The sequence below is a fragment of the Haliotis asinina genome, chromosome 2, assembly GCF_037392515.1.
Source record: "Haliotis asinina isolate JCU_RB_2024 chromosome 2, JCU_Hal_asi_v2, whole genome shotgun sequence".
Classification (NCBI taxonomy): Eukaryota; Metazoa; Mollusca; class Gastropoda; order Lepetellida; family Haliotidae; genus Haliotis; species Haliotis asinina.
Window position 1 is genome coordinate 54,255,718 of NC_090281.1, and position 72,089 is coordinate 54,327,806.

Sequence of the window (72,089 nt, forward strand, 5' to 3'; positions counted from 1 at the left end):
CGTGGAAGATTGTTTTATTTGTAGATCTTACCAAAGCAGTGGGCTCAGTTGATTGGAACAAATTATGGAAGCGACTCACCCAGCAGTACCTGATGGAAAATTCTATTATAATGTGAAATGAATAGTTTGCTGATGATGTCATCATGTTCTCAAGTACAGTTTTAGGGTCTACAAAAACAAATGACCTTACTTAAAAGCCATTTCCTTGAGTTTAAGTTTAATGTAAATGCAAATCAAACAAAGGTTGTTGTCTTTAAGAATGGCGGTAAACTATCCAAATCAGAAACATGGTTTTGAAATGGAGACTATATGTTGTAAGAGGATATATGTCTAGGTATCCATATTGCCAGTACGTTAACCATGGTATCACCAAGGTAATAGTTCTGCTTTACAGGGACGAAAATTCATATGGGCATTTACAGAAACTTAAAGTAATTGAGAAACAGATTTCACAATGTTTGATACAAAACTTAAGCCAAGTTTCTTACACTGGGCAGCGGTCTGGGGAGGTTCTCGTTTGGAAGCATTAGAAAGGGGTCACTTCTACGCGTGTAAAAAATCTAGAAGATAAATTAAGTACCTCAAATATGATGATCAATGGTGAATGAGGTCGAGCAGAAAAAAGTTATTAAATACCGGGTGGTGCTCTTGAAAATGTTTCTATCATGATTTTTCCAAGAAATGTTATGATATGTTTGTTTGATACTTATGGAAAATCAAATTGGGCAACGAATGTAAGAAATTAACAAATTCATGTTTATAGTGGTTTTATAGTGATGTATTTCTGTCACTAAGTATCACCTGCCACGAGTCATTTTATAATGCTTTTTCACAAAGATTGTAAGATATGTACACTCAGACCTGGAATTCATCTTTAACATAGTCGCCCAAATCCCATTTTTACAGCATTTTTGAATTTGTGTTAAATACAGAACAATACCTCCACGATACTAATTCCAGAAAATGTGTCGTTTCAACATTTAGATATAGATGTTCTTCAGAGGTGTTATAATCGTCCTAGAGAAAAGGCGACTATGCTTGTCGTAAGAGGCGACTAACGGGATCCGGTGGTCAGACTCGCTGACTTGGTTGACACATGTCATCGGTTCCCACTTGCGCAGATCGATGCTCATGTTGTTGATCACTGGATTGTCTGGTCCCGACTCGATTATTTTCAGACCACCGGAATATTGCTGTGTGCGGCGTAAAACTAAACTCACTCACTCCAGAAAACAGATTTTGTGAATTTTGTACATTAAAAGTAATTGAAGAGGAACTCGACGTTTTGCTGGTATGTTCTTACTACACTGATTTAAGGACAAACTATCTACCTCAATATTACCATTCATATCCCTACCACGCCCATGTAATCTTTACCCGTGAAGGTCCCGTGGTAGAATCTGTTAATGAATTCGAATAATACAACTTACATTCACATAGAAAACAACGTTTGCAGATATTGGGATTATTGTTATCAGATATGTATTTATTCAATACCGGAATATGTATGTATGTATGTATGTATGTATGTATGTATGTATGTATGTATGTATGTATGTATGTATGTATGTATGTATGTATGTATGTAATATTTATTTCTCTTATATATATATTTATGCATGTATATATATAAGGATAGGTGAGCAATACTAGTTTATAGTCCCGCATTACCCTTCCAGTGTGTTTTTTGCTTTTGTTGTTGATGTTGTTACTGTCGTTTTTCTTTGATTAAATTGTTTGAAACTGTGATTTTATTCCTTGTAAAAGTGTGTAAACCTCAGTACATCATGAAATCTGGAAGGAAGTTCAAGATCTCCCGATTCTGATGACAACGACAACGACAACAACAACAACAACAAGTGATATCTATCTATGTTGCTGTACGATTGTCCTTGTCCTGCTAGGCGACTCTGTTGCCCGGCAACTGAGGCTGGTTCGATCCCCGGTCCAGTCATGCCAGAAGAAGTTCATAGACGCTACTTCCTGTTTTCTTGAAAGACGCTGGGCAGTAAGGGAATAACATTGATTCGTCCGCTAGGAATTTGTGTTGTTTCTGAGTGAAGTATCAATGTTGAAATTGAGACTTGTCCCACTTAAAATCGACGTTGACCAGCAAAATGAAAAGCACGCTGGCACGCACATGGATGAAGATGACGTTTAACACAGGTTTGTTCCCTGCTCAAGGCGTAATACACGAGTCGATTTCTGTACCGAAGGAACAGAGTTTGTACCGTAATACACTCTTCAAAACCAGAAACGCAAGCGATTTTGAAATGACTGGACTCATGTAGTTGCGGCAATTACAATACACATATACTATTTCTTTGCAAAACATCATATTGTAAACAACTTCCACATCAAAACGCGGCAGTGTTTATTGTGTCCCTTGTGTTAAAAGCCTTGGAAGAAATATTCACCAAAATGTCACCAAGAAAATATACAAAGCAAAATGCACGTGCAAGTAAGCAAGTATGTATGTGGCATCGGTCACTATAAAAAGGCAATCGTTGTGTTTTGTCTTGTATGCTGAAGGGGGAATCATCACGATAAGACTGAGTGCCGCCAAGATAAAACTGCCACCTTTCAACGATCATTAGAGCACCATATCTTGCCTTTGGGATCGTTTCCAGCAGACCAAAATACGCCCAAGATTGCCCGCGCTGTCCTAGAGTTACCACCTAAACCACTGACCACTGCATCCACTGCACCCCCTGCATCCACTGTTCACTGTCAGCAGTGCCGGGGCCCATAGACCTTACATTTATATGTCACAATGTGAAGGTATTGTGAAGTTAATAATTCTGTGTTTCGAACAGGCCCCTAGTAACAGCTCTTGAGCTCAGCTCTTGAGGAGTCATCATGAACATAACAGTGTACCTTACAGTATTTATCATTTTCTTGGGATAATACAGTGAGGTTCATTGGATTTATATTTGGATACCTACTTCACTGGTTAACACTATTGAATATCTGCTGGACATAGCATTAACATGAAGCTATGAGTCAGCTCAAAATCAACTTAACTCCGTTGTAATTCATCTAAGTGACTGTCCAATAAATCACATGTTAGTAGATCCTATACAGTATTCTTTCATAGAGAATACAGTACATGGTGTCCATGACGTTTTGGGAAGGGGCGAGTAACTCATTCAGGTGAAAATACAGATTCTGATTGCACCTCAACAGCAATAAAATACTACATTGTTTGATGAACACGGTGATGCTGTTTGACAACACATATATTGTCACGTATGGCATCTTTTTCAAAATCTATGATCAAATCGTAAGTGAATCCCTCATATCATCACAGCTTTCCTAATAGAACACGACTGTGTACAACATTTCAAATCAGTGAATATAAGTATATAATACGAGTGTAACTTGTTGCTTGATTAAACATAAATATATTGTTGAAATGTGATTTTCAAATGTAATTATGGTATCACAAAACTTCTCACCTTGAGAACCCATGAAAACTCATGTAAATTTCACATTAATCCGACGTATTTTAAGTTTGTACAATACCCTCATGTTCTTGTGGTTAAATCAACTGATTAACCAACCATTAAGTATTGGAATAAATATAAGCCTTTATCAAAGTCGCCTCCAAAACATTTTGTCTGTAACACAGTACTCAAAGAAAGCCTTCTTCTTGCAAAACTGGGTCAATGCATCTCAAGGGCTGCTGTTCTGCTGTAAATACGTATTGTGATATTTCAGCTTAAACTATGCCGTTTGTAAATGCGACTGACATGTTATATGTGATATATCATTGTTTTTATTTAAATACCTTTGTAAGCTGAGATTATTGCTACACACCTGACCAAAGTACTCCCTGTCCGTTGAGATGATTTAGTGTCGCACATACCTGATGCAGGTACGAGGGGTTGTCTGGTCATACCCAACATTTCCGGGTAGCTGATGTGATGATAACGAATTACGAGTGATGTACCCTCGATGTTTGTTTAAACAAACATCGACGGTACATCTACCCATGGGCCCCGAGGGAACATTGAACAACGTATCTATCTTACTGAACACCTCAATGTTAATTTTATTTGAAGCACGAGACAAATATTTTCGTAACCATCGCTAGATTTTACAGACAAGAAAAACAGATTTAGAGTTATCTCCTTTCCATCAATTTGCATTCGCGAAACATCGGTATTTTCCCTACATCATACGTGATTTAATGTCATACAAGATAAAGAATTACTACCATGAAGTACCGAATAAGTTCGGCATTCCCGGCGGGGTACATAGCAATGTTACTCTTGTCAGCGGGGTACATTGGAAATAGTATAAGAGCGTTCATCCTATCAGAAAGCGACATTAATGTGCGAGGTAATATAAGAGTCATTTGACCCGTTCAGTGTATACCTTTTAAACAAAATAAAACATTGACATGAAAACAATGGATGCACAGGGCTTAATTGTTTTTCACAGGAGAACACTGTGTGATATCTAGTGTTCTGCATCAAGGTAGGTGTACATTCCACTGACATGAACTTAAAAGTCAATGCTGTTCTCCCTTATTGTCAGTCATAATGTATGAGTCAAAATCGAACAGAATTCACACCAAACACATAAACCAGGCAATGTCAGGGGAAACAACTCATTCCCGAAGACTCACCGTTGCTATGTTATACTGCCATTTATACTAACATAACATTTACCTATTTACAAAATTTACCTATTTTCCTGTTAATCTGTAGTTCCCCATCCAAACATCCTTTCCTCAACTCACGTATACGTAAATACATCTCTCTTATATCTTCTTCTTCTTCCATTTTATTTTACTGAACATGCTTTTAAATGCTTTCTGCGTCCGTAAAAGACTTTTATCATAGACGTCATGAGGATGTGGGTATGGATAGCTCACAAGCAGCGATGAGATCAGGTACCAAGCCCCATTTATGACACCCACCGTCAACATATACAAAGTAGTACTGAAATACCTTTCGTTTAATTTTTCCAGCCCAAATTCGATTTAGCAATTTAATAAATATCTGTGGTGAAATGGGTGACGATGAGAAATAAATATGTTGCTTTAATAACGGTTTTAGCAACAATAAGAGTTAGACTTATTGTACGACGACTTTGCTTCAGGTGTTTCCCATTGTGGTCATTACCCATTACTATTCTGATTGAGCAACCACTAGCTGTCGCAGTATACGGCAAGATGCTTTTATGACCATCTCATGTAAACGTGTGATATTTTATCTTAATGCCAGTCTCTGAGCCAGTACATTTGGTACTCTTTTTACCAGTATTCAGCTGGAAATCCATCTTGGCCTTCTTAATCCATGTGTGTTTTCTTAATCCATACGGTATTGTGCAATGCCGTTCTATCTTTTATAATTTTTTTTGTGAGTCGGTGTTTCTGTTGGCTATAGGAATGCCCCCAGATTCACCACACGCTGTGGCATATAACAGGATACCGGGTCCCTAGTATGTCGATCTACCTTCAGTTGTTTGCGATCTATAGCCAGGTTGTATAGTGTACTGTCCAAATAGTGCTGTTAGTTTTAACTTTCATTTCTAATTGTGATATTATGGTGATTTTACTGTCCTCGACAGGTTTTTATAAATATACATATATTCCTTTTCTGTGTCAAGAATGTTCTCTTCACGATATGGCTGCAAAAATGCCGATGTGACGTTAATGTCAATTCACTCACTCACTACTAGCATGTCGAATCAACTACAAAATAAATATTTGGTCCATGACATTACAACTTAAAAACATCACTGAATAAATTTGCTTCTAATAAAAAACAGTTTGTGTCAAAAACGTGAATGCCAAAATATTCATGCACTGCCGAAATGATGTTTGTGTTTACGACTTTGGCTAATCGTCTGCCGTTGTGCTTCGATTGTTTTGTTAGTTGGATTGTCTGGGTGAATTGTTACGCAGTTCGCCTTTGTATCTGTGTAACATGCATCTTGCTCTCGGAGACACATATCACCAACAAAGTATCAGACCCCCACATCTATATAAGCCATTTTCTGTAACGGTAAATGTTTCCTCAGATTGGAACAAGTGTGTTGTGGGATAATGTTTGTCACGCTTCCCATGAACCAGGTCCGTTTGTCCTCGATCATTCAGTACTATGCCTTTTTCAGAATTGATTAACTCCGAACAACCGGTTTCTATCGAAAGCAACTTATGTTAGCAAACCAGTGTTATGAAATCTTGAACAGCTGTGATTCACTTTTGAAACAGATTCGTCCACATCAAACAGTATTCTGGAATGTGTGAAGTGGGTGCCCGAAATGTAAGTAATACTTTTAGACACGATCTTACCAAAATTTCCCGTATTGTTCAAACTTCAGGAAGCGTTAACAATTCCATTTTCTATCGGGGTTTAGGTGATATTTTTAAGGACCGTTTCACAAAAGAATACAGACTAACTCTTGTAGCGATCAAAAGTTCGAAACAGCCGTTTTTAGACTGTATCATGAAAGATAAAAGTTCCAGTAAACAAATGTGCCATCTCTAGCGCCACGGCCTACCTATCATGCTGCACGTGCAGTCCGTGACGACTATGTACAAGAGCACATGCTATCGCTTGACCCAGCGACGTGAGACAGTTATGGCAGAACTTTTCAGACGAGGAACTATTCATTCACAAATTAGGTTCATTGAATACTAAACAAAAACAGAGAGATAATGACTGTGAAAGTAAACCTCTGCAGTTTGGTGAACCTGTGGACACTGACACAATTCAAGGAATGGTGTCCGAGGAGATGCCCGCGAACACTGTTGACATGTATAAATGGACTGTTTCCTTGTTTCGTACGTGCCACATCTACCGTTTACATTTCTCCATTTCTGAAAACCTGAAAATTTCAGGACACTGCTTGACTATGGATATACGTGAATTTCTCGACGGTTTGTTCAACGAGGCATTGCATGTCTGAGGTAACACGCAAGGGACGCCCATGAGTACACATGCAAGTCAGTGATTCTGTGGTGCGTTTGGTGGCATCAAATCCTTCATTGCACCATGAAGACCACCGTGAAAAGACTATGTGAAGCTGGCGAACTGAGTGGGAAGCGAACCAACCATTCTTTGAGGGTGCCAGGTGCCACTAGACTCTATGATGCCCGACCGAATTGACGAACAACAAATCTGTGTGTGGTCATTGCAACTGTTGTTTTTTTCGGTAGGATTATAACAATGTTTAGGATTATAGGGAAGATTTAGAAAAGTAACAGTTCATGCATACGATATGCTAGTAACCATCCTTAATTCGCAACATTCTGTGTACAGGGCATCGTAGTTCTGTTGTGAGACTATACAAATGTAGGCGGAGGTTTCAGACATCTTGAACGGAGATTCGAAGAGGAGTAAAAGTTAGTCGGAGGAGTTCCCGAAGAATGTGGAATCGGTATCAGTAGAGGACAAACCCGGCACACCTACAGTAACGGTCGCGGAATAACACTCGAGCAAGACTAGGAAACAATGAAACACCCAGCCTCCCTTGTTAACAACTTGTTAAAGACTTTGAATTGATAAATAAACTGCTCCAGATAAACGTTGTTTATTGACAAGAAATCCTGCTTAGGTTACTGTGTCAAATTGTCAATTAAAGTTTAAAAATTTGATCAGTTTGGATCATCTGTCACTTCTACATGATTTTTTTCTACTGAAAGCACCACTTCTAACTAAATCTAGTTATAGAGATCTGGATGTCACCAAATTAAGTCTATATGTGACCAAGATACAGAGAGACCCCATTCGAGGTCTTTAGTTCTCAGGTAGACCTATCTTTGTGTCGGTCAGATCTTAATGGACAGCTTTTGGTTCGGTGCTACAGAAACAGATGACGTCACCGGAGGTTTATAAAGTCTGAGGCAAAGAACACAGGCCGTAGCCTTCCGTAGAGGAAAAGCATTAGGAAACTATGTGGAAGCACACGATAGTGAGCCTGTACTTATTTTCCAACCAAGGATTAGAAAATTATTTGGTAAGTTTTGCCAGCCATCTGACACACACACACAACCATCTGACAATTAATGTAAAAAACGCAAGTTGTTCGTACCAAAATGACCTATCAAAGAAATGTTTTATTCAAAACATATCCGATGTGTTATGTCAACATGCATACAACGCTTTAGAATTTAAGCCGCAATCAGAAAACGTTTCAAAATATTTATGTCTTGGGTCTTGGAATATATTACCACAAATCCAGTTTGATCAGTCTTTTGCACATCAGATTACTATTGCAAGCCTCTGACTTCAATAGGATTTACACTTCAATAGGATTTACACTTCAAGGAGTGGCGTAAATACAGCTACGGTCCATGCGGGGAGCAAAGGTACTAGCAAGTCCCCATGGTTCTTAGTATGCTGATCTACCTTTAGTTGTTGGTGCTCTATACCCCGTTTATATTTTGTACTGTCTATATTGATTTATTTTACAATAAAGTACTAGTTATAAATTTATAAATCCGTGGTACTGTGTTATTTTTACTGTCCTGACAGATGTTTATGTTTAAATATTGACGCTTAATAATAACTCACTTACTACTTGATCGATAAATCTTCTAGGCAGTGACAAATCTACCCATGCATAAACTATGGTATTGAAGTCAGAGCTGATCCAGGTCTCTAGCTGTGCAGGAATAATTACTTTCAACTATAGTCACTGTTACCCAAGCTCATGGAACTAGGGAATCGTTACCATAATATGTTTTAATAATGTTGTGATTCGCGTTATGTGACGTGTGGACGCAGGGTAAGAAGAACAGAAGCGCTTGTAATTAACGACTGAATTCATTACTTGTGTTACTGCAGGAAAATACAGCACAGAACATATTTCGTTGAAGATTAGGTAGCCTTGGGTGACAAATGAATGTAGGTCCTATTTACAGCTGATTTCGTTTTGAGCGTGTTCAATGCGTAGGTTAGGTTTTTCCCTTCGGAATTCAAGGTAAGGATACATCGGTTGTATTGTTTGTTTGTTGTTAGATGTCATTTTAGGTTAGGCACAAGACTTGAGTGCAGTGACACCGAGTTTCTGAAATCAGTGTCTAGTTTTGAAAGACAGGCACCTAAGTTTATCCCTAGGTGCAAAGTGTGATAGCTGAGAGCGTGACATATTAAACACTATCTGGGTTTGATGTGATATGTGTGTTTGTGTGTGTCGGACAGTGCCATCAAACAGAAACATATGGTCATGGAACATTAACATGACAAGTCGAGAGACCTTGGTCAATACATCTATGTTCACATCATAAACAAATTCAGTAAAATCATTAACGTACAATGAAATTGACAGTGTTGATATGTGGTAATCCTGTTTTACTCCGTTCACACATGTGTACATACTTCTAATTCATATGAAAAGTCACCACCTTTGACATTGCCAGTCCACAGTTCATACATAATGCTACTTTTTCTATTGATGGAATCAAATGTAGTTTTAAGTTCAAGTATATAGCCTGTCCTTACGTAAATACAAATAGTATTGACCAGTGTATCTAACACAAATATATTGGACTTGCATGAGTTTACAGAGTTCATAAATGGTAAAAGGTTATCAAATTGTGAAGACAGTACTCCCACTTTGAAAGGGATAAGAAGGTGATACTTCAAAACAGACCAGATGTTTGTTTTCGTCTTCGTCTGATATGCCAGTAGCAGACGTCACGGCCGGTCTGTTGTCAAAACAAATAAATCTGACCACTTTTTTGTTTGGTAACATTTTATGTGGCAAGTCGGTACGTCCAAGTTCGATGTGGCAGTGATGGAATGAGAAAAATGTAGTTTTAGGGGAGGTAGGGAATGAATTAAGGGTCGGTCGGGCGATGACAAACAGCAAATGAAAATTCAGCCCAAAGTGCATTCATACTTTGTATTCAAAGGGTAGTAGAGTCTTACTCGTTAGCGTTAGTGATGACACCAGGTGATCAATCTAGGTGCGCCACTAGTGTAGGTCACAGATCTGACTGTTTGAATGTGTTCTTGCTCGTTGTATGTGGATTCGATATAAAATACACTTTCGCTTTCAGGCATAATGGATGAGAAGAGGGCACACACCGTCACCTCTGATGCACATCGCGCTTCGCCAGCATATGGACTTAAAGATCTGTGGATTGAATTCAGCCAGACTACAGGCCTTCATGCTGTTGATAAGATTAAACTCCCTTCATGCAATCCGTTTTCTGTTCGTGGGTAGGTGTGAGGGTGTTATACATGTACATGCGGACTATATATGACCGTAAATATCAAGACGAACCATTCTTATAATTATCTTCATATGCACGATGTAATACTAACATGTACATATAAGATTACTTTTAAATGCTTTCCGGACGAACCGGAGACTGATATTTTATGAATAACTACTACTGGAAAAGAGTAATGGATCTACTGATTAATTTCATAAGGAAATCATATAAATATCTGAAGTAAGTTAGTTATCTCAAACAAACAATCAACGTTTGTTTGTTTGTTTTTGTTTTTGTTTGTTGTTTTAAATCGCTTTTGTTTCTTTTTATCTGCATATTTAACTCAGCATATTTGTATCCTCCAGCTCCTTATTCACATACAACAAACACTTATATAGCATTGTGGTCCGGTACGGTGTAGAAACTGAGACCACACTGTATGCGTTTCAAACAGAATATATATAATTTGACACATTACATACAAGCTATTTTATCGGGATTTAAGCGATAAGGCGCCGTCTCCTCACATCTCTGAAGCAGGTACGAATCCATCAAACCACATCACATTTGTTTGCATCTTGCATGGCTCATTGCATTTGCCCCAATGATTCTGGAGAAAGAATTTTCTAAATTTCCCCACAGAATTTATAATGTACTCATGTTTCTACCGTGGCATTTGTGGGCAAGGACTTCCATTTTTAGTCTTCTTGCTTCAACAGGTTGGTATGGATCTTGGCCTTGTGTTCAACTACGGGGTTTCTCGTCTATAACCTTGTCACAGAGATAGGAACCTACTACAGCTACCCAACCGTCACCAAGATCACCCCCCAAATCAAACATTCAATCACATTCCCCGCCGTCACTATCTGCAACAGATGCACCTTCAACAACACTCGCCTTGACGTCTACCCAGAAATGGAGAACTATTTTTTTAATATTTCCCAAGGAATGGCGGGAAAAGACTCATTTTCTCATCTGACTTCAGAAGTGTTTCAGGGACCGTTGTCTATAGAATGGTTGAAGAACATGTCAATGGAAGGCTCCGAGATGTTGTTTAAATGTGTCTTTGGTGGTGACATCTTTAATTGTATGACCGATTTCAAACCAATTTTCACTTATGAGGGGCTCTGCCACACCTTCAACTTCAATGCCAATAAAAGTGTGTTCATGCCAGGTGACGAAGCAAACCTCATCGTCACCTTCAACATCAACCAGAACGACTACACCTTCATCAGAAACAGGGCAGCAGGGATTAAGGTAAATAGCCTCTGCACAAAGTAACACCCCAGCGGATTAACGCCGTGTGCACATACTTCAAACTGAAAAGCAAACATCGGAAGTTTCATTGTTGAAGGTTTGAAATAAGCAGCTAACGGTCATTAGAACTGACAGATATTATTTACACGTACATAAACTGGGTTTATCTTATCAACTGCGAAACATACCGAAAAGATGAATTTGGCCACATGGTCTCCATGAATTGATTCACCTGTCAAGACCTTGACCTTTATTTATTTAGAATGGCTCTTCCGGCTGGACCGGAATTGATCATCCATAAACTGGTTAATTACAACCACAAACATTTTATGCTAATCCGATGGTTAAATCTCCACTGAAGGTTACGAAAACTACTTTTCAGGATTCTGATTTTGTGTAAAATGTCCCTCAAGCCCACATCCGTGTAGGAATAATGGATCAAAGTAAAGCTTCCGTTCCATAAACTTTTGAGTAGCTGGTTGGAATCTAGGTTCATGTAGCAAACGTTTGAGTATGTGTGCTCAAGATTTTTATAAAAAGTTCTTACAATATAAAAAGGAGAGATAGAACTGTTCTGTGTATGTTTGCAGATACTCCTCCATCATCCGGACGTCAACCCAGACGCCAGTTCCACTGTCGTGACGGCTGCACCCGGGTTCTCAACATATGTTGCCATACAAAAATTTCAGGTGGGTATGTTTGTGTGTGTGTGAGGTGGGGGGGGGGGGGGGGGGGGGGTTGTAGGCCGCACTCAGAAACATTGCAGCTACATGGTGGTGATGTTTCAATTTCGAGGCTACACTTGTTGCTGAAGTCCAGTTCCAAGGTGGGTATGTTTCAGTATATATTCTAAATACTTGGTGACACACTTTCAATATTAGGAAGTCAAGGAAAGATCATATTTATTCCACTAAGAACGTTTGGAGCTCTAGAGAAGAATGATCAAACTTTGATAAATTTCATCATGTAATCAGCTTACTGTAAATATTTAAATATTTAATTTATCTTTTACAAGTGTACTCATTGACATGCATACATCGTCGTTTCCGGTTACGCGTATATGAAGTAGTTCATTAGTGATGCTACTGCACCGCGTCATTACGTTAGGTCGCTGTATATAAGGTTGTCATATCCTCCACAATGCCCAACCTGCTGCATGCATTTGGCCCCCAATTTCAAGACATTTCAAATACATCATTGCCTTTTGTTTCTAGTATCACTACCAGCCCTCCCCCTACATGGCATTTGATGACACTGCTTGCTTGGACACAAACAGTCCCGATTTTGTGAATCCCCTGAAGAACTACTCACCCTACACCTACGACCATTGCTTCATGGAGTGTATTCATATGACGGCATTTAAGCTGTGTGGATGTGTCGGACCGTATGTCCCAGGTAGGTGTAGGACAGATTTGGGAGACATTCACATATAAAGACTTAACAATGTTATATTTTATATAACATGCATTCATAGTCTGCATGGTCACTTTAGGTCAGCACCTGCACCTGCATATAAAGTTTAATGAATGTGCAAACGTGATTATGATATGGCACAATAAAACAAACCTTCTAAGGCCAATCAATCCAGTATTTTCTGCACAAGAAAAGGACACGTGGTGTTGTTCGCGCGTTTAACCTTAAGACTTATGAACTTAATCTCAACCTTTAATGTGTGTAAATATACAATAAGTAGTCGGAAATTAACACGAAATGGTGCTAGTTTGCTGTGTATTTCGTGTCCATCTTATCCAATGCTATACACCTACGACCATTGCGTCATGAAGGGTATTCAGATCGAAACTATTTAAAGAGTGTGGACGTATTGCAGCGTACGTCCCAGGTAGGTGATACTCACACTACGGAGACACTTACACCACGTGTGCAAATGAGGCACAGTTCATATTCAGTGGAATACTGCAGTCCTATAGGAACGGTGCCAGAACCATTTTGAAGGATGCCAATAACCCTCCACAGAGCCGTTAAGTAAGGTTAGACAAAGTCACATACTAAGTAAGTCACTTGACCAGGGTGTTGACACATGTTGACACTCGTCTGTCGTTTGAATATATAGAATCGTGCTTCGACAGGTGAGTGCAAATGTACGCTGTAAGTGCAAATGGACTCTGTGAGTAAACTTTCTCATCTCACACTCTCACGAAGAAAGTGTTGTCTCACATGTCGACAACTCACCATGGTTCTGATTTTGATTACTTTATTTCTATTTCAGTGGATGGTCTTCTGTGCTCTCTAGTGAAACTCGATAGTTGTTACAATCCTGCTGTCAGTGAGTATATTGGTTACTTATCCCTAGGACAAATAGGACACACACAAATGCAGACAAACCCCGGAGTCTTTTCTCCAAAAACATTAGTCACCTCAACCTACTGTTTCACTGTTACAAGAGATTAAAATAAGCAAGGGTCTGTGACCTCAGGACAAATCAAGCATTTTGATAAACACACAGAGATCAAGATTGTTGTATAGACAATCCCCACAGTGGCTAGTCTTTCAAAGAACCTTTCTAGATCAGCTTCAAACATTGCTAGCTTACAACGAGACATGTGCTTCGTACAGGTTTTTTAAGATGATTAAAAAGGTTAAGTTATTTTTCATTGCAAAACTGTCTCTGATAATTAAGGATAGACTTCCTTGTTATTAAATGCTGACCAAGCAGTCAGTCCCCAGTACGCCATCGCCATAGCGTCGATTGCAAGAACTGCTTCCATCACAAAACTTGCAGATCAGGGATCGTCTTGAAAACCCCCTCTGCCTCGCTAAAACTGTTTAGCTGTAAATCTCTTTAGAAAGTACTTCATGTTAAGAAAAACCACACTTCCGGTTTCAAGAAAAAACAACATGAAATGACAAAGTGGAAAGAAACGACAAAAGTTTTCTTGTTTAGCATGAATACATTGATCCACTATTCAATAGCATCAGGTGTGTATATTACACAGACATCTTGTTGAGGCTTAGACTTTATCAATCAACTCTTATAGCTGGTTGAAAACCACATTCAACAGCTAACCTGAGTCAAGACCGAGGTCCTGGTTGGGTAACCCAGTGGTTGAAACTTAGGCATACCACTTTGCTGAGACTACAAGTATCGGCTAGTCAAGTTGTAGTGTAATTGGAAATATCTTAATCGTGTAAACATTACGTAAAGTACGTTTTCTTTCACGAGGATCGTTGTCCAAGAATGGTACCTTTGTGAAGGAGTGTAGGTGTCTCAGCGAGTGCGTGTTCGACCGGTACACAGCCCAGGTGTCCTCCAGTTCCTTCCCTGCCGACAAATGGGAATCTTCGCTTCTCAATGACACGAGGGCAAGGGACAGGGAGAGTATGACGTATGACTTTCGTGTTTTTCAGACTTGTTAACAAATTTTAATAGTAATTTATTTAACAACTGCTCATGACACATTTGGGATAGTTCTGTCGACTCTAGGAGATATGACATTAATGTGAAAAAGTGTTTCGTCGTTAACATACTCACACTATATCTTCCGTAGGTTTCAATCTTGATGAATTTCGCCCACATTCACCCAAATTGCACGGTTCAATACTTCACAAAAGCTTCAATGTCGATCTTACTTGCTTCAAACATAATGGTTTATTGTTGAATTATGTTGGCGAAAATGGGTAATGCCTTTTTAAAAGTATCGCTCTCGGCACACCCTGCCATTCAGGCTTCAAAAAGAACGAGTACACCGTTGTTAGGCTGACGTCATATCGGGCATGTAAATGGCATCTGATCAGTCTATGGAGTTGTCCATCCCTTTTAGCTCACGTCGGTGGTGACTGCTTTGAATCGCAGGCTGACGTAGATGTCGAGCTATTGTATTTCACTGCCATGTTCATGGGTTTTGAAAATGTCAGCGGCCTTATCCCCAGAAAATGTGCTAGAAATGTATAACTATTTGTCTGTTATTCAGAAGCAACTTTCTGCAGCTGAAAGTGTTTTACGACAAGATGATGGTGACATCAATCACACAACAACCTCAATATACCGTGGCCTCTCTGTTTTGTAAGTATTATTTCACAATCAGGTATTATCCACTTGTTAAAGTTCCATGCGTCTTTAAACCTGGGAACCTGGAGCCTGCACCCTATGACAACTGTTTAACTGTTAATGCCCTTTTCAAAATTGTTAAAGTTCATTTCTGTGATGACGTAGATGTTGATGTGATGGTGTTGTTGTTGCAGCCAATGTCGGGGGTCAGATGGGACTGTGTCTCGGAGCCAGCATCCTGACAGTGGCAGAGATCGCGGAACTCCTGGTATTCATCATCATCTTCCTCTTGGACAAATGTAGAGGAATAAAAGCTCGTAACAGAATCAGCAGTTGGTAGAGATTGCAGTTTCCCCTTACATGTTATACCGAATACAGCTATCATGAAGAGATACCTTTCTATGCCCCAACACGCGTCGTTCTGGTTGTTGTTTAATGCCGGCTGAGCTATTTTCCAGTCATATGACAGGGGTCTGGGATTAGTGTCTGGACCAGACCATCCAGTGACCATCCAGTGACCAACGTCATTAGCATCGATCTACGTAAATTGTATACGATATTTTTATCTTTTTTTATTTTGATTCTTTCATTATATTGCATGGCATTGTGCACTAAGGACGATTCCATCGTTCACCTTTGACTTATGTTAGGAAATAGATCTGACGCTTTAATTTATTGGCAGGTGTATGTATAATCGACGGGTCAAACTGTCAGTTACATGGATTTCTAACAAGCTGGACGTGGTGAATGTTCTTGGAAAATCTGACACATGGCGCCACGTTTCTTTTTGTTTTTGTTTTTATATTTTGTGTGTTTGGTTGCTGGTTTGTTGGTTTTGGGTTTTTTTCATGTGAGTATCTCGACTGTTATAATACCTGCTAACAATTATTTGCATTGGAAACAACAAGCCAGATCAGTCTGTTGATGTTTCGTAGGCTTCGTGTAATATTCTTTGGTGACTGGAAATTGTCTACGAGAATACTGTTTTATACATTCTTGAAATTACCGATACATGTTTTCTGGACATTGGTGAAGATTTGGTCCGGAGCTTGGCCATCGATGAACCATAGATACCCACGTCAGCCTTCGCATGTATTTGTTGTTGGTGATGCTATTTCTGTTGTGTTTTTTTTTATATACATAAATGGCGCGTTTCTTAAACTAAGTAAATTGTTGCCTAAGCTATAAGTATGTTCCTTGTTAAAGTTTGTAAACCCCAAGGGTGAGCTTCAGTACACCATGGAACCAGAAGGTTGGGTTTCACACAGTGTACTCGTTTGAGGAATCGGACGCGGGTCTTGGTGTCACCAGCGGACGCTTTCACCACTAGGCCACCCTACCCGATATCTCAGCGATATTGGGGCGGTCTGTAAACAAATGAGTGTGGTTCAGACAATTTCAGTGATGACCACCACGACATTCGCAATTGAGATACTGACATGACTACTTCTGTTCACCATGTCAGCGAACCTGACCACCCGATCCCTTTTGTCGGCTCTTCCGAAAACAGACCAACTCTAATCTGAATCTTCAAGGGTCAGTTAACCCGTGAAGGTAACGGGGTAGAATAGGCCTTCAGCAACCCATGCTTACCATAAAAGGGGACTATGCTTGTCGTAAGAGGCGACTAACGGGATCGCTGACTTGGTTGACACATGGCATCGGTTCCCAATTGCACAGATCGATGCTCATGTTGTTGGTCACTGGATTGTCTTGTCCAGAGTCGATTATTTACAGACTGCCGCCATATAGCTGGAATATTGCTGAGTGCAACGTAAAACTAAACTCACTCACTCACGGGTCAGTTACAATATGGGGGCACCAAACGTGAATTCCCACACAACACTCTGGTGAAGAATCGAACCTCCTGGGCTACCGTCCGAGGCTAAATGGAAGACGAAAGTGAGATAGCATTCCCGTCACGAACAGTATTTCAAGTGCATGACCCTTGGTTACCCAAAATGAAGTCGAAAATCTTGATTGATGGTAAAGCTTACAAGCAATCATGGGGCTATAGTGTAAAAACACCTATAATCATAAGTCAAACACAGGGGTACCGGATCCTGGTACCTATGGAGCATCATGTGGAACTATTGCCACAATATACCACCAAAGTGAACATACGTCAGTGACCACCTTAATGTATATCGTTTTCGGATATGGATGTCACAACAAAACTCATGGGACATATTCAAATTTTAATTCAAAATCTTTACCACTATTTAAACCAAACCAAACAGGAGGTGTTGATTTATATTTGATAAGTACCAGTAAAAATAACCTCCCAATCAACGACGTTAGAAAAGAACTTTCCATCACATCACGTATTCATGTAACTCTACAACGGTAATATAAATATTTCATAAAAGACATACATACCAACGTCCTGCGAGGGGTCCAATCCACCCATCCCAGATCCACTAATTAAGAACGCGGCCAGATATAGTCCCATCAGACCTCGTTCAGTCATTCTTTGATAGGCATAGCCCAGAAGGATTTACTTTACTGTACAAATATTTAAATGAATACAACTCTCTAGCATAATTGTCCCGTGAGATGTGCAACTGCACATACCAAAGTCTGTTTTCGACTAGCTCTTGTGGCTCTGGTTATTCTCAAGCACTAAGTTTACTACTTGTTAATGCTTGAAAGATGAGGATGAACCATTCATCGAATGCATCCGTTCTCTGGGGATACTTCAAAACTACACCGAATCTAACTTTCCTGTGAAGCCTGTTACATGTGGGCGTATAATACATACAGTCCTCTACGAAAGCCTAATGCTGCCACTTTTGTAGCATAAGATATTTTTTTTCAAAGACAATTCTCGTTACTTCAATTATTTACTCGTTGTTTCGAGTATTTTCTCGTTATTTCAATGATTTTCTCGTAACTTCGAGTATTTTCTCGCTATTTCAAATATTTTTTCGTTGCTTCGATTAATTTCTTGTTACTTCGAGAATTTTCTCGTTGCTTCAAGTTTCTTTAAAAAACTTGAAATTTCGAGTATTTTCTCGTTATTTCAAATATTGTTTTCGTTGCTTCGATTAATTTCTCGTTACTTCGAGAATTTTCTCGTTGCATCAAGTTTCTTTCAAAAACTTGAAATTTCGTATTTTCTCGTTGCTTCAAGTTTCTTTCAAAAACTTGAAATTTCGAATATTTTCTCGTTGCTTCGATTCCTTTTTCTTAATTTCTAAGTCTGATGGAGGTAGCATGTATATTTTAGGAGATCTGCTCCGAGCAAGATGACATCCTCATAGTCACAGCCTAAGTCACATGTCCATGGATACAGCAAAAAAATAAAATTCATATCTGAGTATAACCATCAAATGGCACAACTATGGATCATGCTTGGTACGTGTGCCAAATTTCATGAAGCTAGCATGTATAGTTTAAGGAAATCTTCTCCGAACAACATGACACCCTCATATCCACAGCCTAAGTCACATTTGGGAGGAAACCGCAAAAGCTTAAGGTTCATATCTGGGTTTAAACCCCAAATGGCAAACCTATCCATCATGCTTGATACGTGTTCCTAGTCTCATGAAGTTATCATGAATAGTTTAGGAAATATGCTTGGGACGGTATCGACCCCCCAAAAGACAGACCACTTAAAACAACACATTTTATGGTTGGTTGCACAAGGCTTAATTTAGCTGTGTCGTTGAAAATTGTGGTATGTGTCCTGATACAAAAGACAACATTAGGTTTAGAAATGGTTATACGACCTCTGGCCATATGAAACTTTAAGTGTTATTGAAATTGTTCATTTAATATTTTCAAGAAAACTGCTTCGCCACATGTTGTATGTGGAGACTGGAAGCAAAGCAATTCGTACTGATATTCATACCAAAATGGTATGCTTTTGGAGCAAATTGACTTCAGTCAAATCCTCAAAGTTATCGAATATATGGTATCATTTCACAGTTAAGTCTTATTTGCGGTTCACTCCAAAATGACCGACCTCCTGTAAGATAAATTCAGTGAGTACACTAGTTAGCTCAGCCATGCTCTCCACCCCTATTCCATTAATGAGTTCACTTGGAGTCAGTACATAGTATACAGTCTTTTCAATCTTGGAATTTAAGCAATACTCAATCATCAAAAGGATTTCATTTCACAATGTATGAAATTGAACTTATTCCAGAACCTTATCTTAAATTAACCTTACAAAGTAGAATTTCACTGAGAAAATATAGGACAACAAATCATAGGTTACCAATGGAAACAGGGCGCTGTCTGAATGGTTTGAAAGAAAGCCGACTTTGTAAACAAGCCATATGTGACGAATTCCATGTTTTACAAATATGCCCACCACTTGTCGAACAACAACGAATATCATTTCTGTGTGAATCCCTCTACCTGTACATGTATCATGAAATGTGATTATCAACCACTCACTCTCAAATTATCCAAATATATGACACACTGTGCCTTTTCAAATGATATCATGTAAATATATTAATTATATTCACATATACAGGTATGTTCTATGTTTCACCTTTTGTGTTTTTGAGAAAAGAATGAAAATTCTGTTTGTTCTTCTACCAGTCACTACAGAGTATAGTAACAACACATTTCCATCTTTCTTAATTTACTTGTAATTAGAATGAAAAGTAGTCGAGAACTGAGTTGCTTGAGAAGCTGAGAATGTTCTCAGGCACTTTTAATATAAAAAGTCTTAATATAAAAATCATAATTCATTACATGGATTAAAACAAAGTATAGTTTCCACATCTGGGCACATGTTATTATTATCAGCTTTTATTATCAGCCTTATGCAAACAACCCTAAAGTGTGTTGTTTTAAGCGGTCTGTCTTTTGTGAGGTCTGCTTTATGGGAAGATAACGCGGTTGCAAGGGTGCGCATCCTCCCTATTGAACTGAAAGTTTGTTTTATGACAACTGAAACTCGGGTGGTGTAGGGTGTATGATGTAGCTTGTAGGATGTGTGTGACTATGAGGATGTCATCTTGATCGGGGCAGATCTAAAATATACATGCTAGCTTCATCAAACTTAGAAATTAAGAAAAATAAAATCGAAGCAACGAGAGCATATTCGAAATTTCAAGTTTTTGACTGAAACTTGAAGCAACGAGTAAATATTCGAAATTTCAAGTTTTTGAAAGAAACTTGAAGCAACGAGAAAATACTCGAAATTTCAAGTTTTGGACTGAAACTTGAAGCAACGAGTAAATATTCGAAATTTCAAGTTTTTGAAAGAAACTTGAAGCAACGAGAAAATACTCGAAATTTCAAGTTTTTTAAAGAAACTTGAAGCAACGTAAAAATACTCGAAATTTCAAGTTTTTGACTGAAAATTCTCGAAGTAACGAAAAATTAATCGAAGCAACGAAAAAATATTTGAAATAACGAGAAAATACTCGAAGTTACGAGAAAATTATTGAAATAACGAAAAAATACTCGAAGCAACGAGTAAATAATTGAAGTAACGAGAACTGTCTTTGAAAAAAAAAAATTTTGTGCTACAAAAGTGGCAGCATTAGGCTTTCGTAGTCCTCCATATGCATGGGTAAAATCTTGTTTGATTCTTGCGTGGGTTGACATTCATCGCCGAATCCTACGTCCCACTCTTAAGCAAAGCTTAAACTTCATAATGTGGACATGACCTCACCAGCCGGCTATTCTGCGCGCGCGCGCACGCACGCACGCACGCACGCACGCACACACACACACACACACACACACACACACAACCATTAAGATGGCTTCGTTCAAGATAATCTCGAAAGATGTTCGATGGGGTTCACAGCGGAACACCAAGCGGGCCATGGGTTGTTCTAGTTGCCTAATTCAGCAAATGGGCGATGTCGCCTGACAACTTTGAGGACTACGTTCGTCATTTATGGCAAGGGGATGACAGGGGGTGCACAATATTTTGTCACCAGTTTTCATAGGCGTTTCAATGGTGATGTAATAAACGTTCAGATCAGCAGTAGCTTGATTGGGATTTAGAAGCTGGTGGGTGACATGACAACAAATGGCATGGAGTTACAACTTCTTTGATGTTTAAAACACGACGTTTCGGGGCTACTTCTTGCCCCTTCATCACTCACCTGAATGTAAATCCATACCATTTGTTGTCATGTTCAGATCAGCGGGCCGCAGTCTCCTCTTGATGGTACACCAGTGCCCCCCTCTCCATTTCTCACATCAGACTATCAGTTCAGAAAACTGTACTCCAATTGTGAAATTCTCCAGTCACCAGGATATTTCAATATTTATTTGTTAGATGACTTTGGATCTCATTAAAACGCGATCCTCAGGATTGTATATTACCAAATGAACCATTTTGCTACAGGCCAGTGACAATCTGTCTTGATTCCAATATCTGATGTTTCCAATTGCTTTCTCTGTTTCCCTGTATTCACGGTATGAAGCATTCGTTTCAACAGTCAGTAGGACTGAGAGTTGGAATCTCTGTTCATCTTGATCATGGCTTTAGGTCTAGCAGACGCCTGAAGATCCAGTTTAAACTGGTCTTGAGTAACTCAACTGACGCGGATCCGGTTTGCTGACCTTCTTTATCACTATCATTTATCACTATCATCTAAACTGTTATTTCTTAGTAAATTTAGGTTTGTTGACTTAGCGAACACGCCATATTCCAATGGTGTAGATCGGTGGTAATGCTGTTTATCACTAGATTGTCTGGTCCAGACTATTTACAGTCCGATTATTTACAGACCACTGTAGGTGGAATATTGCAGAGTGCTGCCTTAAACAACAAATGAACAGCAGCACCATGCTCTTCCTAACAGAATATATTTTACAAAACTGGTGATTTTCAAACCGCATCAATTTGGCATATGCTTCCACATAATAAGGACACCCTTGAAATATAAACATGATATTGTTAGAAGAGTTGAAAAGTACAGTCAGAGGTAGTCGATAATGATTATCAGTTACAACAGAAGTACATAAATTTTTAACAAATTCTAAGGTTTTTTCCCAGGCTTTTCCCTAATTAATGGACCCGTGAAAGTACTGGTAGAATAGGAATGAGCAATCCATGTTTGCCATAAAAGGGAACTCTGCTGGTTGTCAGAGGGTACTAACAGGATCAGGTGGTCAGGCTGCTGATTTGATTGCCACGTCATCAGTTCCCGAAGATCAATGCTCCTGCTGTTGATCATTGGATTGTCTGGTCCAGACTTGATTATTTAGGGACCGTGGCAATACAGATGAAATAATGCTGAGTGCGGCATAAAACTAACCTTACTCACTCACTCGCCCCAATTTATGTTTTTTTTCATAACTGTAATGCAACAGATGTAAAATATATTCCAACTGGTTACAGTAATACTTACCTTAGGGGTGAATATGAAACTATGAAAACAGTGCCATTAGCTTTATGCTGTTGAGTGCACATTTATTCTGACTATTCATCAAATTTAACAGTTTGTTTACTTCATTCAAGTGTGTTATGCTGAAACACCAAAATTCTGATTAATCGAAAATATGTTTTTTACAATCAATAATTGTGTTTAATCCTTCTTTCAACCTCTTCTTTATTATTTTCATCATCGGAATACCACTAATCACAGCTGTGCCAAACTTTGACACTTAAAAACTAAGGGCATCTTGGGGTAGCATAAGGTCCCCTTAACTTCACACAACAGTATGTGACAATCTCAGGTTGTTTTGAAAATTCAGAAAGGTGATGCTCAACTCTCTTCTACATCTACACTCCGAAAATGGTTGTTCTATAGAACGTATTTCAAGTTGAGCGCACGATGATCACAAAGCTATTTACTGAAAAACATGTCCTCTGTCAACACAACTCTGGAATTGGTTACAAACGAATCTTCAGTGTCTAAGAGTCTGAAAAGTGGACTCTCAGTGGCATATTTGGCCAATATTTGGGCTGGTTGGCATCAAGGTGTCTGTCGTATGTCATCTGCAGTGCTGTCTCCATGCCGTGTATCATGGCTGCACCTGTTCCATACAATAGCTTCATTTCGGATGTGCGGCGCAGTCCAGGCCTCTCACTTGGAGCCTCTGATGTCCGCTCTCTCTGCTGTCCTCTCACTGCAGTAGAGAGCAACAAAAACAGTAAGTGTCATTTCTTGATGCATGTGACTCATTTCAGAAGGCAGCATGTTAAGAAAAAGAGAATAAAGTGAAAAGGAGTCAAATGTTGAAAACAGTCTAAGTAAACTTATCCTCGGTACTTTTCATTACACTCCACTACTGAGTCAAACCTTATGGGAGGTCGAGTCAGGTAACCTTTGAGAGTGACCAATCAGAACACAGCTTACCAAATCACAAAAGTGGACATTAGCACATACCTTTTGAACATTTTATCTCGAAAGGTTTGTACCCGAACAATTTCGAATGCTATTTAGCGTACGCTTGCTTCTGGGTGATGCACACGGCGTACATACAACCATGACAGCGGTGAGTAAACAGTCGCTGAATGTTGTGTATCTGGCAATATTCAAGGATGTCATCTTGCAGAAATATTAGCTAATAGTAACCATGTCAACAGAAACCCCAAAGCGTATATACTGCAGGTTAAATAACTGTGTTATACGCAGATTTTTGTTTGTGAAGAGATGTGTGTCAGTGGCCTGGATATTTTGAAAGTCCCTCCAATCACTAAATAGTAGCCATTGTCTGATTGGTTAAATCTATTCAACCATTTCACATTTGACTGGACGGTCACTGGTCGCTCCAAGGTTACCTGACGTGACCTTCTACTAGGTTTTGTTAGACTCAGTGGTGCAGTGTAATGAAATACACTGAGACTAAGTTTACTTAGACTGATGTTGAAGACCACTGCAAATATAGAGTGACTGGGATTAGTTCTATGCTGCTTTTAGCAATATTCTATCAATATCATTCACATAGTAGATCTTCACACATCATGCCAGGGGAAACGAACATGGGTCTGCCGTGTCATACATCTGCGCTTAAGCACTAGGCTACCCAAGTGCCTTACCATTGCACTCACAAAGCAACATGTAGGCATGTTGATTGTGTGTGTATACAGTTGCTTGTGGTGTCAGTTTCATCCAGTTCTAGCCTACTGCATGGATGGATCCAGCGTTTTGAAAAAGGGGGGGTGCACTTTTGTCATTTTTATCTTCAGGTCGAGAATCGTAACATGATCTTGGTCAAAAAGGGGGATTACTGATTACCTCAATTTCAGGTAATGCAGTCTCTGGGCTGCTTTATAAAATATTCAGGGAGATAAATTATGAAGTTTTGCCTGTCAAATGTGTTCCTATCAGAGACCAGAAGTTAGTCTAGATTCTGTCTTACCATCTTCGATGTTGATCCTTTTGTCTTTCTTTTCTTTAGCTATTTGTTCCTTTTTCTCAGCCTCTGGAACAAAAACAAGGAAATAGATTACTAAGGACTACATTTCTTCATATTGGCAACAACATTGATTGCATTCTCTTCCCACAGAGTTTATTCACTGTCATAGCATCCTACGAACCTCTCTCCCCTTTCATGGTGTGAGTGTTCAGGATTTGTGATTGGCTGTAGTCAAATTTAGTTGTGCAATCAGCCACGTTGTCTCAAAAGTGATCATTTGTAAGGAATCAGTAATTTCTGTAGGCTTCGGGAAAAATAAAGCCTCTTCACCAGCGTGATGCGCAAATGCCTCTTTCAGACAGAAACTCATGTAATGGTGGATCAATGACGTCTCTAACAACGCACTTGTTAGCCACAAGTCACAAGTCACTAAGACACAAGACCCTGGCAGAGGAGGGATATTTGTGGCCCCACAAAAATTCTTGTATTCGTCAAGCTGGATCTAAGTCGATGTAACATGTGTCCTGAGAGGATAGAAAGAAGGGAGATAATTCATGTTGCCATTTTTTACCGCTAGGGGATTTTATGAGACCTGAGAAGTATAGCTGTATTAAAACAGAGGTTGGTAGGATGATCCACCAAGTAACCTCTGTGGGGAGAGAATGTATGGATTGCTGGGGATAAATCTTACAAAGAAAACCCAAGAATATGTGGTGTTAAAGTACTCTCGGAAAAACTGTTTTTTCACATTCATATTTACAATTTATGTAATTAATATGTGTAACTGTGCAATATCTGTTAAACCACGTTTGGCCTAACTACAGTCTCAATGGGAGAGAGAAAGGACACTTAAAACAAGGACTTTACTGGGGAAGAATTAGTGCACAAATGACCAATGTTCTATTTTAAAAAATCCAAAGCGACTTAGAACAGACCATGGCTTCAAACCAACTGAGTGAGTGAACTTAATTTTTACACCACACTCAGCTATATTCAAGCTATATGGTGGCGTTCTGTAAATAACTGTCTGGACCAGACAATCCAGTGAACAACAGTATGAGCATCCATCAGAACAACTGGGAACCAATGATATGTGTCAACCAAGTCAGTGAGTCTGACAACCCAATGCCGTTAGTTGCCACTTACGACCAAAATAGTCATCTTTTATGGCAAAACATGGGTTGCTGAAGGCCTACTCTAACCTGGACCTTCACGGGTCTTTATGCAAATATGTTTGCAAATAATACTGCATTTCAAAGGACACTTCTTAACTGTCCATTTTGAAAATTGACATAGCTTCATCATAAATGATAGCTGACAGAAAAACTGATAACTTTAATACTTAAACTATTAAGGATGAAGCTACCATGGCGTCTCACAATCACCATATTGAAAGAAACAGGTAGGAGGGGTTGACTCAAAAGCACAACCAGTGTAGTAGATAATGGTTGGGGTCGGGCTTGGGGAAAGAGATATCAGGTAATACATGATAATCCCTCAGAGGAATTAAACTGTGGAAGTACACAGCATGTCCTAACATATGGAACAATATCCAGTCCTGTCGATCTATGGGTGGTCATGCCACCTACATATTTTGAGGCATTTAATAAGATGGCAGAATAAAGCTCTTCTATGGGCATCATACTCTTCTCCATATCGGAACATAATCTTTGTAAAAGATGTTAATCAACAGATGAGACATATTCAACACACATGAAAAAGCATAACACATCTTTGAGATGACCCTGTGTGCCTGTAGGCAACTCATGCATTTCATACCAGGTGAGCCAGTGGTCCGTCATCATACCTGGCTGAGTGACCTAACTGACATGCTATTTCAGGACTCCAGATAATTTTTCAACATGAAGAGTATGTACGCCTTATTTTTTCAATATAAGAGTGCTAGAAAAAGTTAAAGTACTGAATGGAATTTAATGGTGCGTAAGTAATCTTGTGTTTCCTTATGCAACACAACATTGCTACTCTTGTTTAAACAGGTCAATAAACAATAAAGCAATACTTTTTCTGATAAATATGCCTGTAAATGATTCTAAGACCTTGCACCATTGCTCTGGTGTGTATCTGCTACATTTTCTGATTTTTTTTCCTGCTGCATCGTGCATATTCTTTATCCATACATACTCTGATACTGTTCTTATCTGGAGCCCTGCTACTTGTAATTGTGTAAATTTTAAGGATGCAGACAGTTTCTTTCTATTTCCGACAATACTTTAGAGACCTATCTTGTCTAGGAAAGCCTACAACATGAGTTGCTGTTGACCTATCTTATCAAGATAAGCTAAAAAACATACATGTATTATCTTATTTAAAAATGTCAATATCATGAACATATCCACTTCAAAGACCCTATGTCATCAAGGAGTGAGTGCGTTGTTATGTCCTGAGAATCGATATCGACTACCCAAGATGACACATAAATGTGTAACGCTTAGAAAATGTGTTACCTTTTCAGTGTTAATCTCGAGGAAGCATGGTTGAGATGGTTCAGATAAATTGGGTTTACAAATAACCACCATGACAAGACTGTGTTATTACCAAAGCAGGATACAAGTTACATCCCACTGTGAAAACATTGTCACTTAACTCTTAACATATTTAGGAGATAAACATCGTACGTTCGCCAATTTCTGGGTGTTATTGAGGATTTGAAGCACAGGAATATTTCATTTGAAACCTCAGGCTCACATGCTTCAAATACTCAATAACACCCGGAAATTGGCCAACACATGATGTTTATCGACATTGTAAACAAAAAGGTATGCCAAAGGGTTTTAATTTCTGCATTCGTTTACATCGAGTACGGTTATAGCAGTGAAGTGTCATCAGCTGGTCATTTCAGCTGGTTCCCATGGTAGCATCTGGAGTTACTAATTTGTGATGTCATTCCAACTTTACGTCAGAACATGATTGAATGACGTCGCCACTGTTGATGACGCAACAAAACAATTGTTTGTGATGTTTCTACGTGTCAATATGGTGTGAATAGTCTTGCAGTTTCCAAGAATCTAATACCATTTGATCATGTTTTTCAACCAACAAAATTACGGAACCGAGTGACTTTTGGTTTACAATCTGACATTTGTGCATACCTCTCTGTTGCCTGTGTTTTTGAGAAGTTGCAAAAAAGTCCAACATTTCATCAGAGATCTCCATCTCCACCTGTGAGGCAACATCCTCCCCTGGCATCACATCACATGCAACATCATCATCACCAACTTCCACTGCATCAGCAAAATCACTTTCTATGTCCATATCACTATCACCTTGTTTCCTCTTAACAGGAACAGATCGCTGGCTCATTGTCTTCGAGACACCACATTTTGCCCTCCCTCTCCCCCTCCTCGTCATGACTGGAGTCTGTCTATGCATGTATTGAGCATGTGAGTAAGGATGCATGAAAGGATGAGAGTAAGGATGAGAGTAAGGCTGGTATGAGAAAGACGGATAAGAATATGCTATTTGGTATGCTGGGTATGAACGGTGATAGCTCAGGTTCTTCTGAAGAGACCTCTGCACGTGGCCATGCTTCTTATACCAGTTCATCACATATCCATAGTGTCTCCAATATCTGTTGAAACATTTGTGTGAATACCAGTCCTGGGTGTCAAATTTTGGTAGATTACTGAAGATATCCTTTTTCTTGCCCTCCTTTGCGCTGGTAGATGCTGAGGTGGTTGATGAAGAGCAATCACTAGTTGTTTTACACTTATCTGTTGCGAGAGCCGGTTTTGTGACGTTTTCTCTGACAAGAGTTACACTTGAAGATAATTTGTCTTCTGTGCCTGAGTCTGCAGACATGTCTTCAGCACTGCCATCTGGTGGCTGCGTTTCAGCAGACATCTTTGCTGTTAAGATTTGGATTTTTTTCATCCTGAAAAGTTTATCTGCAATTAGAGAAATGGTATATGATTTCTGTGAAAGAAACTGATCCTGTTTTGTCATTCATATCCATTAACCTAATACCATGATTATAAGGAAGGTAAAATTGATCTCAGTCTTTACTGAAGATTATAGAACTTGTTTCGTAACATGTCCATTTGTTTTTGAGCACATAACTGATTGCAACAATGTTGACATTCCATACATTTGTGCATACCAGGGATTTACCTTGATTCCTGTATTTGAGGGTCCCTGTGACTCATGCAAAATGTGGGTCCCAGACACTATTTTAAATAGTTAACTGGTCCCGAGGGGGATACTGGTTGATGTACCCTCAATGTTTGCTTATGTTCCCTGAGCCCAAAGGAGGTGATGCACCCTCAGTGTTTGGTTATGTTCCATGAGCCTGAGGGTTGAGGAGAACATAAACAAACATCAGAGGTACATCAACCCATGGACCCGAAGGGTGAGGAGAACATAAACAGACATTGAGGGTACATCAACCCATGGGCCCAAAGGACCTGTGAGCAATATATTTTTCTTACCGAACACCTCAATGTTAAACTAAAGGTCACATGCAACCAAAAAATCCAACATAATTAAAACACATTTATCACTTATTCATGACATATAATATATATTGCTGCTTGTAAACAACAAATAAAGAAAATCATAAGCGTACAATCGCAATTCAAAAGTGCAATATTTTGTCCTTGGGCTTACTTCCCTCGAAACGAAGTCCTCGGGATACCGAAACCCAGTCATAGCAGGTGGATGTGCACTCAAGTGTATCGAAGGCTTCCGAATGGCTCGTTCATTTGCTGATACATTGAGGGCTCATAGTGTGTTCAGAAAGATGATCTGTTTGATGGGCATTTTAGAAGTGTGACGAGTCGCAAGAAAGTAAGATTCTTTATGGATAACAACTTTTATTGTACTTCATGTGTCATTTCAGTATGGATTCATATACCATTGTCAAACAAAATCATATACACTAGAAGAAGTTGTTATCCATAAAGAATGTATGTAGAAATGTTGGGTTTAGTAAATACATGACTTAAGGCACCACTTCAAGATCTGTCTCATATATCTGCCAAGATCTGCTGAAAGATATGAAATGGTTTTCGAGTTGTGCTCCGGGAACGAAGCCCACCCCTCCATTTTGAGACTAAGTCCGAAATGTTTCCATGGAAACCAAGAAAATAATAAATCACAAAAACCTGTACATAGCAAAAGGCACCACTTTGGGTTCTGCAACATATATCTACGAAGTTTTGCTGACAGATATTAAGAAGTTTTTTTTTTGAGTTCAGCTACGGAAACGAAACACACCTCTCACTTTTGGGACAAAGTCCAAAACATTCCATGGAAACCGAGAAAAATATAAATCACAAAACCTGTAAATACCAAAAGGCACCACTATAGGTTGTGACTAATATATCTACCAAGTTTTTCAGAAAAATATTGAACAGTTTTTGAGTTATGCTCCGGAAACGAAGCCCATCCCTTCATTTTGGGACTAGGTCCGAAATGTTTACATGGAAACCAAGAAAATAATAAATCACAAAAACCTATACATAGCAAAAGGCACCACTTTGGGTTCTGCAACACATATCTACGAAGTTTTGCTGACAGATATTAAGAAGTTTTATTGAGTTCGGCTCCGGAAACGAAACACACCTCTCACTTTTGGGACAAAGTCCGAAACATTCCAAGTTTTGCACAAAAATGTTGAACGGTGTTTGAGTTCTGCTCCGGAAATGAAATCTACTCCACCATTAGAATAACACCAACAGGTTCCATGGAAAAACAAAAAAATATAAAAACACTAAAAATCTGTAAATAGCAAAAGGTACATATCTATCAAGGCATATAGGTGTTAAGTTTAATTTGCATGTGGTCAATGACTGAAGCTGTGTATTACATATTGTTTTTAGCAGACAGGCAGGCAGACATATAGGTGTCATTAAACCAGACATTGAGCTTTCTTTGTGACAGAGGCTGCTCACCACAATCAACAAGTTTTTTTATGTAACAAATAGATTATTTACTTGTTTGTGTACACAACCAACAGCTCATGACCTCATACTCCGTGCATGCATATTGTTTCAAGCTCCGCGAACCTGTTCAGTGCACATGCATTATGCGTGCAGCGCAACACAGCTGTTGAAACCACTGTTTCCCCCCAGCTCTGGGGGAAACTTAGTGAATCGTTTTAACTCCGATTTTGCTGGCTTTTTTCTCATCGCATTTTTTCGATGAATATTTGGTATTTTAGATGATTTGTTTTGGTAACTGCATACCGAAAGGTATCAGAATCTTCAAAGTTTTGTTTTACGTTGCATGTGACCTTTAACTTTGACCTGTTTGAAGCATGGGTATCAGATTGTACACTTCAGTCAATCTGTGTGAATGAAATGAATCGAATCTTGCATCTTGCTGTTTTCCCTGCAGGTACTGTCTCAGTAAAGTTGCCACTGGGTTATTCCCCTTCTCAAAGTTTTGACAAAATTTATTCATTGGAATGCGAGGCAAATTTTTTGTAGCCACGGCTAGATTTTGCAGAGACACCAGAAAAAAAAAGATTTAGAGTTATCTCCCTTCCAAAGATTTGCTGTCACACAAGTGCACAGAGCATGTGAACAAAACTGATGCCGTCCCTCCCCTCCCTTGAACAAAATGGGTGAGACACCCTACCCCTAAAATCATCACCACCCTGCCTCGCCATGATGAACAGTCCCTTATTTTACACTTCGTAAACTGACAGCACACCTGTCTTTCTGCTTGTTTATGTTGCTCATCTAAATGTCACGTGTCCAGACACATGATATCCTTGTCTAAATTTAAGACTTTGGAAACAAGTTAGGTCCATTTCGGTAAGAGTTCCACTCATAACTATGGACTATCTATTTATTATTATCATTTCGAGGTTTTAGTGTTAGGACTTGGGTCTTAGGATTTGGATTAGGATATGGTTTGGGGTTACGGCAACATTTAGTGTGAAGGAGTTTTGATAAATAAACATTTGTTCTTAATTATAGAATGATAAAATAAAACAGGGGTTACGGGTGGAAATCCTTCCGCCATTTCTTATAGAAAACTGAATGCTTTGCTAGAACTTCCGTTAATTTGTACCTGATGAGGTTCGAGCTAGTATAATTACAATCTGAGGAGTACCAACCCTACAGGTCACCACTGAACACATGTACGTTTCTGCACGCCAGTTTGTGCGTGGACCCTCTGAGTCCCATCACGATGAGCCTGAAGAATAACTCATATCTTTGAAGGGGATTTAGCAAGAGCATACCAGTACCATGGGAAAAGCCTTAATTAAAAGCCTAAAAGGTGACGCCGTCACGGTCATGTTCCGGACGATCACTATTAATGAGCACTTGTTCTGTTACCTTTCTACCTTTGGTACATGGAAGTTACTTTTTAAAGCAAACTACCTACGCGAATGTCATTAATTAAAAAGCAGCAAACCTCATACAACTCAATCACTTCATTGGAAAACGTTTTCACGCCGGTACCTCAAACTTGAAACCGGAAGTATATGCAAGCGGAAGTATAAGCAAGCATGCGCGTTGGATATGTTTGATCACGTGACTCAAATGGTTGCGAGCAGAAAGTGTATTTATTCTTGTCTGCTTGATGTATGAAATGCTTCGGTGTTGACAGATAGCAGTGTGTAGCCAGGTATATATTTTTCGTTGTTTTTACTGCGATAATATGAAAATGCCCATGTCACCAACATAAAGGAGATGATATGGGCTGACAGTAGTTAGAACCTATCCAGAAGAGGCATCATTCTGCAGTGAGTGTTCGAAGTTAGTTAGTGTTAGATATGCTCCCCACTCACAGATCTTTTGTCTTTCCCGTTAACTTCATTTGCTTTTTGACAACGTCGACGGTGCATCTCTCGAAGTATATCTTCCCCATCAACAAAGCCTTTGCTCACTCACCTTTCCATTTTTCATTTATAACTTTGTGAAAGCTCATTACATCAATTTGTTCGCATCTAAAGTGACTATATAATTATGATTATGGAAATTCATTGATTACAATTTTTTTGTTATTTCTCCAAATGCAAAATTCTGTATAAGGTGTCCTTGTAGGCTTATGAGTGAGTGAGTGAGTTTAGGTTTACGCCACACTCAGCAATATTACAGCTATATGGCGGCGGTCTGTAAATAATCGAGTCTGGATCAGACAATCCAGTTATCAACAACATGAGCATCAATCTGCGCAATCGGGAACCCATGACGTGTCAACGAAGTCAGCGAGCCTGACCACCCGATCCCGGTAGTCGCCTCTTACGACAAGCAAATAGTCGCCTTTCACGGCAAGCATGGGTTGCTGAAGACCTATTCTACCCTGGGACCTTCACGGGTTGTAGGCTTATGAATGAAGAGTCATATACATTTCTCAGTTATGCTTATAGCTGCATTCGTTCAGGCATTTTTTATTTGGCATTATGGCAATAATGGTGAAATGAATTGGATTGCTGTGCAGAGGCATAATCATGATAATGTTAACCGTTACATTTGCATATGAAAGTATAGTGATATTAAAACAGAAAGTGTTTTGATGATTCAGTTCACTATCCCACCCCTAATGTATCGTGTACATTGTCCTTAACAATGTGTAATGCAGTCCTCAGCATAGTTTTGTTTGCTTGTTGTTTAATGTTGTACTCAACAATATTCCAACTGTATGGTGGCTGGACCAGACAATCCTGTGATCAACAGTGTTAGCTTCGCTTTATTCAAATATAATGAATACATGGGTTAACCCAGTAAATAAAACTCACCACCCAGTCCTGTTAGTCACCTCTTATGACATGCATAGGTAGATGAGTATCATATCTAATCCAGATCTTGTGCAACTCTTCATACAAGGATCAAACTTTGGGTTTAATGCAAATTTTATTTTTTGCCAAGTAACATTGTTTAAAGAGGTTACATACTAAATAAGAAAAGGTAAAGAAATTGCTAAATTTGGTGTCATTTTGTAGAAAAATGTGTCCCAAATCTAATCATGTAATAAAACTAGCAAGTCACCACAGCATTTGTTTGACAAGTGACAGCTGCTGGTGGCACCGACTGCTAAAAGTAGTATGTCAATAAGAGTTCTCTTAAAAGCAAATTGTTTGCCTTCATTATGTTTGGGGTTTTTTTGTGAAGATGTTTGAGTATTGATATAAAATAAAGCAGGAACATTAATTTTCAAGGTAGTATGTAGGATTTGACACATCAATTAACACCAAATAAAACAGGAATTTCTAAACAAAATATTGATTTATCAATGAAAAAATATTTTGATAATAACAAGATTCTTTTTATTAAATGATTTTTCTAGAGTAAATTCACACAAGATTGATATTCAAAAATAAATAAAAAAACATGTTACCCAAGGTTAACAACGGTATATCCAATAAAACAGCATACTGAAATTAAACTTGGTAAGGGGGGATAACTCTTGCCCTGGTTCATCTCAGGATAGGTGCTTGTGTAGCCAAAACATCATGAAATATGATTAGAAGCAAGATAAAGGAAACTAACTGAATAACATTAATACATGCTCCTACTGTCACATCCAGTCGCATATGGTATAATGCACAGTATCCAGCCTCTTTATGATAAATCTTTTTAGATAAACACCCATGCACATCACAAGGATGGTCAGTGTATGGGTTTATCATTTTATGTTGCTTTCAGTTATATGCTGTGAGTGTAACAGCAGGGAACACAAACGTGTGTTTCACAATGTGTAACCTTGGATGGAGAGAGAAGATTCAGGGTGGAATAGGCCTTCAGCAACCCATGCTTGCCGCAGTTAAAAAAGGCGACCATGAAAGGCAACTAACAGAATCGTGTGATCATGCTTGCTGACTTGGTTACCACATGTCATCGGTTCCCAATTGTGCAGCTCGATGCTCATGCTGTTGATCACTTTATTGTCTGGTCCAGACTTGATTATGTACAGATCGTCACCGTATAGCTGGAATATTGCTGAGTGAGACGTTTATAAAAGTAAAGCAAGTCACTCACTCAAAGAGAAAAAAAACAATATGTTTCACTGTCTGTGTGTTTGTTGGGGTGACACCAGTCTATCCCTCAAAAGCAATGCACCTCTCACAAACACACATGCTTAACTAATGGATGACTAGAGACTATCACAGTTTGTTCACCAGTTCCATGATTTGTAGTCCAATAAGACTTGCTTGGAATAACCTCACAGCCTGAGGTGATAATCTGATTAATCGTGATGGAAATGATTATCTGCAATTTGGACTTTGGTTTCAGGCTGTGCATTATAATCAACTATGTATTATAATGATCAAGATATGCATTTCCTGAGTCATGTTATCAAGGTGATCTATATGTTGGGTTTCATTAGGTGAAATGATATGGATCAAATGAAAAGCTGTGAGTTTTTTTTTTCTCAGCAATGAATCAATCATGCTGATGTAAGTATTAGTCTTGTTGGTGACACATTATCAAATATAGATTGTGTATCACAGAAGCTTTCACAGAACTATGCAGATATTACCAATGCCCATTTCATGTAAGTGTGTTTATTTGACTTTGAACTTGTACAAAGCAATTCCCACTCATTGAAGTGTCAAAAATGGTATTTTATCATTTTTTAAATATTTTCTTTGTGAGCGTTACATCATTTTTCTATCATGTTAATGTTGCACAGGAATCTCAAATCAGTGTGTAGGAATCAAATCATGGGTCTGTCACTACTGAATAAATCAATATTCATTTTCATCTTGTATGTACTTAATATATTGAGGTTTGCCTGGATATTAATTAGGGTTGTTATTATTCTGTGGCATGTTGTTTATGGAAGTGAAGTATATGTGTTGACTTGGACCAATTAAGATAGTCAACACTTATTACATATTTTCACTGGGTTTCATATGTCTGTGCAATAACATTAACATGATTAAGCATGATTTGTTATTGATTAGTGTGATTTCGTGTGATCAAGGCTTGCTAATCAAGGCTTCTCTATTAACCAAATTGATTATTTGTCACTTTGGTGACAAATGACAGCAGCGCAACTACAGACATGAACTGTTTCCTGAGGGATTAACTGATCAATATCGTTTGGACCTGAGCTTGAAAGGATTAAACCGTGACATTAGTCATGAACTATTGCAATTTTTAAATAACAAAGATCTTTTTGAGTTCCGAAATCTATTGCAGCATGTATGTCCACATACACGTTACTGCAAGTAACTACGATAAGGTTTATATGTGATAAAACCAGTGTGGATATTACGATTTTGAGAAATCACTCTCTCACCCTTTATGAAATCAGATTGTTAGTAGTGTTTCTCCAGTGTTCGCTAAAACTGAATTTTTATGGTTTTTTTGGGTTTGTTTTTTTTCAAAAAAGGTGTTCCCTTTGAATTTGGGTGTAATTTATCAGAGCAAGATTCAATGACAACAGAATCTGTCCAAGTCGGGCATTATGTTCATGATGATAATCAATAGTTTACATATTTTATTTGACAGTAATGTGGTCTGTAGTCATTTGCATGTTAAACCATTACTGTCAGCACGTTTGAAAGTTATTCTATTGTTTCAGTGAGTAGAATAAACTGCTAATTTGTTTGTGTATTCATTATCCAATTTTCATGTTCATTCCCAAATATTCATGTGTGTCATGTTATTCTGATGAGGGATTCGTTGCAGCACTCTACGTGAGGTAAAGTGGCAGTGTCATTTATGTGTTACTGTGTAGCAGTAGCAATAACCAAGTCTCTGAAAATACTAAACATCCATTGCAAATGTGAACAATGCTTTCCACCTTTCGTTATGGTTTCAGCATGAGTGTGACAGGCAACAGGAGGTACACATAGCAGGAACGCAGGACGATGGTGAAGCAGGTGGGGCTGCTGTCAGCGGGCTGTCAGCCCTGGAACCATGATGTCTGTGACTCCAGTCATGACCGTTTTGCATACTGTGCTACTTTGGCGATATATGTCTACCAGGTGTGTCTGCTCTGGGCCCCTCACTCTTACTTCAAATGTGTGTGTCCTTTTACATAACTGCTACTCCATGTGAGATTGTGACCAGTCCTTTGATAATGTATAATTCAAAGATATTGCTGTAATATCATAAGGTTTCCCTCCTGCTTTCCCTAAGATTGAATCCGTGTGATAAATTTTGGCAGTCTCCTCTCTGTTTGCTGTGTCTGTCTTTTTTTTCCCTTAATCTCACCACTTCCTCACATCCCCTCCCCAGTTATCAATTACCAATTCCTGTCATCATAATCAGGTGATCAGTAGTGCTGATGGTCGCTCACATTATGCAGATTGGTAATCAGAGCTCAGTGATCGATCAATAATCAATTGTAATCGTTAATGCCATCCCAAGTCTCATGTGAGCAATAACAAGACACAACATAACATTGTACAAACGACACAGACACCCATTTATACCACAAGTAAGATGATCAAGGACAATTCCTGTTGAGACACACCCGAATATATTATTTACATTGCAGTTTTTCAAGTCAGGATGTCCTACTTTAACATGAAATAAATCATACTTTACAAAGTGTGATATTATGTTTAATTTTATTTTTTTATTAGTATTTTTAAATTAGTCTCCTGAGCCCATTGATAATCGCTGATGCAAGAGAATTTGATTGATTGACCAATTATTTGATCTGTGGCTCCAACAGTTGTGCTCAGTGTGCTTAAATCAGGATATCACTAAGATAACATGTATGGTGCCAAAACTATCATTTCCCCATTACTATTGATATTGCTCAGTCTATATTAATAAATCATTGTGTTAAAGATTCTGCAGGTAAGTCTGTATATAAGTTACAAGGTAGGTGAGTCAGACTGCACCAGTTTAGATAAAAAAAATTGATAATGCGGTTACTTGAATTATAAGGTTAGATAGCATGTTAAACAATGTGCAGCGTAGCAGTGAGCTTCTCATAAGTAATGTCTGCTTATGTCATTTGTATCTGGCTGAAATCAATTATCACAAGTAAAACATGAAACAGTCTGTTCTCATACCCATAAATCAGCTGTGTAGTTTGCACACAGTTTGATATCAGGGGTCAAATTGATATATGTCAGTGCAGTCTGTGCACACAATCTTGTGGCGTTTTAAGCAAGGCCAAGGTTACTGTGATGGGTCATAGGTAATAGTGTACAAGTTGAATTTGCGAGACACCTTGTAATTTGGAAAGTAGCTGGCACCAATAGGCATTGTCTGCTCAGTAAGCACAAACACTGTTGATATGTTACCTTTGTAACAAACAATCTTGTAGTCCTTATGGTATGAGCATTAAGAAGAAGAGGCACACTTTGTGTTTTAGAATTACGTAGCTGGATTGGCTAAAGGGACAACCCTTATTACAAAAAAGACAAATGCTTGATGTCCTGTTGTAATTGACAAATGTGTGACAAAAGTAGAAAGCTGACTTTTTAGAACTGGGTGCAAGCATTTAAGACCTTGGATAGAAAAAAGGTCCTGAATAGAGAATGCACTAAATGTCTGAATGCAGTGATATTTAACACTTGTAATGTACCAATGTGAATTCTCCACAATAACCATAGGGACAATCACTCCTGATACTTTGAAACCATAATGTTTGTCTCCTGGTGCAAGATGTGAGTAGCCTTGTCCCGATTCCTTGAAATCCCAGTGGGTCACAGTTATGATCATGAATGAGGCACTAATGAAGAACATAAAGGGCATGCTGGGCCAAGTGTCTAAGGTGCCAGGTGAGTGATCCAGTAAGCATGGTAAGCTTGAAGTGTCTGGGTCGAGCCCACATGTGCCCAAGTGTAAAAACATTGGAGTCAGTTTTATGTGCAGACTCTTTTGGTGTTGTCACTACCCCAAGTGGGCAGTACACAACCCTGTGCACTTAACAGAACCCACAAATACGTGACCAGATGGTGGCCACATGAATATGTGCAAACACCTATTTGTAGGTACAGCAACATGCAGTAATTTAGGACAAAGTATTGTGGGTATGTGTCTGTCACAGTCCATCCAGTTGTGAATGGGTACCTTGCAAGGATGGGAAAGCCTTTAATGACTCCGTGCATCTAGTGGAGATGCATGATCCCCAGGGACTTGAGAATGATAATACGATGTGGTGTTGAGGTTTTATCTGATGATCAAGGGGGAAAAGATGCAAGCACAAGTTGCATGAATGTGTGCGCTATATAAATATCCTATGATATGATCATAAAGCACTTTCAGATTCCACTGAATATGAAGAAAATGTACTGAAAATAAAGTATAGCAACTCATCTTTGCGTGGAAGTTCACTTTCAATTAATTTGATATGTCAAAGAACAAAAAATGCATAACATGGTGCAGCCAATATTTTAGCTGTGTAGCGGATTTACTCATTTAGGCACAGGGTGACACCAAATATGGAATTACAACAAAATAAATCATAACATATGTTTTATGCTTGATATATTTTTAGTAATCATATACAAACATGATGGAGTCTGCAGTATTAGTAGTGTTCGCTCATCATGCAAAATAGCCTGCTTTCACCCCCACATCTGTACAATGGGTTCAGCCCATTTCTGGTGTTCACCCAATACGGTATTGCTGGAATATTTCAAAAAGAGGCATAAAAGTAAACTCATCCACTCTGTCCTTATTTTCTATATCTTGATTTTTCTAATTATCATTATTGTTTTGTTATTACTATAGTTATGATTTTTAGACACTAAATGACCACCAACCTTCATGGTGTTAATATTTCAGCTTGACAGACAATTCAACGAATTCAAGCTGGTGTCTATTATGTCAGAACACAAAAAGACCATCACAGCCTTCAGTTGGAACCCACGCAACCCAGACATCTTCGTCAGCTCAAGCGCTGACCACAAGCTCATCGTCTGGAACATTTCCGAACAGAAAGTGGTATCATTGTTGTCAAATACCAAAGAGGCCCCTTGCTCTGTAGGCTGGTGTCCGTATGATACAGATATCATTTCCTTCATTTCATCCCGAGGGCCCATGTACTCCTGGAACTACAAGTTGGACAATGGGGTGACAGTGGTCAAGGAGGCACAGAGTTTCAACAGTGATGTTTGTCAGCTGCGGTGGCACCCCAAGAGTCTTGGCAAAGTGGTGTTTGGTCATGTTGATGGGAGCATATCAGTTTGTAACATAGGTAGACTTTCATCCTAGTCCTTTGGGGTTTAAAGGTAGAACAATTTGATGGGTTTTTATAGCTTGTTTTGGATGCATGATCTGTTTTGAACGTATTTGATGAAATTGTCAAGTACTTACAAGCATATTCCTCAGGGAGTTGAGAATGCTAAACAACTAACCAGTGCATTATGTGAGCAATTCTGAGTGTACTTTAGGGTGTTGATTTGTCTTGTAATGATTATACACATTGTTATTTTTTGTTGCTTCCGCTGCTGCTGTTGCTGCTGCAGCTGCTTTTATTATATGTGGCATCTGTTTTCAGGTTCCAAAAGTAGGAAGCATGTGTTCAGGCCTGATGACCTGGAGGATTCAGAGGAAGTGGATCCTGTCACGTCACTTGAGTGGGACCCGTTGTCTGCAGAGTACTTGCTGATGGCTAACCTCCACTATGGGGTGCGGCTGGTGGACACACAATCCCTGGTGGTCATTATGATGTTCCAGCTCCCTAGTGCTGCAGCTCACATTCAGACTCTATCTTGGGTCAGTGGGGCACCTGGCATGTTCCTTACAGGGGGTGAGTTGCACTCTTGGATGTTCCTCCAGAGGGAGGTAGACATGTCACCTGGATGTCCCGGAAGTGGGAGAAGAACAAAGTATCTGGTATCTTACTACAAGGGAAAGTAAAACAGGATGCCTTTTGGTCCCAGAAAGGGCAAGTAGAACAGTGCACCCGCTTGTTCCTGAAGAAGGACGTATATGAGAGCACCTGCTTGTTCCTTAAGGAAAGCAGAACAAACCTTTAACATCATCCTTGTTTGGTGACAATAGAATGGGACACCTGCATGTTCCTAAACCTCAAAGAAATCTTTGCACAGACTTGTTTCTTAATGTTTAGATTGGCATGAGCACATGCAGTGTATAAGTAGAAGCTATAAGCTTCAAGGAAAACTAGCCTACAGTTGATGACATTACTGCTAGTTATGACTGCTGATGATGTTTCAATCACATGTCATGTAGATGAGTAAAAGCAACAGCACCAACACTAACTTTGGCTTGATCATGTTCCCAGATTCCCACCATGGCACATTGCGGATATGGAATGTCTCAAAAAGCACACCAATTGAAAATGTCCGCTTGAAGAAAACAGGGTTCCATGCTCTACAGGTAGTCTACAACCCATCCACAGAAACAAAAGAGGAGAATTCATCATCACGAGAAAAGTTTATATCATCAACCAGTCAGGCTATGGCGCCATCCAAGACCACCCAGTCTAACTTTGCCCTGCCCCCGGCCAGGCTGGTGTGTACATTCAAGGATGGGGGTGTCGGCTTATATGACCTAGGCAGGCGGAGGTGGAACTTCTTAAGAGATCAGGTATGTCAGTGCCAGGCTTTAACATAAATAACTCGAAATTGTGTAGAAAAATGCTCATGATGTTGATCGCAGGATTGTCTGATTCAGACTTATTTACAGATTGCCGCCAAACTAAAACCACTCACTCACTCACTCACTCACTCACTCACTCACTCACTCGCTTAATTAAGAATAGAAAACTGTGAGAGTTCACCAAAATATTCAGAAAGAGTATCAAGTTACATCTGTAGTTGTAGTGAATGTATAATATAGTACTGTTAAGATATAGAACCTTTGTAGAGATCCAGGTTAAAGCTGGTGTTCAACCATCCATACTTGATGTTTACATGGCAGCTAGCATCATCATGTGGTAAGGCTCATTTACCTGTTGTTGTGGGATGATGGGGTAGGCACTTTCTCATCGTGCCTAAGGTATGGGTTTGATCCCATCATGTATTGCCTGTACCTATTGTTCCCAACCACGATATTGCTGGAATATTGCCAAAAACAGAGTAAAACTTAACTCAGTCAATCACTTATTGGTGCACATCATTGTCTTCTAACTGTGTGGAATATGCAAGTACTAATATATTTCAGGGACATATGGAGACGATATTTGACTGCAAGTTTAAACCAGATGATCCTGACATGTTGGCCACCGCAAGTTTTGACGGAACAATCAAAGTGTGGGACATTAATACAATGAAAGCAGTGAGTAAGCAGTTGACATGCAGAGTTATGAGTGCAGGCTATGTTCTTCACTTAGGATCATATTGTATCTTATTACCAACTCTAGTTCTGTGTTAGAGAAAGAATGTTGTTTTATGACACAGTTATCAAAATCACAGCTCTGTCATCTCAGCCTAAGCATAAATCCACTGTTTTTGGTTATTATGAGACAAATCCATACTGTAACATACATCATCATTGATAGCATATATTTATAGGTATAAAGCTTATAACACCAACCTTTTTGGCATCTGGGAGAAAAGAGAGAGTAACACTAGCGGCAGAATCATTGTATGTGATGTCTTGAGTATGCGTGGCATTGTGACATCAACAACCAGTCATCTTTGAGAAAAGGAATTCCTTTCATGAAAACTTCAGACATTCTGACAAAGGCACAGATGGCCCTGTTGTAAAAGTCAAAAGTCACACTTTCCTCTCTGCAGAGTTGTGTACCTTGTGGACACAAGACAACCACAAGGTATCAATCACAGTTTGCTCCGATTATGTTTCTACGTTTGTCAGCACTATACCACTTAATGCCGTGGGGTGGTAGCCTAGTGGTTAAAGTGTTTGCTCGTCACGCCGAAGACTAGAGTTCGTTTACCCACATGCTTGCAATTTGGAAAGCCCATTTCTGGTGTCAACTACCATGATATTTCTGGAATATTGTTAAAAGCAGTGTAAAACTAAAGTGATAAATTTCCACAAAGACCTACATTACTTATGACTTGTTTAAGCTAACATCTTGTGACTGGGATACTGTTGAGTACGGCTTTAAAGCAAGCTCAACTCCTACTCCCTGCCGACAATAATGTCTCTAACATGTGCGCCATGTATGACTTAAGTGTGTTTGTCTGCTAGGTGTTCTCGTCCATTGGTAATGAGGGTGTGATATATCATATATCATGGGCCCCTGGAAACCTGGACTGTATAGCAGCGTGTACTTCCAAGAATGGGGTGTTCATATGGAACATCCGGAAAGGGAAGGTCATCAAGAGATTCAATGAGGTGATGAACTGTTTGTTTCTTTGTTTTAGAATGTAATTGTTGTTTACATCTGCAGTCACCAATACTCCTACTGTGTAGCAGGATCCTGTGTTTGGACCGGACTGTCCAATGAGTGATACTATGAGGAATAATCAGCGAAAACTGACTGATGCTCTTTCAGCCTATTCCTGTTTTGATTATTTGCAGTGAATGATACTTGATACTGACATGATGCGGATTAAATATAACCAATTACTTGCTCCCTTTATCCCCCAATCACCATTTTCTCAACCTGTTTGTGGTGATATCATGTGACCTCATGCTTTCATGTCAAAGTGAAGAATTACTGTACCTGTGTCTAGGTAGGTTATTTTGTTTGCTTTCCATTAATCAAAGCAAATGATAAATCAAGTGTATGTTGTATGGCAGCATGGGAAGAACAGTGTGTACTCAGTCAGCTGGAGCCAGAAAGACTCCAAGAGGATAATGTCTTGTGGTGCTGATGGATATTGGTAAGATTTCACTTAAGAGAGACATGTCTCATAACATCAGAAAGCTGAGGAATGATAATGGCCAGGTATACATTAGTGATCACAGGTTAGAAAATATTATTGTCCACTGACTGAGTCAAGTGAATTTTCATTTTAGGCAGTCAAAATTAGTTCTTTGATTGGCTTTCTAGAAGTTGGAGGATGATAACAGAGATGGTATGCAGGATTATGTAAGCTGATTGGAAGATAATTGAAGATGTAACTGTACATTATCCCTTCTGTCCATCACCTCACTACTGGCTTTCCAATAGTGTCTTTATCACCTGTGTAAACACCTATGTACATCACTTCCTACTTGCTGCCCATCAACATCCTTAATCTCTTCTGTATGAAACCATGCACATCTTCTACCGGCTTCCAATGAACCTAATTAATCCTGAATACTGTATGTGTTATATACTTTATATGTCGAAACGTCACATACATGAAATAAAGAAGTTGTACATCCATAAATATCGTCCTTATCCTTAATCAGTAATCAGTATTGTCTGTCCCTATTTGTCTGTAAGCCAGTACATCATTTGGAGGTCAACATCTTTGGAGGTCCATCTTATAGTGCAAATTCTTGTCCTGTTACAGAGCTGTCTGGTAACAAAGAGTGTTTAGTGTGTCTAACTAGGTTGCTGTGTTTATTCCACTGACTCTGTTTTTACTTTTAATACTGCTGCATTAATCCTGAGTGAAACTGATAGGATAAAAACAACAGTTTGAATTCTTTGTTTTGAATGTATTGGATACATATCACCTAGCTTCCTCATACATCACAGACATGTAAACAGTGGGCTACCATTACTGTATTGTTTGTTTAGATCGTTACTTGTAATCATCATGGTCGCTGTAAATCCCTTTGCATTACAGTAAAGCAGTGTGACTATCTTCATCTTGCATACCCATGTTGTGTCTGTGTTGCCAGCATCGTGCGGCAAGTGGATGGTCAGGTGGTACAGAAATACCGACATCCTGGGGCTGTGTTTGGTGGAGACTGGAGTCCTAACAACAAGTAGGTGTATACTCCTCAGTGAGCTGGGAATGAAGTAACTGTAAAGTAGGCACAAGCATGCTTTGTGAAGATGTGATGTCTTTTTTTAAGGTTTTGTTGTTGTTGTTGTTGTTGTTGTTGCTGTTGTTGTTGCTGTTGTTGTTCTAATTATATCTATGGATTCTCCAGTCATTATATCAGCTTGTTTTTATCAAGTGAGTGAGTGAGTTTAGTTTTATACCACTTTTAGCAATATTCCAGCAATTTCATAGCGGATGATTCAGAAATGGGCTTCCCACATTGTACCCATGTGGAGAATTGAACCCATGTCTTCCACGTGACGTGTGGACTCTTTAGCCACTAGGCTACCCCACTGGCCCAGTTTTTATCAATAATGACATGGTTGTTTACTAGTTGCATTGTGACTTTCTTCAAGTAATATGTGTGGTTACATCTAAACATTCTCCTGTAAATCATATTGTCTTGCTGTTGTCATATGTACATGCTTAGTGATAGGGTTGTGTGTTAGTCGTTGACTTTGTTAAAACAACACAAGCATGATCAGTGTATGTATCGGGACATTCTCCTTTAACTCTTGTCCACTTGTTCTTCATAAGAGTGAGTAAGTGAATATGGTTTTATGCCGCTTTTAGTAATGTTCCAGAAATATCACGGCTGGAGGCTACCAGAAATGGACCTCACATGTTGTACCCATGTGTGTAATCAAACGTGTGCCTTTGGCATGATGTGTGAACACTCTAACCACTAGGCTACCCAGTTCTTTATAAGAAGCCATCTTTGTTGTATATGAATTTGATCTTTAGAGCTCTCAGATCTGTTAACGTTCCCCTTGGTTGTGCTGTTACAGAGATATACTGGCCACTGGTTGTGAAGACAAGTGTGTGAGAGTGTACTACCTGGCTACCAGCAGCGACCAGCCACTTCGGGTCTTCACAGGTACACTCACAGTATTCACACTCTGATGCATTGTGAATAATCACATCTGTGGTGCTCAACACCACCCAGTAGGACTCACACACACACATGATCAAGAACGCATACTCACACAGAGCCTTTCACAACATCAGCTTCATATAACGTTTACATATGTCACTATTATGAGGTAACATGAGACGTGACTTACCTGGATGCAAATATCTGCACCCGTGAAAATGCGGGTTATAATTGGTCTTCAGCAACCCATGCTTGTCATAATATCGAAAGAGGCAACTAACAGGATCGGATGGTCTGGCTCACTGACATATCATCGCAAATGCAGTCGTCAACCCACCTGCTGTTGATCACTGAATTGTCTGCTCCAGAGCTAATTATTAAAGATTGCTGCCATATAACCATATTGTTGCTGAATGCAAATCGGTCAATGTGTCAGTCTTACATGTTGCTGACCTTGTTGTACATTTAGATGTATCTGCTGTTCCTTTCTTCAAGGACATACAGCGAAGGTGTTCCATGTGCGATGGTCGCCACTGAGAGAGGGGATTTTATGCAGTGGATCAGATGATGGGTAGGTTTATTACTCACCATATCACCTGACATACAAGTATGATGGTCTTAATTTAGGATTTCTTACTTGGATCGTATAGTGATTCCTCTGGAATTTTCAACTACAATAATATTCACAAACTTTCTGCAATATTAACCATATCTTGGATATTTACAGAAAAGTATGAGTTGTGTTCAATGAACATGCTAGATATTTTGAAGAACTATGTTTAATGTATCCACAGAAACTTGGTTTGCACTTGATTTGCACCAAAACTTTAACATTATGATATGTTTGTGTCAGCACAATACGGGTGTGGGACTACACACAGGAGCAGTGTATCAGTGTCCTGTGTGGACACACTGACCCCATCCGAGGTCTGCTGTGGAACACAGAGGTACCATACATGCTGATCTCTGGCAGCTGGGACTATTCAATACGGATCTGGGACACACGAGATGGAGCCTGTATAGACACAGTGTTGGACCATGGAGCTGATGTGTATGGTGAGTGAGTGAATGTGATCACCTATCTGAGCCTCCCCAGAAACACCAGTATGGGCTTAACATACATGTTCTAATGCATCCAGACTTATCAACTGAAATATAAATCCTTTTTGTTCCAGGTCTGACTTGTCATCCAGAGCGGCCTTTTTTGCTAGCTTCCTGTTCAAGGGATTCCACAGTGAGACTCTGGTCCTTGACCTCTCTCATTCAGCCAATAGAAATACACATACTAGCAGGGAAGCCAATCAGTGATGTTGTTGGTGTTTCAGGTAAAGTAAACAGCATCATTGCAGAACTGACCTTAACAAAAACACATCAAGGGAGATAAATCTTCTGTAACACATATTGTATCTCCCTTTATGTAGGTGTAGAAAATGGGAGTTTCTGTGGATATTTATAACTGGATGAAGTTGCACCCTGTTTCTTTACTTTGAATGACACAAGAAACAACAAGTAATTTACATGTACGGTGCTGATGATTGTTACAGACTCTGCCATGTCACTGGGAACGTCACCCATGTTGTCTGGGAGGGAATCAAAGGAACTGAGACAGCGCTTAGAAAACATGCCAGGGAACGCTATAGCCAATCAGATCAAGTTCTTCTCCAAGTTCTTTGCTGTAAGTGCAAAAAATACCCAGATACCTGTTGATATCATTTTTTTTCAGTTAAATTGCAGAAAAGAATTTTGAGAAACAGAATCTGCCTGAATAATCTGAACTCATTGTTCATTCTAGATGCTTGAAAGTGTCCTCTGAGGGGAAATTTTAGCATCTGAAATGAAGGTAGAAATGTCTGTCCAAATTCATGCTAGACATTAGTGACACTGAAAACTGAAGTGCTTTGCTCGAAATACCAAATTACTAGTCACTGAATCACCATGTCATAGGACGTCAACAAATCTAAATTGTCTTGATCCTGAATGACATCCTAACATGCCATGTGTTCAGAGCCAGGAAAATACGATATATTCCATATATGCCAACAAAGACATGAAGTTGAACATTTGATGTGATCTCATGAAACAACATTGAATAAGTCTGAATGAGGTCAGAATGATATTTCAGCAACCAACCGGTACCAACAACTTGTGGGAGTTAGTGTCTGTTGTGATGGGGGCCACCAACACTCTGCTGTCTCCAGAATACAAGACAGGGATCATGCACAGCAAACACCTCACCATGTACAAGGCGGTCAGTTAAACTTTATGAATTTGGTCTTAGATGTAGGGTGGATGTACATGCCCAGTATGATGTTATTTGAATTTAATTATGTAAGGACACGAGTGCAAAAGCAAGTTTCTTCCTTTGACCAGAGACAAATAATGTTGTACTTAGACAATCGCTTTAGAACGATGTTCTGAAATACTTTGGATCAGTTCAACTTTGTTGGCAATTTGAAGCAATCAGTCAGAATCACAGCCTTCCCCTTTCTGCTGGCAACCCATGAAGGTCCAGGGTAGATTAGGTCTTCAGCAACCCATGCTTGCCACAAAAGACAACTATGCTTGTCAGTAATAGGCGACTACCAGGATTGGGTACTTGGCTGACACATCGTCAGTTCCCAAATGCGCTGATCAATGCTCATGCTATTGATCGCTGGATTGTTTGGACCAGTTTTGAATATTTACAGACCGCAGCCATGTAGCTGGAATATTGCCGAGTGTGTGTAAAACTAAACCCATTCAATCACTCACATATTGTGCTGGCAGTCTGATGCCCAGGAGCTGGAGATGGTGAAGATGTCTCGGCATGGTAGTGGTATCGGCGCCCCCAGCAAAGAGGAGTCTCTGAGGGAGGCAGCCGCTGTCCACATCAAGCTGGGCAACATCCAGCGCTACTGTGAGCTCATGGTGGAAGTGGGTGAGGTAAGTACAACATACAGAACTACATACAATAGGAAGTCAGTATCTATTTTGATGTGAAATGGAACTCAAGGAGTTACGTCTGTCTTGTGTATAGATATACTGTCGAATCATGCAAGGTCAGAGCAAATATAGAATGATGATGCCGGTAAATTGTTACAAAGGAAATTACTGTCTTTTTGTCTTGTTTTTGCATCTGTCATGAAGAACAAGTCTTTAAGAAGCACATAAAATGTATCTCCTGTAATGAGTGTCAAATATACAGCTCCAGTACATTTGTTGTTTCAGTGGCACAAGGCTCTCATTGCGGCTCCTGGTGTTTCCATGGCATACTGGAAATCTCTTGCTGGAAGGTGAGACATTGCATGCTAGTGTGAGACATTCTGTGACTGAATATGTCCGCTGAGGGAAGAGGGATTCTGGGCTATAATTTGTCCCTTGGAACCTCAGATGAAGGCAAGCGTTGACCATATAGAAAGGACTTTTCAGGATTGGTAACTTGCTCAGGTGCTGTTATAATCTGGCAACATGGATCACTGTGTATAGTATTATCCTGGCTCAGGCAGTATCATTGTTCACAATATTGATCCTGTATTGTCTGTTCCAAGCTGGATCATTGCTCACAATATTGATCACTATATTGTCTGGCCCAGGTTTGGTTAATTACAGTCTACCCATTAAATTATGGGAATATTGCTGAATATGTCAACAACAAACTAATTAAAAATTACAGTTCTATTTTAAGTTCTATCATTCTGCTTATCAAGATATGCACAGTCTCTGATGTCTGAAGAGAAGGATGATGCTATCCCATTGCTGGTAGCAACCAGTAACAGTGAGGCACTTGTAGACTACTTGTCATCTCAAGGACAGATGATTGATGCATTACTGACCGCCCAGGCAGCCTGCGAAGGTTTCTACCCACAACATGTAGGGACGTCATCAGCACCTAGCTCTGCTGTCAATGGATGTGACTCACCCTCAGAAGATCAGCTCAGGTAGGAGAAGTTAGGATGCTCAGCTGACATTTTCTCATGATCAGTCAATTCTATATGCCGGCAGAATTAGGAGGTTCAGGAACTTCGACAGACTCAGGGCCTGTTTCTTCATGGAAGCGCCCCATGAAGGTCATGGGTTAGAATGGGCCTTCAGCAACCCATGCTTGCCATAAAGAGCGACTAAAACTAAACTCACCCACTCACTTCATGGAAGCTTTTGACTACATCTTTAATGGACTAAGCAGAGTAACGAGCTATTAATTGGAAAGGACTCAGTAAAAAATCATTATGTTTAAAATTTTAATTTTAATTTTAATTTTAATTTTAATGCATGGATGAGTTAGGCCCAAGTAATTCCCCTACTAAACTGCATATTACATTAAAACTAAGAGTTGTATTATGCTCAGATAGATACGTAGCATGTTCTTCCTTAATTCATTTTAAAATTTTGACCTCTATGAAGAGCAACTGATTGTCTGAGAGAAATACAGTATGATGTTGAATGTCTGAATTAACATTCCTGTTCCAGCCTGGTGCGCCATGCCACCACCCAGCTAGCCAAGTGGTACTACAACAACGGTCTTCCAATCCTAGCGGCCTGCTGCCATATGGCTGTGGATGACTGCCAGGTACTGTTGCATCATAGAGTGATCCAACCAGATCTGGGTTAGAATTAGTCTTCAGGAATCCATGCTTGTCATAAGAGGTGACTAACGGGATCCAGTGATCAGACTCGCTGACTTTTTGGACAAATGTCATCCTATCTCAGTTGTGTAGATATATGCTCATGCTGTTGATCACTGGATTGTCTGGTTCAGACTCTGTTATTTACAGGTTGCTGCCATATAGCTGGAATATTGCGGAGTGCAGTGTAATACAAGAAACCAACCAGCCAATCATAGCTGATCATATAGTACTTGCTACTGCCATGCCTGGGACTATGCTTTCCTCTTGGCTTAAATTCAGTACTGTGTTTGAGGGTATTGCTGATGTTAAAGTGGGTGAATATGATTTGTATAACTCAAGACTAGATCAAGCAGCCACACATATATCTGCACCACATGTACCCACGCAGAGAATGCCAATAGTCCTTGACTCCATTTCTACTTACCACATATATTGCAAACTCTGGCAGTTGGTTTAGGAATTTGTGAAGTCATCCAACCTTTAAGTCCTCTTCCGGATCCCATGTTAGTAATGGTTGCTAGCAAACTAATTTCTATTCTTAATGCAACAGAGAAATCTCATTTATGTTTCATCCTGGTGTACATATGCTCCTATTTGTAAAAACTATAATTCTAAGTAAAAATCCACAGACAAGTAAATATTAGTCCACTAGAAAGTCTTGACAGTGTTATAGCTTGTACCAACAGATGATCACTTCATCTCCTTGTTCTGTACGTAACATTTCTGTTATGACCCATTTCAGAGTGCCATGTCAAAACTTATCCAAGGCAACGAACTAGAACTTGCAGTTGGGGTGGGCACAGTCCTCCATTCAACACCACAGCACCTCTCTGTAGCCACAGAGCTCCTCTCTCGACGATGTGAGGCACTGGGAAAATGGTAGGTGAAAGTTATGTGCACATATATTAGCTCTGTTAGCCTGTCAAGTGTCATGGAATCCCTTGTAATGTGTTTGTGTAATCACGGAAGGGTATCTGAAAGCTTACTTCAGCACAGCCCTGTCAGGATCCTTACTGCCATTGTCTTTTCATGGATTTATTAGGCGGGCAGTAGGGCTGCAACATGTCTCTGTTGAGGTGACTATCACACATATCACAAATGTTGGGTAAGAGTGAGTGGTTTTTTTGTTGATTTTAGCAATATTCAAGCAATACAGCAGGGACATCAGAAATGGGCTTCACACATTGTACCCATGTAATGATCAAACCCATTTTTCTGGCATGAGGAGCCAGTGGTTTAACCATTATGCAACCAGACCACAACTATTGGGTAAAAATTACAACAACAAGTCAGCAGTATACCATGCCATTTAGAAAGTGGTCAAATGAGATTACCACTTGGCTGACTTCCATTTTGTGGATGCCTCAATAGCTGGCAATTTGCTACCTGACTCTGAGGGTCTGGGTTCAAATCCCAGACGGGACTCAACTCAACAATAGTACTAGAGTCTGTACTTTGCTGAGAAAGTGTAATCGCAAATATCATGTGTTTAACAAGTTATTAGTTGATATATTATCTATAATATGTAGTGAAACAATACCAAAATATTTTCTTTGGCATGTTTTGATCATGTTGACAAAGTTAATATACCAGACTACTGTCTACTTGAATATGTAAGAGTGTTCACTATATTCCTGGCTTGGATATTTTTCTTTTGCATGTCTCACTATGATGAATATACCTAAAATTCAGTAGAAACAACTTTTTATAAAATCATGAATGTTTGATTCATTCAAGTAATCATAAATTAACAAACTGAATTTGTGAAGGGATACTGTTAGATTCACCAAATTCACAAGTGAATTGTATCGGCTGTAGTTGGCAGTGTATCTGCTTTGTTTAGTATCGCAATGGGTATGGACAAGTAATTCATACGATAATGTTCACTGAAGTGATTTGAAAGGGGAGACATGTGGTATGTTGTACACATGCCAGGTATTGGTCAGAACTGAAAATTCCTTGTGGTATCTCCAGTGGTACCTGTTCATTTAAAACTGTCAAGATGAAGAGTGTATACACGTTATATTAGATCCCTTCTCATAAGCAACCATTCAGTTGTAGGAAGTATGTATTGGCATTAAGACTGGACTTACCTTGCTAGGGATCTTGGTGTGGAGCTGTTGAAGACTCTTCCAGATAGTGACCTGCTGTTGGCGAAGCTGTGCGCTCGCTGTGCAGCCAGTATGGATGAGATCAACTTATTACACAAAGCTGTGAGTTAACAGTACAGAAACGTTGTTACATTTTCACAGGGAAATACTTGATTAAGACCAACACTTTAAGTTCATTATCTGCAGTGCTACAAATCGATTATATATATATTCTCTTTATTCTTAAAGTTTCCTCAGAATTTCAATCAAATAATGAACTTGGATGCCAAAGAAGCCTTTTTAAAGGGTTGTATTGCTGCATGACTAGGCAATTCTGGATTATGTATAATGAACCAACTATTTTGTGTGAACCACTTATTCATGGTTCACTGACTGCCATAGATGCATAGGGTGCAAAGGGTGTATGAATGATCTGAATGAATGCTTTACCCCATGCAAAAATTTATACCCCACTTTGGCAACATACCACCATGCATACATGGTAATGTTTTTAAAGGTGACATGACTCAATCAGACAAAAACCTTCTTACACTGAGCTAGGATAATATAGGTTTATATACACACCACATGCTCCTCTTCTGTAGGCTGGTTTCCCCACAATGGATGGCTGTCTGAGGGAGGCTGAGAAACTGAAAACCAAGATTGACTTTTTTAACTGTGTCAAGTACTATCTTATGTCCACCACACCAGAAGCTGGATTAGATGTGGGTCTAGGACATATCAGAAGTGAGTACTGTGTGGTATAAGGTTAACAGAGATAGTCGATGTATGGCTAGTGTTTTACAGCAGATGTGCTCTGGGAGGAATCATAATGGATAATGGTGAATGCTATCTGTTGCAGGTTGTATGCGGAAAGCAGACTGGACAGCCAGTGACGTCTTTGACCTCCTGCAGTTGCTTGGGTGTATGAAGACTGAAAAACTGCAGCAACAGAAATGTGAAAAGTAGGTCCCATCTCACAGAGCAAAGCTGATGTCAGTCATGGGGTAGATGGAATGACGCTAAGCAATAAATGTGATAAAAGCTAGACCTGTAAAATTATGTGACCAAGTTATTGTCACCTTTGATGCTGCATTGTCAAAAAGAAAAAAATAGCTGATTCCTATTGATGATCTCCATTTTTGATTCATCAAGTAACATATGTTTCAGGAAGCGACTTGAGCTACTTGTCTACAGTGCTTACATTGGTGGGTTGGTTGCCATTAGGAGGAAGTACACCCCCATTGTTTCAGCTCTGTTCTCTCATGCTATGTGAGTAAACCTTTCACTGGGTGGTGGCCTGGATGTTTAGCACCACAGTCAGCAATGTTCCAGCTTTATGGTGGTGGTCTATAAATAACAGAGTCTGGACCAGACAATCCTGGCATCAGCAGCACGTGCCTCAATGCCATAGTTTGGATACAATGATGTGTCCACCCAGTCAGCGAGCCTGACCACCCAACCCCAGTAGTCACCTATTATATGACAAACATGGGTTGCTGACGACCAGTTCTGACCCAGGTGTCCTTTCCTAGTGACAGAGGAATTGGGTGGCAGCCTGGTGGTAAGAGGCACTGCAGTCTGCTCAGGTGGTTCAGTCATCTATGTCAGGATCTGGTTCTGGGTTTGAATCCCTGGTTATGTAAATAGCAATCAGCAGCCTGTTAGCTGCTCTGGCTCTGCATCTTCTGACATTACAGCCAAGACATAACTGTAATAATCTTGGTTTTAAGGATAAACTTCAAATTTGGGTCATATATTGGTTAGCAACATTCCGTGTTGGATTCAAGATACAGTCTCGTTTATCTGACATCATCTGTTGCACAGCAAATTGTTGGATTAACGAGGATGTTGGACCAATAATTGAGACTAAATTACCTTTATTCAGTTTGTTACCCTCAAAAGCGTTGGATAAAGCTGATTGTTGGATAAATGGAGGTCGTTTAAGTGACTTGATTGTATGTATTTATCCGACAGAGATCTGATGTCCAAGGAAAGGTTGGACCTCCCCTTTACAGAGGCTGACTTGACCTCGGCACTACAGACATGGAAAGATGCTCAGTGTGGTACTGGACAAACTGACCTCAGGTAGAGGGCCTGTGTAATTGCTAGCACTGTAATCCTGGCTCATCCTGATCATGTATTACCAAAATACATGAAAGTATATGTTCACAGAATTAGCTCACACTTGGTAGCTATCTTATCATTAATATGCATATACGTTACTTTACATTACAGTGTTGCTAGCAGTGATCATGACTTACATATTCATCACATTACAATTACGAATACATTAAGTCACATATACATTAAATTAGCTTTCTCAAAGTTTTAGATAAAGTTTTACACCATTTCTGAAGTCTTCAGTTGTCTAATAGACAGATCTCCAAACGTTCATGAACTGAAGGTTCTTGCCTTTGAATTGGGATCTTTGGGAAATGGACTACAATTATCAGCAAGAAAAGCAAGATTTGTATGGGTGTCAACTTATTTATTGTGAATTACACGATGTGTATGCTTGCTCCTTGGTGTGCTTAAAGTAATGACAAATTCACAAGGGCACTCACGATGTACATCAGTGTTCCTGTTGATATCATTAGACTCGCTTTAGTTTCTATTTTATCATATTTGATATTGTCTATTTTGACAGAGACGTAAATGCTCAGGGTGCATATGAGTTGTTGATGAGACGTGTTGGCAGTGAAATGTATGTGATAGAATCTGGCCCTGACTGTGTTGCAAGCTCTCAGCTTCCATCTCACTCTGATGTGCACATCTCATGTCTCACCGGACAAAGGGTACAGGTTAGTGCAGCTGTCACCATGTGCAATACAGCCATTGTCCATAATGGTTCTCCAGCATTTGATTCTTGTTCCATGGTTCCCCCAATATCCACTGTGTGTTATTCTTTGAGCTGTTCACAGGTGTTCTTTAAGGTTATGACCCCAAGGAGAGGTAATACAGGCCCTTAAGACATTACACTGGTTGATACCTTTCAGTTTACAGCATCAAGACTATTTGATTCTGTTTAAGGAGAAGCTGTGTGCCAGGCCATTTGCTTACAGTTTTATTTACCTCACACATAAATGTCCTTTTCTGATTGGCTGAGTGCTCTTTAAATATTTTCAGTGTACCCTACTTATAAGCAAGTAACATTTCAATGTACCCTGCTAGGAAGGCTGAATTCATTTGGTGCTTTGTGTTAGTAATTCTTTATCTCTAATAACATTGAACCATGTATGATGAATGGAAATTACCAATGTTTGCAGAATGCAAATCAGTGGAGGAGAGACTACTCTAAATATGTGTTTCTTGTCTGCAAAATCTGGCAATGAATACAAAAAGTTTTTAATGGGTGCTTGAATTAATTCAGAAATAACATAGAGGTGTTCAGCATGATAAATGCGTTGTTCAATGGTCCCTGAGTGCCTGTGGGTTGATGTACCCTCCATGTTTGTTTATGTTCCATGAACCTGACGGGCCATTCTCCCTTCCATGATTGACATGCAACATAGGAAATTTCTGTACATCATATGCGAGTCAGTTATTTGAGATAAAGAATCATTAAAATGAAGTACCAAGTGAAGTCTTACAGTTCAGCATTCATAATTTGTTGGGTAACGTAGAATATGTTGTTGTTTAACCCTAATTCAGCTTAGAATTGTTTGTGTGATGTTTTCTTCTCTCTCATATTAATATTTTCCCTGTATCAGTGACTATAGTGCATTTGGCTCTAAAGCGGATGAATGAATTGCAATCCAACTTGAAAACTAATAAACATATAATACTCAGTGAAACACTGATTATTAGGGTTTGAGTTAGATTACAATATTCGTCATCCACTTTTGAGCCAAACAGACTGACTGCAGTGAACAATATTTACTAAGCATGTAGAAAATAAGATCTGCATGTGCAGTCATTGTCAATGTCTGTCAAATATTTTCCTCCGAACACATTGTAGTACAGGTACCTGTATCATTAAATATATATCTCAATACATTCTGTAGCCAATATGCAGCCTATTGTTTACTTTAACATGATTGTTTACCTAAACATGTAAAATGTCTCCAGACGATCTCATTTTGTTTTGTGAAACAGACTGTGTTGTTTTTCAGGGTCTAGCCTTCTTCTTGGAAGATGGGCAGTCAGCACTGTCGGTGAATGAAGCACTGATGTGGGCCAAAGTTAACCCCTTCTCACCTCTTGGATCAGGGATGAGGATTAACCCTTTCTGAGAACATCACCAAGTCAGCATACAGTGTGTTGATAGCTTCATGTGGAACAAATGTTCAGGGCCTAGATTATCAAAGCTCTCTAGCGCTAGCGTAAGTTAATGTTAATGTGTGCCTCTTACCACTATCTTAGTGCTATGAGAGCTTCGAAATCTGGGCCCTGAACAATAGTATGAAATTTTTTCTTACTTTGCATGTACTTATTTGAGTTCTACACATATATGCCAAATCATGCATAATGTTTTTCTGTACAGTTGTTTCTGTTAATGCAGGTGTTACGTTGCTTTTGTACTTTAACTGCCGACATAGAATATCATACAAAAGTTTTGAAAATGAAATTAAATGGAGCCTCTGCTATGTACTCAGGAGATAGACCTGATGTTTGATTGAGCTTGTGTTGGGGAACTAAAGTGGCTCGTCAGGAACGCTATGATGCCAGATTATGATTATCCTTTGTGATAGCTGGAACTTCCAAGATAAGAGAATGTGATAAAAAACTAAATCAAAGTTGTTCAGATTTGATCTTTTCTTGTGTGGTGTCCAGTTAACCAAGTCAAAGTGTGTGAGGGTATTTTAGGTGAGGTTCCTTTTAAAGTGCCATGTTGTTCAAACTGGTGATTTGGTATCTCATTCTGATTGTTAAGGCTTGAATCCTGGATAGGACTCAAACCCAAATACAAGAATCTGTACTCTACTGATAAAGTGTCACCCGAAGTATAAGAAATGTTGAATGATTTTGTTCATGCATACATTGTTGTTCTGTGATTTACATGTCCGTCCAAACTTTTTGCTTGAAAAAATTACTATGAAGTTGTTACATGTTATACATTGAGAAAAGATCTGACTGTTTGTGTTGATAACTACAAATGTGTAACATAACTGTCTCCATTGTGTTTCATTTGAACATTGAAAGGGTCACTGATGATTCTATACACCTATTAAAGCTCATCTGTCTGAAGTCTGAGACTGTGTTATCCATGACGTTTGTATTCTTCAGTAGCCCTGAACAATTAAAGGTGTATGATTTGGGCAAGGTGAATAAACATGCTGACAGACAGCATGCTCCATTTATTAAATTTTTAACTTACCTTACCATAGGTCTTATGCATATTACCTCAAGCTTCGCTAGAAGAGATCAGACAGTCGTTGATTCGCCATTCCCTAGATGGCTACCTCATGTAATCTACGAATGTAGTCACGGAAGTGACGTGATCTCCCCACTCGCGCAAGCGCGAACAATCCAAAAATCACTTTTACTTCTAGCGTTCGTCTGTTCGGACGTTTTTGGTTCGCTTAGTTTACCTACTTTGTGGTTCAATAAAGTTGTTTCCTCAGGGGTAGGTATGGTTTGTATCCCTTAGGTGTGCGTGTTAAGGTAAGTTATCTTTTAACTGCACTTACTTTGCTACCTCGTGTTACTTTTTTCTCTCACTTCGGGGTGGGTTCGCCCGCGTCGTGTGTGAGTGCGGCATGGCGTCCGTGGGGGTATTATATCTTGCTGGTTTTCTCCCTCCATGTGGTTTTCCATGTCGATTAGTATTTTTGCCAGGTTTCACTGCATTTATATGTTTTTTCGTGCCACGTTGCGATGTACGCAGGCAACCGTTTTGGTTGTTTGCCCTTCGCTGTCACGAGCTTACGGGCGTGCCTACTTTATAGTGGGGGTGCGTTGGTGCTGCATTTCTGGTATAGGGGTGTTTTTTTCTACCTCCTAGCGTTGGTTTCAAGGCATTGTTATGTTTGTTTGTTGCACTTAACTGTGTATATCTCCCCAGTTTTGCACTATCTGCTTGGGGCAGGAATCGGCGAATATCCCCACCCTTGGTGCCCGGATTGTGCGTCTCTAGCCTGCTCTTTTGACGGACACTGCCAGTACTGCGAGGTGTTATTGGTGGCGGATTTCGAGAGTCGTCGTTGGGATCTCTGCCGGACGACCCTGACTTACAACCGCCTTCAACGCCTGTGCCGACGCCTGGGATGGGGCGTTCGTCTGTGACGCCTGTACGCTTGTCCCCGGAACCACCTCGCTCGGATTCCATCGTGGATCTGTTTTCATCCAGATGCCTTGTCTCATCCGGAAGTCCAGAGGTTCCTGCGCTCTCTCCTGACGCCCGGTGCTGCTGCGATGCCAGCGTCTCGACATCTCGACACCAGCGCCTATGCCAACACCAGCGCCTTTGCTTACGCCAGCGTCTATGCCAGCGCCTGTGTTTGTGCCTATACCTATGTCTACGCCAGGGCCTATGTCTACACCAGTGCCTATGCCTACGCCAGCACCTATGTCTACGCCAGCGCCAGAGGCTGTGCTTGCGCTAGTGACTACGCCAGCGCCTATGCCTACGTCAGCGCCTATGTCTACGCCAGCGCCAGCGCCTGTGCTTGCGCCAGTGCCTATGCCTATGCCTACGCCAGCGTCTGTCTACACCAGCGCCAGAGGCTGTGCTTGCGCTAGTGCCTATACCTACGCCAGCGCCTATGCCGACGCCGGACCCTATGCCAGCGCCAGCGCCTGCGCCTTACCGTATACCCAGGGTGTTGCATACGTTGTCCAGGGAAGAGGTTTTACAACGACAGTTGGATGAAGGGCGCGCTCGGCGCTTGGAGGCAGAGCGCTCTCGGCGCAGATCGCGCTCCAGGTTCCCTGGGAGTCGGTGATCCTGTACCCTCCACAGTAGTCTTTGTCGGCGCTCTCGGTCCCCGCTACGCCCTTTGAATGAGGACTCTCGCTTTACTACCAGGTGAAGACGGTGCTTGCGCTCCCAGTCCATATCACCTCGACGCTCCTCTAGAACTCGGCGTTTGCGGTCGCCGGAACCACCTTGGATCTCGTCCAAGGAATCTGCTGCTCATGCATCGACTTGGTCTCCTACGTCGCGGCGTGATTCGAATTCCGTTTCCTATGAGGACCTGGAAGAACAGGTTTTTGGCCCGGACTTCGACGAGGAGGCAGGAGGCGACGGCGATGGTGATGGCACTTAACTACCCTTATCAGTCGTCTTCGAGTGGATTGCTGACAGGTTACCGTACTGCCCTTCACCTTCGGCTAATTCCAACAACCCTGCAGCACTTCATTTATCGCCGGAGTTACTCATAGCGCCTGATCCTATGGTGGCGGACGCCGTGGCTGTATTAGATGCGGTCTTTGAAAAATTGTCATCTAATCCGAATTTCTAAGTGTGTAAATCCAAGAAGTCAGATTACAAGATACACAGCCTGGTTTTCGCGGACAGCGTGGCGGTCTTGGTTGAATCTATGTAGCGGTTATTGGGCTCCTCGCAGCTCTCTTACAGAGTGCAGGATTCTAAGCGGGTGACCATTGAGACTGAACTCAAGCGGATGCTTAAACCGTTGTCTGCTCTGGTGTCAGCTACCTCGGCGACGGCGATGGACTTGTCTGAAGACAACGCCTCGAGGATTGATCACCGTACCAGATATTCCTCTGCTGGTAGGCGTGAGACTGGGTGTCCTTTGGAGGGACTGGCTGCATCCTCGAAGATCCTTACTTTACAATTTGTCTACATATACTTCAAGCGGAGAAAGTTTTCTTTCACGTGCTTTACGCATTGTGTCACGAAGATTTTTCGAGACAACTACAAAGTGCCACGCCTAACTACACCTCTTATTATAGAGAGGGCAGCATTTATCTTCGGGGAAAATTCCAACACATGTACTTGGAAAGCAATTTGTCTACGTCCGTTTCAAGCGGCGGAAGGGTTTTCGCGCGCTTTACTCCTTTAGACACGTGCTCGCCATACAGCATGGTTACTGTTAAGCCTACAGGCTAGCAGGGTATCACCGTTTACAAGATTTATGGTGATTAGTTACCTGCTACACCGGTGACGTCACGTCTACATTTTGATTGGTCCCCGAGAGACAACGCCCTGCAAAGGATCCCAGGACGTTACATCTACGATCTGATTGGTCATCGAGGGACAACGCCCTGCGCAGAATGTGTTGTTATTATTCTAGTGTAAGGAAGTTGTCTGCAGTGACTTAGTCATTTACGATGGAAAGATGTCGTTACACTCTAGACTAGCAGTCTACAGCGGCATTGGATTTCTCTACTCGGCATAGAGATCCTCTAACAGTAGTCTCAACGCTGCCTATCAGGAAGGCGTGCAGCGATGTATGGCAGTTTCTGATCGGACAGACAGCCAGCTATAAATAGACTTCCTTGAAATGTCAACACATTCATAATGAACAGCGTGGTTATTCTGAAGTCGAAGAATGACGCATCTTTACGGCATACAAGATTATCTTGAGAGGGGTGGACTTCATTATCAGGCTATTAAGTCAGCTTGGATGACTAACTAACTCCGCGGGAGTTGATTCATCACATCGCCGTCCCAGGTTCGGGGGTCGAAGTTCAAGGCGATGTTAAAAGCAAGCTGTACTCTGTCCGTTATCACTATGTCCGTGATAATGTCTACTCGATTTGCTCACGTCACCTTAGGATATGATCAGACGTAGACGTCTACTATTACGTCTATGACAGCGTTTTCTTGATCATGATTTCAAGACAGGTTTACGACTTTGGACGTCTTGACTCCACACCAGTGGTAGACTCGCCGGTCAATGTTGGAACTTGCATATTAGAGCCGTCATTCAACAACCATCTTTAGGTTGACACGTCTCTACCAGGATTGAGTGCCTATCTAGTCAAGGAGGTTGCAGCAAGATTCTGGGGGAGTGGAGCTCTATCTCTTCACATCACCCAGTTGAAGATAAGCGGTGATGCATGTCTATTATTGGCTGACAGCACCGAGAGACAAGCTACTGATGATCCATTCGGTCAACTCAATAGTAGCTCTCTAGGTAAACAAGGGTCAAGGAGACCACGACCTCTACTACACTTGTCGTTTCTACCCTTCGACGTGGTCGAGTCTGATCCTCCATATAAAAGCATCTCACACACCAGGAGCCTGCATCTTCATGGCAGACGCCTTATCTCGCCCCCTATGTCTATCTCCAACAGAGAATATGTTGTGTCGAGAGACGTTTCAAATATCGGCTTCCAGAGTGGGACCAATTGTTGTACCATCCTCACAATTGGACACTGCACCTGGATCCGTCACGGTTTCATCTTTGCGCCTGGACCATCTGTGATAGTCTTGAGGGCCAAGGGGTACTCATCTCAAGTGGCGAAATTAATCACCCTGGAGCACAGGGTTTCCACTCAGTCACTTTATGGACCTGCAGGCGTGGGCGATCGACACGATCCTGCGACTGCTTTTGGTCGCACCTTGGTGGCCAGCCAGGCCATGGTTCCCCGACCTGCGTCATCTCGCCAGCGGAGAGTCGTACCAGCTCCCAGATTAGTTACGTCTGCTTCGACATCCGCACAGTTGGCAGCTGCATCCGGACCCACTGAGATTTCATCTTCACAGTTGGGTCATCTGCAGAAGGCAATAAGAGTTAAGGGCTACTCCTCGTGCGCGGCAAGCGTCCTAGCTTGTACGCATCGAATGTCCACTAGGTCCTTATATGACGACAAGTGGCGCTCATTTGAGAGTTTTTGCGCTCAAAGATCGCAAGACCCTATGACAGCTTCTCCACAGTATTTAACGAACTTCCTCCTGTTCCTGCATAACTGCAAGCATCTTAGAGGCAGTACCTTGGGGACTTATCTGTCGGCTTTGAACTCTATTCGATTAAAGCAGATAAACAGATTTCCAAGGTACCAGATTTTATTGCGCTACTCAAGGCCTGCAAATTGGAGGACCGGAAAGTTAAGCTTCGTCCTCTAGTTTGGGACCTCAACATCGTCCTACAACATCTTAGAGGACCTCCGTATAAGCCTTTAGAGGAAGCCTCCTTCGTGTATTTGTCTCAAAAAAAAAGGACGGTCTTCATTCTAGTGTTAGCGCTACTGCTGATAGAGCTAGTGGAATTCATGCCCTGGACGTCACGCAGGTTCGCTTGGATCAGTCGAGGCATGGACCAGCCCACTTGGGTCTCCTGTGAGATTTTGTGGCCAAGAATCAGCTCCCTGGACAGCCAGACAGACTGTTCTCCATTCCTCTGTCATCTGCAGTCTTGGGACAACATGACTTGGAAGAGGAGCTGCTGTGTCTCGTTAGAGCCCTCAGATGTTACATCCGGAAGTTGGCTTCTAAGAGACGTTCCCCTAAAAGACTGTTCATCCCGCTTTCGACTACCTGCAAAGGGGAGGTGAACAGGAACACAGTCGCCTGATGGCTTCGATCTACGATCCTAGCGGCTTTTGATGCCAAGCGTCTACCTCATCCAGTGGCAAACATCCCACACGAGATCAGAGTGTTGGCATCTACCATGGCCCTCCATAGAAATTGCACAGTGCCACAAACTATGGAAGGCTGCTTTTGGGAGTCGTCGTCTACTGCCTTCGCTTCCAACTACCTGAGGGACTTGGCAGTTGAGGACATGGAGGGGGAGCTGCTGTGTCTCGTTTGAGCCCTCAGATGTTACATCCGGAAGTTGGCTTCTAAGAGACGTTCCCCTAAAAGACTGTTCATCCCGCTTTCGACTATCTGCAAGGGGAGGTGAACAGGAACACAGTCGCCTGATGGCTTCGATCTACGATCCTGGCGGCTTTTGATGCCAAGCGTCTACCTCATCCGGTGGCAGACAGCCCACACGAGATTAGAGCGTTGGCATCTACCATGGCCCTCCATAGAAATTGCACAATGCCACAAACTATGGAAGGCTGCTTTTGGAAGTTGTCGTCTACTGCCTTCGCTTCCCACTACCTGAGGGACTTGGCAGTTGAGGACATGGAGGGACTACAGTCTTTCAGTCCGTTGGTGGTTGCCCAGCAACTTACCCGGACGTCCGCCCATTAGGTAATAACACTGTTACTTACCGTTGGTCTTAAGATTAACCTCACCCTCAGGGTGCGTCGGTTTTTCTTTGGAGTTCCCTTGGGTTACTCTTTGTCCTGCTTCCAGGTTTGTCCTGTGACTGTTGGCATTGGTCTCCCAGGTTCTCCTAATGCATGTGCACTGGTTGCTGAGGGATGGTCCTCCGGAGTCCACACCACCATCCATCTGTCGAAGCCATATGCATAAGACCTATGGTAAGGTAAGTTAAAAATTTATTAAAATCTAAATATTTTAGATATTTAAATACTTACCTTACCATAGGGCGGTGACTCCCTCCCAACGCTGGATGCTCCTCCCCACTCTGGACTCTTCGGACCTTCCTGTTGCCAGTAAAAGTGATTTTTGGATTGTTCGCGCTTGCGCGAGTGGGGAGATCACGTCACTTCCGTGACTACATTCGTAGATTACATGAGGTAGCCATCTAGGGAATGGCGAATCAACGACTGTCTGATCTCTTCTAGCGAAGCTTGAGGTAATATGCATAAGACCTATGGTAAGGTAAGTATTTAAATATCTAAAATATTTAGATTTTAATAAAACATGGTTGGAGTTTTGAAATAATATAGCATTTGTGTGTTTTACCAGAAAATATAGAGTTTGCAACTTTTGTCCAGTAATAAAATTTTATTTGGTCAGCTATGATCAGAGATTAATTGCTGTGACATAAAAATGTCCAGAACATTCTGTAAAACTGCCAAATTTGGATTAGAAGTTTAGCACAGACCATGCTTAGCATCAGTCCCCTTTACTTATATATCCACTTCAAACTCCAGATGCATATACTGAGGGAAAAGAAAAAGGGATCACATGAATGCAGAAGTGTTCCTTTATATTTTTTTTCCAGGCTTTTTCACAAGGTTTGTATGCGATACAAAGTTTGTGAAGAGACCTTGGAAAAAAAATACAGGACCCTATCATAGATATTGCAATATTAAAAAGAAACAAAAATCTTCTTTTTGTTTTTGTTTTTGTGATATAGTTTATTTTGTTAGTTATCCTGGAAAATATGCTTGAAGATTGTTTTCTATAGTTATCATCATGGAAATATACCCAGCATGTTTTGAATACTTGTGTCACCAATCATCAAATTTCAAGTCTTCTTCACAATTTGATTAGACCAGATTATGAAACTTGTCTATCAGTGTTTTTCATTGTGATTCATGGTGTGTTTTACTTTGTTTGTTTGTTTGTTTGTTTGTTTGTTTGTTTGTTTGTTTGTTTGTAATGACCAGATCAGAAATGACTTCAACTGATTGTGTCACAGGGTAGTAAATGTTATACCAATATGTACATGAATATTGTTATGTATCAGAAATAAGTTGTTGTTTCTATATTTTGAACAGATGTATTCATATATAATGATTGTCGAGTGATAACAGCAGAAGCCATATTTTCAGTGGTTAAGGTTCAGATGAAGAGCTACATGTGAAAAAAGATTGCTCACTCTGTGTGGCTCTGATTGGGAAAAGAAGTCACTCACAGCATGGTTGTATTGACATAAAATAGAAAAATGTGATTTTATCTCCTTTTCCAAATATGTGATAAAATCACATTTAATAAAACAGTTGTTTAACTAACTATCATTAAAGTATTGACACAGTTCACTGTTTATTGCTGAGGGAGGAGTGCAGAGAAAGGCACAGCCAGGTGTTCACAAATGCTCAGAAAGTTATTCATTCATTAAACTGTGCTCTCTCCATGCTTTCTTGCACACCTGGCTGTCCCGTTCTCCCTCATAACAAATAGTGAACTGTGTCAATATTTTAATGATGGTTTGCTAAAGAACTTTTTATTTTAAGGAAAAATATTCTTTGAAAACCTCACGGAGTGGGTATGTTGTTCTGATTGTGATCATCGTTTCATTGAGTATGTTATGTTTGTTAGTTTTCCAGTAGAAGGTCGCATCAGGTAACCTTTGAGCTACTTATAACCGTCCAATCAAACGCGAGACGGTTAAATAGATTGAACCAATCAAACAACGACTACTATTTAGGGATCGGAGGGACTTTCAAAATATTCAGGGTACCGACACAGATCTCTCCACATACAAAAATCTGTTTATAACACAGTTATTTGACCAGCTGTATATAGGCTTTGGGGGTTCTGTTGACATGGTTACCATTAGCAAATATTTCCGCAAGATGACATCCTTGAATATTGCCAAAAACACTATTTTCAGGGACTGTTTACTCACCGTTGTCATGGTTGTAACGTGCGCCATGTGCATCACCCGGAAGGGATTGTACACTATATAGCATTCAGAATCGTTCAGGTACAAACCCTTTCGAGATAAAAAGTTCAAAAGGTATGTGCGAATGTCCACTTTCGCGATTTGGTAAGCTGTGTTCTGATTGGTCAATCTCAAAGGTTACCTGACACGACCTCCCATAAGGTTTTGTTAGACTCAGTGGTGGAGTGTAACGAAAAGTACTGAGGATAAGTTTACTTAGACTGATTAGTTTTCGAGCTAGACTGCAATTCATCGGTCCACTTTTCAGCCAGATGGGCTATATGTTAGGCCATGATTTTGGTGATGATCTGTGTCACAAAAAGTTTTGGTGGTACGTTGTGATTTTGTAATGCAGAATGGAGTTTTTGTTTTTGACATTTAGTACTTTTGATTCTGTGACTGGAAAATGTTCTAGATAGATCAGGCTGTGATATGGCTTCTGCAATGGATGAGTTCTTGCATGTTAGACTTTTGAAAACATTTGTCCTCTCACAAGAGTTTGGGGGACAGTTTAATGTACCATGTAATACTGAACATAAGTACAGCCATCCATGAATGTGTGTTTGTTGTTTGTGTGCACATAGAATCTCTTCTATGCAGACCAAAGCTTTAAGACAACTCCCTTCAAAGGGTGTAGCAGTTATGGGAGATGTAATACTAAGCCCTTCTCACACAGAGATCTTCTGGATTAACGTTAAACATACACATGTAAACATTAACTCTAGTTTCAAATCGTAGGATATCACATTGGTTCCTGTTGTTTCTAGCACAGAGCTTAAGTAGAGAGATTAAATTACCTATTGTTAAACCTTCTGAATAAAACTCATATAAGATCACTAAAATCTTGTGTTGTACATTTGATCTGCTTTTCAAGAGTGGAAGCAAACATAGCATATTTACTGCAATAGTTTTCTGTGCATGTCACAGATTTTATTCACAGAAAATAAAATGGACTTATAATGACCTAGTGTTATCACTTTGTGAACAGGGTCTTTTGGCAAATGCAGAATTTCTTGAAATGAGTTCAACCTACTAGGTTTGGGTTTATTTAAAGTGGTCCAATTTTCTAACCAAAGCACCCAATTTGCTTACTTTCACTCTCAGGATTTAGAGTGAATACACAGGAGAGGTATTTCTTTACAAGGTTGGAATTACCTTGTCACATACAGTGATGCTATTCACCATTACCTACATAGTAGAACTGTGATGTTTGTAATTTCATAGATCACCAACAAGATGGGTATTGCAACTCTTTTGACATGATATTTTAACAATACAGGGTAGAAAATATTTATGATAATGAATGAATTACTGGTCAATGTCGATATCTGGCCCGGAGAAATTTTATGTTAAGATAAGTAATGCCAGTACCACCTTAGTTATGCCAACTTTGCTATACTTTAAAAAGACTTTCTTTTCCTTTATAGGTTTGTCTGCTTCTTTGCAATATGTATCGGACAATAGCTCATGAAGATAAGGAAACAAAGGTTTCATTTACACATGTATACCTGTAATATTTTATTAGATAGGAAAGTAGGAGACATTAAGATAAATGTCAAACTCACTCATTCACTGATGAGTTGGGGTGTTTTTTAATTTATTTTGGATTGTTGAATTAACAAAACTCTTTATTTTTCACATAGTTTTTTGTTGTTGGAAATAGTAAGAGGAAAGCCATGAAACAGAAAATCAGAGGTAGAACTATAAACTACCAATCTACAAGAATGTAAAGATTTAATAGATAAGACCCAGGACTTGTCCAATTTTTTGTTACCATTACTTTCCAGAAGAATGTAGGATTGTCAGCAGAGTTTGTGGTCAAGAAAGTTATAGCAAGATATCTGTATCTACCCAAACATTGATTTTTTTTAATTGTTTACACTTTGAATGAACTCCTTGGGGTCACATGATGCAACATGTGTTGATGCTCATGTCCTTTCTGTTGTCTTCAGTTCACCTCTGAACCTTCTCAGAGCTGGTAATTAATTTTGGAAGTGTGACTTCTAAAATCTGTTGTGGTGTTACATTTTTTAGTTCATCATTTAAACTTCTGATGGTTTATGTATGCCCTGATTATGCATGACAAAATCATGTGACTTTTGAATCTAGTCAATGTATGATTTCACTCTTTTTCACTACCTATCCCATCTGCAACCAAGTGAATCAATCAGGTTGCCCTAGGAAAATATAGCTGTTGTTCTTATGGACAACTTCATGTTAACTGTCACTTTTATTCTTATGTGTATTTTGTTTTCTGCTTGGCAACATCACGTGTATGTATTGCACAATTAAGTCCATCCTTCCATGAATTGTCACAAGACTGTTTACAGTATGTAGTCTATGTGACTGATTAATGAACATGAAAACAGACTTGTTTACATCTTTTGGGTTCTGGTAATGTATTCACCTGATAACACGATATGACAAACAATGATATATGTAAACAGACACAAACATTTTTAACATATATTTGACTCCTGGGACTAGGAATACTTCAGAGATATTCAAATGACATATTGTTACTAAGATACATTATGCATATTTGCTGTTCATCATCCTCAAAAAATGGGCACAACTTGTAGATAGAAATAACGTTTTTGTATGTGACAGGACTGAAAAATTGCACTAAACAGCATATTAATTATTTAATGATTCCAAAATGGACTGCCAAACAGACAAGAAAGCTGAATTCATGCTGAATTTGCAGAATGAGTTGTGAATTTACAGAGGCTTAACTGTAGTCACCCACCTAACGATTTGATGTAGAAATCTATTGTAGTATGTGTCATCTGGGCTACAGGGAAAGTACAATTTATTGGTGTTTAGATATCGTTAGTTCTGATCCAACGCCGTCCATATTTTATGTCTAAAAAATTATGTAATTAGAAACTATTTTATGTAAATAGAACACTTCATCACATTCCAAACTGCAGAACCTCTGAAGATGCCGTTAACTATTTGTATAGATTGATGTAATAAAATTCTACGTCAGTAATTGTTTTGTCTTCATTTATGATCACACCATTTCATTAACTGCTCTTCTCAAGTGTTTTGGACAATGGGGTCTTCGTCACCCGCATCACCTATGACTGCCTGTGATGTATGCAGTAGCCGACCTGATTATTTACAGACTGCCACCATGTGATTAGAGAATACCACTTACAAATACTAGTATATACAAACAGGTCTCTTTCTGCTATACTCGAGCCCTTTTCATTGTAATAAAAGGTTGACTCATATGCATTGAGTTTAATATTTTGAATTCTCATTTACCAAAAGCATAGTTACATTGAAAACAATTTAAACATTTGTGTTGTATTTTTACACATTTATTCAGAATCATGCAATGTACAGTGTGCAACATCAATGATTGTTATTTACAATGTCTGTCTGTCTACAATTTTATATACAGGTTTACAATATCCACATGTAGGCTTCTCCATAAGTACTACGGCCATTTATACATTTTTACAAATAGATTGCAAGAAACAGAATATTTTTCTAAAAATAATGAACAAAAATCACAGAAACAGCGAAAAAGTTAGTGATTTTAGAATTGATAACGAATACAACTTTTTCTTGCAGCTGTTTGTCAGTAGTAAGTTTTATGAGCCAAATAGCGAAAGTTGCTTGTTAAATGGTAATATCCCAAAGTTTGACATCCGGTTTCTGACAAAAGCTGACAGTTTCTCTCCATCACAAAGACTGACTAGTAGCCCTGGATGGGCATATTGTAGAATGCCGATTTGTCCACTTGATTCACTTGGATTTCCTTGAAGTGGACACTTGGCTCTCGTGCCATTGACTGGACATTTGAAGTATCAGCTGAAACATCATCAAAATTAGCAACTGCAACAACATTCATATCATTATAACAAGATTGTTTTGCTTTAGAATGAGTGAATACTGTTTTGCAGCACTTTTACTGATATTCCAGCCATATCACAACAGGGGACACCAGAAATGTGCTTCACAACTTTAACCCATGTCACAAATCGAACCACAATTTAACCACCCTTTTGTGGTTTTAAGTGTGTTTTCATATGAAACACTTGGACAAGAGCCAAGAAAAGACTCTGACTATGTCACAATATTCTGCAGAATACAGTAATGCAATTTCAGCATTAACGCAATATTTTCTAGGCAAAAGATATATCTCCTGCAACAGCCAGTTGAGGACAAGAACTTCATAGATCGACTTACCATCACATCAGCATGGTATGATTAAGATCTACTTGGTTCAACTTACTGTGTTCCCGCACAGGCATATGTTCATTGTCTTCCAAAGCTTGACTTGCATCAGACTTCTCCTTCAGTGGAGGTGGTGGTCTGCGTAGACTTTTTTCACCAATAGTTGGTTTGACATTAAATCTTTGTGGATCTTCATATCTTTCCACCCGTCGGTGATCGATGTGATCATTAATTATTTTCTGTGCCTGGAAAGACATTAGGTTCGCACCACATTAAAAATATAAATTCCATTATGGAACAAATAGTACTGTAAATAACTAGAAAAAGCCGATCTTTCAAATGTGAAGACTTACTTAAAACACTCACAATATGATATGCATATATATATATGGTTACACTGAAAATGAATTTCTCTACTAACTTGGGAAAACAAACTGCATGGGGACCATGCATCGAATTGGTAAAGAGCATCTGCAAATATTGTGCATGTGAAAAGCTATGTTTTGGTTTAAAGTTTTGTTAAGAATTTGATTTTCTACAGATTTTCGCCATTTTCTGAACTCATGACAATAATCTTTTTAACTTTACAAATTTGTTTTACCATAGATCAGTTCATGTGTAAACAGTGCCTTTAAACAGAATGAAATACTTTGCAAAATCTAGTTGAGAACTCTTGACTGAAAGAAATAGTCATATTTACACTACTGAGTCTAATCTTTTGATGGATAATATAGATAAGCCATGGTCCTAACTTTACCCTTAAAATCAGTACCAAAATAATATGTTCCATACACAACAGAACCACCAACCATCATTTATATTCTCGTTGTAATAAGTCTTTGGAAATAGAGTGTTGACAAATCCATATTAAATTTTACAAGTAAATCCTGTTGATACACCATCTAATAACAAAACATGTTCTTTGCATACCTAGATTTATGTTCATCATCAGATAAACATTATTAATTTTAATCAAAATGTCATTAGTAATGTTTATATCAAAGACATGGGCCCGTGAAGATCCAGTTTAGAATTATCTTCATTTACCCATGCTTGTCGTAAGAAGCACCTAACAGGATTGGCTGGTCAAGGTCGCAGTGTTTTGCTTGACACATGTCATTGTATCCCAATTACATAGATCAATGCTCATGCTACTGATCACTGGATTCTCTCGTCCAGACTTGATTATTTACAGATCACCACCATAGAGCTGGAAAACTGATGAGTGAGGCGCTAAACATTAAACAACCAACCATCCAACCAACCATGAAAAGACATGGAGGGGAAATTCTATGATGATCCAAAATCATTCTTCAGTGTTTTTTCAGTTTGTAAACATTTATAACTAATGTCTCGATCAACCAGCTTCAGTTGCAGAAAACTGTGTTGCAATTTGATTTTGACATCATCTCATTACAATGGTCATAATTAGCATTGCGTTGGAATGTTACTATTTTCTAGAAGATGCTGCTGAAGCTCCCCCATGTTATATTTCCTATGGAAGCTAGTTTGATGCAATGTGCTCATCTGAAAAAAATGATTTGCTCAATGATCCCTCATGCGAGAATACAAAGAGCAACAAACCTTTTGTGCACTGAGTATGAGGTCCTGATCGGCCATGATTTCTGTGATACGTAGATTATTTTTGATGGACTTAGAGGCTGTGGATCTGGCATGCATAGGCAGCTTGCTCTGGTAGGCCTTGTCAGTGAAGTCAACTTCCACTTCTGATGGGACTTTTTTCACTCTGAAAAAATATGACAGATTCATTTCAGCATCTAGATTAAGTCAAATAAACAATGAAAGTGGCCCTGTGATCAGGTAGGACTGATACATGCGATTGCTGAATTGACCAAAGAAATTGATCAGGGTCCAGTATGCACTAGTTAGGTTGGTTGGTTGTTCAATGCTGTACAAGCAATATTCCAGCTATAAGGCGGCAGTCTGTAAGGTCTCTGTGCTAAACCCCCAACTGACCAGATTAATTACTTGACCACAAGGGTTGTCAATGACCTTCATATGTTTTGTTTGTTTGATCGCTGTTTAACGTCACACTCTACAACACTCCAGATGTATGGTTGCAGCCTGTACATAAGCAGGTCTGGACCAGAAGATCTACTGATCAATAGCATGAGCATCGGTTGACACAATTGGAATATGATTGTGTCAACCATGTTAGCAAGCATGGCCACCCGATCAATTTTGTCACCTCTTATAATGACAAGCATGGTTTGCTCAAGGCCAATTCCAACCTGGAGTGAGTGAGTGAGTTTAGTTTTATTCCGCACACAGTAATATTCCAGCTATACAGCAGCGGTCTGTAAATAATCCAGTCTGGACCATACAATCCAGTGATCAACAGCATGAGCATCAGTCTGCACAATTGGGAACCAATGACATGTGTCAACTAAGTCAGCGAGCCTGACCACCCGATCCCATTTAGTCGCCTCTTACGACAAGCATAGTCACCTTTTATGACAAGCATGTGCTGCTGAAGGCCTGGTCTACCCAAGACCTTCATGGTTCATTCCAA

At 39.8% G+C, this 72,089-nt stretch overlaps 4 protein-coding genes across 5 annotated transcripts in view; 2 read left to right on the top strand and 2 right to left on the bottom strand.

The window, feature by feature from the left end:
- The first annotated feature begins 8,863 nt into the window (after window positions 1–8,863).
- Window positions 8,864–15,783, top strand: LOC137272694 (acid-sensing ion channel 4-B-like). The gene is made up of 9 exons (XM_067805076.1): window positions 8,864–8,940; window positions 10,022–10,184; window positions 10,900–11,437; window positions 12,028–12,126; window positions 12,652–12,832; window positions 13,665–13,721; window positions 14,619–14,781; window positions 15,367–15,458; window positions 15,638–15,783. The coding sequence occupies exons 2-9, from the start codon at window positions 10,027–10,029 to the stop codon at window positions 15,781–15,783; spliced, it is 1,434 nt and encodes a 477-aa protein (XP_067661177.1). The 5' UTR covers window positions 8,864–8,940; window positions 10,022–10,026.
- Window positions 15,784–22,813: 7,030 nt separating this feature from the next.
- LOC137272695 (gem-associated protein 8-like) lies at window positions 22,814–32,204 on the bottom strand. Of its 2 annotated transcripts, none has more exons than XM_067805078.1 (4): window positions 32,162–32,204; window positions 27,842–28,636; window positions 24,735–24,797; window positions 22,814–23,498 (listed from the first exon to the last, which is right to left on the bottom strand). In XM_067805078.1, exons 2-4 carry the CDS (start codon window positions 28,620–28,622, stop codon window positions 23,284–23,286), a joined length of 1,059 nt encoding a protein of 352 aa, XP_067661179.1. In that variant the 5' UTR covers window positions 28,623–28,636; window positions 32,162–32,204; the 3' UTR covers window positions 22,814–23,283. The 2 variants fall into 2 exon arrangements, with proteins under 2 accessions (XP_067661179.1, XP_067661178.1); XM_067805077.1 differs by having other exon boundaries at window positions 32,115–32,204.
- Window positions 32,205–32,228: 24 nt separating this feature from the next.
- LOC137273945 (WD repeat-containing protein 17-like) lies at window positions 32,229–57,233 on the top strand. The gene is made up of 27 exons (XM_067806860.1): window positions 32,229–32,327; window positions 36,474–36,639; window positions 39,404–39,815; window positions 40,119–40,370; window positions 40,866–41,170; window positions 41,747–41,860; window positions 42,740–42,886; window positions 43,295–43,377; window positions 44,330–44,416; window positions 45,264–45,352; window positions 45,845–45,920; window positions 46,203–46,405; window positions 46,525–46,674; window positions 46,894–47,024; window positions 47,472–47,597; window positions 48,116–48,271; window positions 48,557–48,621; window positions 49,036–49,266; window positions 49,796–49,895; window positions 50,696–50,832; window positions 52,055–52,166; window positions 52,649–52,790; window positions 52,906–53,008; window positions 53,214–53,315; window positions 54,021–54,131; window positions 54,694–54,847; window positions 56,159–57,233. Exons 2-27 carry the CDS (start codon window positions 36,523–36,525, stop codon window positions 56,276–56,278), a joined length of 3,825 nt encoding a protein of 1,274 aa, XP_067662961.1. The 5' UTR covers window positions 32,229–32,327; window positions 36,474–36,522; the 3' UTR covers window positions 56,279–57,233.
- An 11,439-nt stretch (window positions 57,234–68,672) lies between these two features.
- LOC137272697 (spermatogenesis-associated protein 4-like) overlaps window positions 68,673–72,089 on the bottom strand; it is a 5,292-nt gene continuing 1,875 nt past the window's right edge. The window contains exons 4-6 of the mRNA XM_067805079.1: window positions 71,141–71,303; window positions 69,615–69,801; window positions 68,673–69,190 (exon numbers count right to left, since the gene is read on the bottom strand). Of these exons, the coding sequence (XP_067661180.1) occupies window positions 69,075–69,190; window positions 69,615–69,801; window positions 71,141–71,303 (466 nt within the window). The 3' untranslated portion in view covers window positions 68,673–69,074. The remainder of the gene's footprint in view (window positions 69,191–69,614; window positions 69,802–71,140; window positions 71,304–72,089) is intronic.

What these genes read in the sequence shown, in the direction of transcription:
- LOC137272694 (XM_067805076.1), top strand. Translation starts at nt 10,027, where the DNA reads ATGGATGAGAAGAGGGCACACACCGTCACCTCTGATGCACATCGCGCT. An exon ending in AATCCGTTTTCTGTTCGTGG is followed by an intron (nt 10,185 to 10,899) that starts GTAGGTGTGAGG and finishes TTGCTTCAACAG; the next exon opens with GTTGGTATGGATCTTGGCCT. An exon ending in TACCGTGGCCTCTCTGTTTT is followed by an intron (nt 15,459 to 15,637) that starts GTAAGTATTATT and finishes TTGTTGTTGCAG; the next exon opens with CCAATGTCGGGGGTCAGATG.
- LOC137272695 (XM_067805078.1), bottom strand. Translation starts at nt 28,622, where the DNA reads ATGAAAAAAATCCAAATCTTAACAGCAAAGATGTCTGCTGAAACGCAG. An exon ending in AAAACACAGGCAACAGAGAG is followed by an intron (nt 24,798 to 27,841) that starts GTATGCACAAAT and finishes TTTTTGTTCCAG; the next exon opens with AGGCTGAGAAAAAGGAACAA. An exon ending in AAGGATCAACATCGAAGATG is followed by an intron (nt 23,499 to 24,734) that starts GTAAGACAGAAT and finishes TCTCTACTGCAG; the next exon opens with TGAGAGGACAGCAGAGAGAG.
- LOC137273945 (XM_067806860.1), top strand. Translation starts at nt 36,523, where the DNA reads ATGGTGAAGCAGGTGGGGCTGCTGTCAGCGGGCTGTCAGCCCTGGAAC. An exon ending in TGCAGTGGATCAGATGATGG is followed by an intron (nt 45,921 to 46,202) that starts GTAGGTTTATTA and finishes TGTTTGTGTCAG; the next exon opens with CACAATACGGGTGTGGGACT. An exon ending in CCATGGAGCTGATGTGTATG is followed by an intron (nt 46,406 to 46,524) that starts GTGAGTGAGTGA and finishes TTTTTGTTCCAG; the next exon opens with GTCTGACTTGTCATCCAGAG.